Source organism: Lactuca sativa, chromosome 8 (assembly GCF_002870075.4).
Source record: "Lactuca sativa cultivar Salinas chromosome 8, Lsat_Salinas_v11, whole genome shotgun sequence".
Taxonomy (NCBI): Eukaryota; Viridiplantae; Streptophyta; class Magnoliopsida; order Asterales; family Asteraceae; genus Lactuca; species Lactuca sativa.
In genome coordinates this window covers 5,989,194-6,061,282 of record NC_056630.2, presented here as the reverse complement: position 1 = coordinate 6,061,282, position 72,089 = coordinate 5,989,194, and the positions used below count along the sequence as shown (strand labels likewise).

General features: G+C 35.4%; 4 protein-coding genes and 1 pseudogene across 5 annotated transcripts; 3 read left to right on the top strand and 2 right to left on the bottom strand.

Annotated features, from left to right (window-relative positions):
- The first annotated feature begins 34,583 nt into the window (after positions 1-34,583).
- On the top strand, positions 34,584-37,265 carry LOC111903419 (cyclin-T1-4-like; annotated as a pseudogene).
- A 3,064-nt stretch (positions 37,266-40,329) lies between these two features.
- Positions 40,330-41,549, top strand: LOC111903407 (cytochrome b5). 2 transcript variants are annotated; one of them, XM_023899183.3, is made up of 4 exons: positions 40,330-40,484; positions 40,585-40,682; positions 40,969-41,035; positions 41,120-41,549. In XM_023899183.3, the coding sequence occupies exons 2-4, from the start codon at positions 40,596-40,598 to the stop codon at positions 41,374-41,376; spliced, it is 411 nt and encodes a 136-aa protein (XP_023754951.1). In that variant the 5' UTR covers positions 40,330-40,484; positions 40,585-40,595; the 3' UTR covers positions 41,377-41,549. The 2 variants fall into 2 exon arrangements, with proteins under 2 accessions (XP_023754951.1, XP_023754952.1); XM_023899184.3 differs by having other exon boundaries at positions 40,333-40,484; positions 40,591-40,682.
- A 250-nt stretch (positions 41,550-41,799) lies between these two features.
- LOC111903406 (probable 6-phosphogluconolactonase 4, chloroplastic) lies at positions 41,800-43,146 on the bottom strand. The gene is made up of 3 exons (XM_023899182.3): positions 42,715-43,146; positions 42,497-42,632; positions 41,800-42,398 (listed from the first exon to the last, which is right to left on the bottom strand). The coding sequence occupies exons 1-3, from the start codon at positions 43,089-43,091 to the stop codon at positions 41,934-41,936; spliced, it is 978 nt and encodes a 325-aa protein (XP_023754950.1). The 5' UTR covers positions 43,092-43,146; the 3' UTR covers positions 41,800-41,933.
- A 10,363-nt stretch (positions 43,147-53,509) lies between these two features.
- LOC111903418 (uncharacterized) lies at positions 53,510-54,421 on the top strand. Its single transcript, XM_023899195.1, has one exon. It carries the CDS (start codon positions 53,510-53,512, stop codon positions 54,419-54,421), a length of 912 nt encoding a protein of 303 aa, XP_023754963.1.
- A 9,550-nt stretch (positions 54,422-63,971) lies between these two features.
- Positions 63,972-67,348, bottom strand: LOC111903405 (CDPK-related kinase 4). The gene is made up of 11 exons (XM_023899181.3): positions 66,552-67,348; positions 66,301-66,431; positions 66,189-66,230; positions 66,004-66,112; positions 65,841-65,919; positions 65,434-65,730; positions 65,228-65,337; positions 65,020-65,124; positions 64,738-64,800; positions 64,489-64,656; positions 63,972-64,396 (listed from the first exon to the last, which is right to left on the bottom strand). The coding sequence occupies exons 1-11, from the start codon at positions 67,107-67,109 to the stop codon at positions 64,259-64,261; spliced, it is 1,800 nt and encodes a 599-aa protein (XP_023754949.1). The 5' UTR covers positions 67,110-67,348; the 3' UTR covers positions 63,972-64,258.
- Positions 67,349-72,089: the final 4,741 nt, after the last annotated feature.

The window sequence follows — 72,089 nt, the reverse complement described above, 5'->3', positions numbered from 1 at the left end:
TTATAAGTATAATGAAGTACAAAGTAACTAAATGCTTATACAAATTCCCAAATCATAGTTACTTTAGGCAAAATGTGAAATTGTATGCTAACCCATGGAATTACACTTCATACCCTTGTCAAACGTTAGTGGAGCGTGTGTGGTTAACCGGCACACTAATTTGGGGATGACATTGGTGGCGAAGGGTGGCTCGATGTTTATCATAAATTAATGGAGCGTGTGTGGCTAACCAGCACATTGATTAGGTGATAGTAGCATTGGGTGCACCACGCGATTCGTATGGTTATTCACACCTTATTTGTGATCCTCAGCATCTCAGTCACAAATAGTAGGGCATAATCGAGATTAAACATGCCATTGAAAAGTTCAATGAATCTCAAAAGATATAGGAGTTTCAATTCATTTAAAACTTAAAATTCCTTTCGTTTTTCATGGTGGAAATTGGTAAATCGTCATTTACCTACCTTCAAATATTTTGCGACTAGATTACGACATCCCTCTTCTAGGTTGTAGAATATTGTGTTGGATCCTAGCCTTAATAACTAATTTGGGTGTTTTATTAAGGACTCAATCAACTTAACTTGAATTTTCTCCCGTTTTGTAGATGTTTGAATCTTACAATGGTCTTCCCAAATCCTTTGGAACAAGCTTTCCAAAAGAAAATGACGTTCCGAGATACGATCAAGGAAATGAGAGTCATGCTTCACTTCCTCCACCTCCTCCAACTATTCTCCCTGACCCACTAGTTCGAAGGCTTGAAAACTTCAAGCTCACTCAAGCCCTTTTGGCAAGTAAACACAAAGCTGGGAAACCTGTGTGTGCACACGTCTTAGAGATGAAGTCACACATTGATAGGTTAAGCATGATGGGTGTCGAGATTTCAAGTGATTTGGCTGTTGACTAGGCTCTTCAGTCACTTACTGAATCATATAGTGAGTTCGTTAGAGAGTACTATATGATGGATCACGACGTGACCCTCATTGATCTCACCTATTTGCTTATAGCTGCTGAATCAACAATGATTTGGTGTGCTGGTCAAGCAAATTTGTCTGGTGAATCAAACTCCCAAACTTCAATGGACACTGGCAACATTGGAAGTCCAGAAAGAACTAAGTATGTGATTGTTCGGTGTGCTATGCCAAAGGAGTCCATTTGCTTTTATTTCCAAGAGAAGGGGCGTTAGAGACAAAGCTGCCCTAACTACCTAAGAGATCTAAGAGATGGGAGAGTCAAGACGTATGGCTCTGCTTCAGGTAAAATCCATTAACTAACTCTTTTAAGTTCCTATTCTAGATTCTTAATACATGATGTGATAATATGCCATTTTGATGTTTTGTAGGATCGAAGAAAAGAGAGGAAGCTTAAGGGAAGAAGTGAGCTGAATCTAATCGTGAAGAAAGTGGATTTCGATCGCATTGTTTGAAGATTGGATTTTTGAGCTACTACTTGGAGTTAGAATAGATTGTTAAGAAATATGTAATAACATAGTTTTTCAATTGAATTGCATTGTAAGGTCAAATTTTTTCTGCAATAAAATGAATTTTGATTTTATCTTATTTATTTATCCTTGCAATGGCATGTATGAAAAATTGATGTTTGAAGGTTTCTATTATTAGCAATAATGGATTTGATTCTTGATTATGTTATTTGTGGAGATGTCAAGAATTCACCAAATAGGGAGAGTTTCTCATCGCCCAAGTTTCAATTGGACGGAAACTTGGAATCATACAACTTGCTTGCGTGATGAATGAAAACTTTCATATTTGGAAATTAGACTAATTCTTTGACAAAGTGTAAAGTGAAGGACTAGTAGATCGAGTACACTAGGTTGTGCGTTGATCAAGTCCACCACAAAGAGAGATAAGATATTCGTCATGTTTTTCTAAAAGTTTAGTAAATATGATTATACTTATAAGATTAAGTGTAATTCTGAGTTGATTGAAAGAGTTTCAATGAATAGCAGAACGAATAAAGAAGAATCAAGTATGCAGAAAGATAAAAGTTTCTCTATTCTAAGAAGAAGGGAGAGTACCTTTTATTGTGTTTTATGATAAGTCTTAATGATTAAGAACCATATCTCAATTGATTCTCTAAGTGACTCTTAGTGCATTTGTATGTCTAAGAAGAGGAATCAAGAATTATGGAAATGGTTAAATCAAGAAGTCAATCATACTTCGTTCCAATATAGAATCTTAGAGTCATACTCCAAGATTGCGAATTGAGTGAAAAGTCTTAATTAGGTTTATAACATTCATCAAATGTGGAATTTGGAAAAGGTTTTCTTACTCTTGCACATTTGAAATTGGTAAGTTGTGATGTCTTGGATAATACAAAGACCAACTAGGACCAATTTGTGAAGTGTTTTGTCTTGAATATTTGTTTGTCAAGAAATGTTTCTTGAGAAGAGAACTTTATATGTCAAGGATTCAGTGGGAGTTTTAATGTTTTTGAAAAGGTTTCAAGAACAAATTAAGAATAAACCTTATCGATCATCACTAGTACACGACTTGAGGTTTACAACCTATCGTGTTGACATTATTTTGTTTCTGTGCCATTCCAATTGAGTTAATTATGCATATGAATTCTATGAGTTCTCATTTTAATGCATAAAGACAAAATACCTTGATCGATGGAAAGTACATTGATATGTAAGGATAAGTTACTAAACTACTTGGAAGACATGGTTGGCACTCGTGTTACCATATGGCAAGAAATCAAGATTAAGAAAGTTCAGTCCATATGAGTTTGGATTTGTCGCCAACTTTGGTTTTGGTAAATTCACATGGATAGGAACTCATACACCATAAAATCTAAGTGTCATAAGATTCTCTCCTTCATGAAAATGACTGTGAGGAAATGCTTTCACTAAGAGAGATTTTAAGAAGATAGCAGTTGTGAAAATTGTATTCTCAAATTCGATTATGGTTACGACATCCCTTTCCATAGTTCGAATTGTGAGATTTGGCAATTGGTTTGAACATTTGGAACTTAGTAACATAAGTTCTGAATTGTTTAGACACACATATGAGCTATCTAAAGTAAAGGTGTATAAGTTTGAGAAGCTTAGATAAAGGATTATTGAAGCATCTGGGATTAGAAATATGAATTTTGTGGAATTCAATTAGTATTGTTTTCTGGAAATTTAGCTGTTTTCTGAATACATGTCAAAGCTAGTGGGAGCCTAAGTGTTATGCTTATATGATAATAATCATCATGATAGTGGGAGCATAAGTTTTATGCTTGTATGATTATTATGGCGAGTATTGCAAGTTAGTAATATTAATTATAGAAAAACAAAGATTCAATTTGCAAAGTTGCATGGGTTGAAAAGTTGTTTAATTTGCTATAATTAAGGGAGAGAATATTATATTTCGTTTCAAAATTTAAAGCTTAGATTGAGAAATTTTAATTAATTTAGTCAAAGGATACATAACGTGTTCTTAAATTTCGATTATGATTACGACATCCCTCTTCGTAGTTCGAATTGTGAGAACGTGACACATAAAATATTATGGCAGAAGATTGATAAAGTATCATATCTTTATGTAAGACATTACGCATCGTGTCCCAAACACTTCGGGTATCGGATCGATTGCAAATGCTATAATATTTGACCATTCTAAAATTTTCCAAATGTCTAGCACATTAAGTAGGAAAAAGGATTAGAATCGGTTTTGACTAAAATAATTAAACAACTATCAAAGGACGATCCAAAGTTCGCTGAAGATTGGTCGCTTGTGAGTAGTTGGAAGTATGGTATTGGATGGACCATATCGACATTATTATGAATAGATAAGATTCTATTAAGAATGAGTTGTCATATGGCAAATGTGGAAATGTTTCCATATTGGGAGTTGGATATTGAGAGTCTATTTCTAGATTAGAAAATTTTATGCAAGAAGGATGTTCAAAGGAATGTACTTTGAATGTGAAACTTCGCGTCTACGGAATTGTCTTATAAATAGGACCCCACCATGGAGATGAGGGCTTAAGGTCCTTTAAATAGGACCCCACCACGGAGAATTAGGGTTTCCTTTCACAGCGCCAACTCGCCGAGTTGGTCTCCCCTACTTGTCGGGTTGGTCATAAAACCCACGTAGTCAATCCGCCTCTACTCGACAAGTTGGGGCATCCAACTCGTCGAGTTGCTCAAACAACTCAAAAATAAATGTATAAATATTATACATGGGAGTCGGGATGTTACAAATGATGGATTTGAGCCATAAGAACTTTCCTATGTGCACATGCAAACCCTAATGCTTGGATCTAGGTTTCTCTAATTGAACATGCAATGTATCCAAGGCTTACAATTCTAGATCTAGTGTAAACAATTGAATCATAACATATGAAATCGGATCTAGAAGAATACCTTAAGTTGCTTGCTTGAAACTTCTTGTTCTTGGAGCTTAGAGTCACAATTGTCACTCCTCTAATGGCTTACAAACACCAACTAGCAAGAGGATGATCTTGAAAGAGAGGAAAGGTGAGGAAATTGGCTCTAGGGTTTCTTTCTTGCTAGAGTGGTCGATTTCCCTCACCCATGGGGTCTATTTATACTATGAGCTACTAGGGTTACACCCTTAACTTAATTGAATAACTTAGGCCCTAAGCAATCCAAAGATCCTTCTAGATATGAGGCTTGGACGAATTTAAGATATCCAATCCCTAAAAATCGTCCACCCTAATGTCTATAAGGATTCATAGCCCAAAAACATAACTATCACACATTTGACAGTTTATGCCCCTTTATTCAATTAACCTTTTTAAGTCACTAAATTAATTCTTAATTAATTTATGACTTACATTAATCAAATAATATTATTATTCCCTTAATATATTACTCTCATAATATATTAATAATAATATATCTTCTCTCTTTATAAATCACCCAGTCAAGTTGCTATGGTGAAGGCAACCCAAAAGGACCATGCACAACCGGGTCAAGTACTTACCAAATATAGTTACAGGCTTCGACACTAATCTAACAGTCTCCCACTTGGATAAGTCTAGTAACTATAAATGCAAACACAATCCGATTTGCAATCGTAGCTCTTAAAGACGTTGTCAAACTCTGATCTTATCAATATCCTGTCCTTTAGATAAGGGATCATATAATCCTCTGTTTAGATATCGTGCGGACAATCTCATGGAACATAGTCATACTTATTGTCCAGCAGTTGGTTTCTCGATCTTATATTCATTTGACGTAGAACTTAATTGAACACATCAATTCAGTCCTGACCGGGCCCGACACATAAGTCAAATTAAATCATCGAGAGGCCCTGATATCGCTTTTACCCTCTTAGGATAAAAGTAACTGATAAACTTCGACTTATATGCATTTACTATTTACTAATCAGCTATACACAACAATGCGTTTTATGGCATCAATTTACTGATGCGGTTTCACATTATCAATGTAAAACCAATTAGTAAACAATAAACCATATATCTTGGTTTTAAGACCATACGATATTATCGTCTTGCGATCACTTGCGGTACATTCCATAAAGTGATTCTAGCAAGCGCGGGTTTATTCCAATGCTCAAAACTTGTTCATAAGCACTCATGAACATCGCAACAAACCTTTGCTATGTCTAATACATTTTAGACAATCTACACACCAATTCATGACAATCTTTATTCATACCTACTTCCAACATATGAACGACTGTGGACCATTCGAATAATTCGAGTATTCTTAATAACTCAATTATTTAGGAATTCAAAACATGCAAAGTGAAACAATAGTTAAACAATTAACATAAGACAGTAGCTTTACTTATAAATAACACTCCTTTATTTAATCATCAAATGTAAATTACATTTATCTATTACATGTTTCTAAACTATCTAATCTAAACTAATATCGTCTTTCATCCCAATGCTCCTAGCGTGTTGTAAGTGCTTAACCCTACTCAGTCTCTTCGTAAGCGGATCTGCTGGGTTATCCTCTGACGATACCCTCTTTACTACAAGGTGTCCTTCTTCTACCTGATGTCTAATAAAGTGATATTTTCTGTCGATATGCCGAGATCTACCATGATCCCTCGGTTCCTTTGTCAAGGCAACCGCTCCTTCATTATCACAAAAAATTTCCATAGGCTCCTTTATGGCAGGCACAACTCCAAGGTCACCAATGAAGTTCTTCAACCACATCGCCTATTTTAACGCTTCGCTCGCTGCAATGTACTCTGATTCGCACGTTGAATCAGCTACGGTTTCTTGCTTGGAACTTTTCCAAGTCACCACTCCTCAATTAAGGGTAAAGACCCAGCCCGACTGCGAACGGTAGTTGTCCCTGTCGGTCTGGAAGCTGGCATCACTATACCCTCGCACCTTTAAGTCATCACTCCATCCGAGGACTAAAAACCATTCCTTGGTCCTCCGAAGGTACTTAAGGAGATTCTTGACTGCGATCCAATGAGCTCTGCCAGGGTTCCCTTGATATCTACTGACCATGATCAAAGCAAAGGCCACATCAGGGCGAGTACAAGTCATAGCATACATGATTGAGCCAACTGAGGAAGCGTAAGGTACTCGGCTCATCTCAGCTATCTCGGCTTCTGTAATCGGACTTTGAGTCTTACTCAATTAGGCATTACTTTGTATCGGTAGTTCTCCCTTCTTCGAGTTTTCCATACTCAAACATTTTAGTACCTTATACAAGTAAGTATTCTGACTAAGTCCTATTAGTCTCTTACTTCGTTCTCTCACTATCCTAGCTTATTCCCAAAATATAGGAAGCCTCTCCGAGGTCCTTCATAGTGAAGCACTTCTCGAGCCAGGACTTAACCTCCTGCAGAGTCGGGATGTCGTTTCCTATAAGTAGTATGTCATCGACATACAAAACGAGGAAGCTAACTATACTCCCACTGGCTTTGACATATACACATGATTCATCTTCACTTCGTACAAATCCAAACTCTTTGACTTTCTCATCAAATCAAAGATTCCATCTGCGAGATGCTTGCTTAAGTCCATAAATTGACTTCTCAAGCTTGCACACTCTATTGGGATGCTTTGCATCGACAAAACCCTCTGGCTGAGCCATGTAAACATCCTCAGCCAACTTCCCATTAAGGAAAGTAGTCTTGAAATCCATCTGCCATATCTCATAATCATGAAATGCAGCAATGGCTAGCATCACCCTAATAGACTTTATTTTAGCAACTAGCGAGAAGGTCTCATCATAGTCAACTCCAGGAGTTTGAGTAAAGCCCTTCGCAACCAATCGCGTCTTATACGTGTGCACATTCCCATCCACGTCGGTCTTCTTCTTGAAGATCCATTTGCACCCAACCGTCTTATGTCCGGGCACATTGCCAACCAAATTCCAAACTTGGTTGTCATACATGGACTGAATCTCGCTGTCCATCGCCTCTTTCCATTTTGCAGACTCTGGGCCTACCATAGCTTCCTTATAGCTATTAGGTTCATCTAGATTTATTAGTGTACCATCACTAATATACATGTCCCCTTCAGTAGTAATATGAAAGCCATAAAACTGGGGTTGAACTCTAACTCTTTCGGAACGTCTATGAGGTAAGGACTCGTCAATTGGTTCAACCGGAGTTTCCTCCTCGGGTTGAGCGCCAACATTAGAGGTTCCTTCATCACTCGACTCTTGAATCTCTACAAGTTCGATTTGCCTCCCACTATCCCCTTGGCTTATGATTTCTCGCTCTCGGAAAACCCCTCTCCTCGCAACGAAGACAACATTGTCACTCGGTCTATAGAAGTGATATCCAAAGGATTTCTGCGGATTGCCGATGAAAATACATCGCTCACTATGAGGTTCGAGCTTGTCGTGAGTTTCTCGTCTTACAAAAACCTCACAGCCACAAACCTTGATATGTGCCAACGAGGGAGCTTTCCCTGTCCACATCTCATCAGGTGTTTTGGCAACCTTTTTTGTAGGGACTCGGTTAAGGATATGGCCGGCAGTCTCTAAGGCATACCCCCAGAATGAGATAGGTAGCGAAGCACGACTCATCATAGAACGAACCATGTCCAACAGGGTTCGATTACGCCTTTCTGCCACACCATCCAATTGCGGTGTCCTAGGTGGCGTCAATTGCGAAACTATTCTGCATTCCTTGAGATAGTCGTGGAATTCAAGACTTAGGTACTCTCCTCCTCGATCGGATCGAAGCATCTTGATTTTCCTGCCCAATTGATTCTCCACTTCATTTTTGAATTCTTTGAACTTTTCAAATGTTTCCGACTTGTGCTTGATTAGGTAAAAATACCCATATCTACTATAATCATCGGTGAAAGTCACGTAGAAGCGGTTCGCATCCTTTGTGGTGGATCTAAAGGGCCCATACACGTCGTTGTGTATGAGATCCAATAAACCGTCACCCATCTCACAAGTGCCAGTGAAAGGTGATTTGGTCATCTTTCCAAGTAAACAAGATTCGCACATGTCATCTTCCCTAAGGTCGAATGACTCCAACACTCCATCCTTTTGGAGTTGGGCTATGCGCTTCTTGTTGACATCTCCAAGACGACAATGCCACAAGCATGCTTTATCCATACTATTGGAAGAATCCATACACAACACATCATTTCCTAGGTTATCTACAACCATAAAAGTTTCATAAATTCCATTACAAGGCATTGCTTCAAAATATAAAACACCATTTAGGCAAGCATAAATCGAACCATTCTCATTATTAAACGAATATCTAAATCCTTGTCTAAATAAACCATGAAATGAAATGATGTTTCTTGCCATATCTGGCGAGTAACAACAATTATTTAAATCTTAACCTAATCCATTACTAAGCACTAGAGAATACACTCCAATCTTGGTCACAGGCGACGATCTTCTGTTCTCTATGATTAGATTTATTCTTCCATGCTCTACATCCCTATTTCATCTTAGTCCCTGCAAATCAGAACAAATGTGATAACCATATCCTGTATCAAGAACCCAAGAAATAACATGAGATGAATCATTAGATTTAATTGTGTAAATACCTGCGAAAGATGGCTTGATCTTCCCATCCTTGATGGCTTGCAGATATTCCGGGCAACTTCTCTTCCAATGCCCTATTTTGTGGCAATGGTGGCACTCTGCCTCCTTTGGGTTTGGGTTGGGCTTAGCAGGGCCAACCTTGGTCCCACTAGAAGAGGAACCATCTCGGGACTTTCCCTTGTGGTGGCCTTTTGAAGAAGCCTTCCTCTTCTTGCCCCTTCCCTGTCCAATAGCCAAAACAGGAGCAGCAGGTGGATTGGGAGTTAATGCAACAGACTTGTCCTTGAGGTTGCTCTCAGTAGTCCTTAGGAGCCCTTGGAGTTTGCTTAGGGCGACCTCTTCCTTGTTCATGTAGTAGGTCATCCTAAATTGGTTGTAGCACGAGGGCAAGGAGTGAAGAACGATGTCGATAGCCAAATCTTCCCCAAAGTTAACATTTAACTTGCAAAGACGATCAACATATCTTTGCATCTTTTGCAAGTGCATGGTTAGAGACTCTCCACTTCCCATCTTAGCAGTGATCATGTTCGTGATGATCTCATAGCGCTCTTGCCTCGCACTTTGGTGGTATCTCTCCATTAAGTCTTGATGCATCTCGTACGGATACATGTCCTCATAGGACTTTTGGAATTCGGGGTTCATTGTGGCTAGCATAATGCAATGGACTTTCGTTGCATCACGCTCATGGGTCTCAAAGACAGCCATTTCTTCGGGAGTAGCGATTTCTGGATTGATCTTTTCGAGCTTCTCGTCGAGGACATACTCTTTGTCCTCGTAGCGCGCAATCGTGTGAATGTATCTTATCCATTCGCTAAAGTTCGATCTGTCAAAAGTCACTTTTTGACAAAGGCTTATTAGCGTGAATGAGCTAGCAGCAGCGTTGTTCGCGTTAGACATCTAAAAATAGAAAGGAACAAAGTTTGATTAGAATTAAGTCCCTAATTAAACACCCAAAATGAAAAATTAGGGCTAGGACCCAACAACATTATTTACACATTAGAAAAGGGATGCCGTAATCCAACATGCAAATAATTTGGAGGTAAGTGAATGACGATTCACTAATTCTTCACCATGGAAAAACCTAAGCTTAAGTTTTAAATGTATTGAGAATTCCTAGATTTCTTTGAGATTCATTGAACTTTTCAATGGCATGTTTAAATATCGATATGCCCCTCTAGTTTGTAACTGGGATGCCGAGGATCATAAAGCGGGTGTGAATAACCATGCAAATATACGTGATGCCCTCATTGTTATAGTCATCTATTCGATGTGCCAGTTAACCATACACGCTCCATTGAACTATGACAAACGATGAGTCACCCTTTGCTACAATTGCTTAGAACCAATTAGTGTGCCAGTTAACCACACGCGCTCCACTAACTTCTCATCAAGGGTACAAAGTGTAATTTCATGGGATTGCATCAATTCACTTTTCCAAAAGTAACTAAGATTGGGAATTTTATGAAACACGTTTAGTTACTTTATATAGATTCATTATACTTATTAATGAGGAGAGGATTGCCCTATCCTACCCATTCGGCTAATGACCCTCCACCAGTCAAGCAAGCGGTGGGTGTGAGTGTACACCCATTAAGCGTCATTTTATAGGCTGCAACCTTATACCCACTAATTATAGACCGACTTCGTGAATGAGGCCTACTAACAGTAAGACTAGAATTTTAAATCATATATATATATATATATATATATATATATATATATATATATAAAGCTTGTAATAATATAATAGTATAGTGTTGAATTTTAAACTTGTAATATTCTAGGGGTTGAAATTTAAATTACTCAAATTAAACTTTTTATCATAAAACTTAAATTTCAAAACTTGAGGACAAGTTTTAAACTTTTCAAAACATAAATGATCAAATAGCAAATAATATAATTCAACTAATTAATTTGATGATTATTTAAATTTGACCTAGTCAATATTACTTGCAAGACAATTTACCAATTTAATTCAAATAATCAATTATTATCATATAAGGAAATTATTATTCAATCAAATGGTAATTATATTTTGTTTAGTCAAGAATATACTCAAATATATGATAAAATTAAGATATTAATGACCCAAAACAATTAAGGCAAGTATCCTCAAGCAAAACAACAAGAAATCCCGAAATCAGCTCTAACTGACGCTAGAACTCGTCGAGTTCCACTATGAACTCGCCAAGTTGGAGCTACTCGCCGAGTTCATCAGTCAGAGGCATAAAAAACGAAATTTTCAAGCAAAAGCAATTAACCAAAGCTTCAATTCAATAGAAATCAATCAAAGCTCTGATACTACTGATGGGTTTGAGCCATAAGAACTTTCCTATGTGCACATGCAAACCCTAATGCTTGGATCTAGGTTTCTCTAATTGAACATGCAATATATCCAAGGCTTATAATTCTAGATCTACTGTAAACAATTGAATCATAACATATGAAATCGGATCTAGAAGAATACCTTAAGTTGCTTGCTTGAAACTTCTTGTTCTTGGAGCTTAGAGTCACAACTGTCACTCCTCTAATGGCTTACAAACACCAACTAGAAAGAGGATGATCTTGAGAGAGAGGAAAGGTGAGGAAATCGACTCTAGGGTTTCTCTCTTGCTAGAGTGGCCGATTTCCCTCACCCATGGGGTCTATTTATACTATGAGCTACTAGGGTTACACCTTTAACCCTAATTGAATAACTTAGGCACTAAGCAATCCAAAGATCCTTCTAGATATGAGGCTTGGACGAATTTAAGATATCCAATCCCTAAAAATCGTCCACCCTAATGTCTATAAGGATTCATAGCCCAAAAACTTAACTATCACACATTTGACAGTTTATGCCCCTTTATTCATTTAACCTTTTTAAGTCACTAAATTAATTCTTAATTAATTTATGACTTACATTAATCAAATAATATTATTATTCCTTTAATATATTACTCTTATAATATACACTACTAGAAAAACAGCCTTTTACAACGCTCATTGCGCGTTGTAAAAGGCTTAGACGACGCGCAAATACGCATCAAGGAAGACCCTGTCATAAAGAAAGACAATGCGCATTTACGATGCTCATTTACGACGCGCAATTACGACACGCGTTTACGACGCGCGTTTACGACACGCAATGCGTATCAAGGAAGGCCCTGTCATAAAGGAAGACGACACGCATTCGCGTGTCGTAACCTTACGACGTGCGTGGTAATGACACGCAATGCGTATCAAGAAAGCCCCTCTCAAGAAAGGCCATGTCATAAATGAAGATGACACACATTTTTGCGTATCATAATTTTAAATGTTTAAAAAAAATATTATTTATAGATTTACTTATTTTCAAATTAAATTTGTATTTAATGTTTCATAATAGAAATTAAAATATAATATACAAAAAATAGAATCCATTGCATAAAGTTAATGTCATACAAATAATCCTTCACAAAAATTCATTTCAAAAAAATCACATGTCAAACAAGTTACCTAACATTACATGTCAAACAACACTACATGTTAACACTAATAACACTTAAAACATGATTTTTCTTACATTTGGAGCACCCACTATTCCTATATCAGCAACCAACTTTAGGTCCAATTCCAACCACCTGTAAAAGAACAATATTGTAAAGGAACAACATTAGAAAAGTTAATTAATATATACCAGTACAATATGCACTACTAGAAAACAGCCTTATACGACGCTCATTGCGTGTCATAAAAGGCTCAGACGACGCGCAAATGCGCGTCAAGGAAGGCCCTGTCATAAAGAGAGACGACGCGCATTTACGACGCTCATTTACGACGCGCATTTACGACATGCGTTTACGACACGCGTTGCGTATCAAGGAAGGCCCTGTCATAAAGTAAGATGACACACATTTGCATGTCGTAACCTTACGACGCGCGTGTTAATGACACGTAATGCGTATCAAGAAAGCCCCTATCAAGAAAGGCCATGTCATAAATGAAGATGACACATATTTTTGCGTATCATAATTTTAAATTTTTTTAAAAAAATATTATTTATGGATTTACTAATTTTCAATTAAATTTGTATTTAATGTCTCATAATAGAAAATAAAATATCATATACAAAAAATACAATCCATTGCATAAAAGTTAATGTCATACAAATAATCGTTCCACGGAAAGATAAAACAAATCAATAGTTGTAACAAAAATTTACAAACTAATTAGATACAAGAAATATCAAAAAATATACCCTCAAATGCTTTTCAAAGTCTAATCTCCATGTCAGCTCTCACTTCTCCAGTTTGTTCTTAGGTTCTCTAAGGGCTCCAGCATCTCTTGCAGTTTCAAAGGCAGAAAGAAGAACAGAACGTGATATTATTTTGCCATTGGAAAGCTATGTTAACTTTTTTTTTTTAAATTTAGAAAAAGAATCTGCTTCTCTAAGATATTATCCAACAACAATGCTAAAACGTGTTTAAAAGTTAAATGCAAAAAAGAGAACCTGTTCTATGACAATTCCATTAACAGGCCTAGAAAGAATTGCACGTGACTTTATACCCCTTTCAGATTGTGGAGCTTTTTCAGACTCAACTCCATCCTACAAAATACATCAATCAAGAAAAATATATAAGTAAACATGCAAAACCACAAAACTTACAATAAAACATAATATTATAGCTATTAACGATATATTAACCACACCTTTTGCCTCGACACTGTTGTTGCAAGCTTAGAAGATTTCACTTGCTGCAAGGTAACCTCCACAACTTTACTCCCACACACAAAATTCGGGTGTGATGTGTTTATGTAATCCATCTACCCAAAAAAGCAATATTTTCAGCCATGTCACGATAAAAATAAAAAATAGAGATAATGATATGTACCTCCATTTCAACTATTTGCCCAGTCATGGTTTCAGAAGGTTGAAGACCATCACTTAAAAAATTCCCTATGACATCATCCATTCTCTTTCTGAGAACAGTAAATCTCTATAACTCATTCACCATACATCGATGGCCCATCTAAAACATGAACAAATCAGTCAGCTCAGTGTCCAATTATATGAATCTTGCACATTGAAGGCTTGGATCTAGTAAACAAGCAATCTGTGAGTGAGGGGTTATAAAAATAAGACCTACTTCAGGTATAAACAATGCAGATCTAGGGCCTGTTGCATTTTGTATGACAGTTCTGATGTCATCATCAGTCAAGTCCTCACAAGGGTCAACTTCCTATATCAGTAACTCGATTGATTAAATATATTTATTGCAAACTAAGGGATTTGGGCGTTAAATATTAATAGGTGAAAATGTGTATTCTTGCTCCTCCAGACATCTCCTCATGTGTGTATGGAAACAACATGTGATTAACAGCAAAACATGTACAACTCCTCACAACAACAGGCGCTTCTTTTTATGACTTTTCCAACTATCATTAGGTTAACAATCACTTGTGCAGATGTCTTTTCTGTTCTAACTATCTCTAGTAGTTGCATCACATGAGCTGGATTGTAATCATTTCATTTAATAAAATAAAAAAAAAGAAATTATTAGTTGAAAATGTTAAATAATCTTAAGATAAAGATGTGGATTATTTTGTTTAACCTGAAGAAATTTGCCTTGATAACTCGATCTTGAGATTTGATTTTTATCCAATTAAATTGAGGTCAATGGTGGATGTGTTGGTTGCTAAAATGCAATGAGGAGGAAAAATGTTTTCAATTTCACTGAAGATTTTTTTTCTTCAATGGAATGTTCTCAATTACAGCCTGCATTCACAAATAGATGATAAGAAACAGGGATAACAATGAAACAGTAGATCCAACTATTAACACAGCAGAATGGAATAAAAAAACTTGCATTCAAAGATAATGGTTCATTCTTTCGAGAGGAATGAAACTCTCCAGAAATCAAAAAGATAAGTACAATATTCTCTGTCCTTGACAACCAGGGAACAAAAGGGTTAAATACTCACAGACACGTAGTGATCCCCAAAAGGCCTGTCTGGACACAGATAGTGCTAACACCACAAAAGGACAACTAAAGTGTGCACAACAATAAAAAAGTAAAAAAGACTAAATTGCCCCTCTGTGATTCTCATGGGTTATGTTCCTGTGAATTGGGCTGCCCCTTGGCGTGCTTTGTTTCTCTTCCTTTGGTAAACCAACATTTGTTTGGGCTCATCAATAGAGTTGTCAAATTATGTGTTCATATTTTACGTTTTTATTAATTTAGCCACTTGACTATTTTCTCTAGTGATTAAACTATTACGACATAAAACAAATAGTATTGATTTTTTTTAGAAGATCATACCTCTATAACCATATCTACATCTTTGAATTGTGAGTAATCCAATACCCCACTAACCAATGAGCTTGTGCTAACTTCTTCCTTGCTACCAATCCATTAATATTTCCTGAAAAAGTCATAAAATATATAACTAATATGTCACATAATAAATTGGCTACAAAATTGTCCTCTAACCTAACAGCACAAAAAGAAAAGAAGCCATGTTAAAGAGATGAACTTTCATTCTATTTCTAGTTTTCTACCAAAATCACTCAATGAAACCAGTGCCTACCATCAGGATTTGCATTTCCAACGATTTGAAGTGCATCTGAGTTGGCAAGGTCAACATTTGCGGGTGTGACAGCTGGGAAGCCTAATGTATGACATTATCATTGTCCTAATACGAGCTTCAATGTTTGATGGCTAATCTCCAACATGAACTTTTGTTGTACCAGGTAAATCCACAAGGGTAATGTCAAGTACATTAGGTGAAAAAATCTTTAAACGAGTTTGTTTATCAGAGACACCCTTGTTTCCTCCTGCTTCCCTATCTGTCTCAGCCTACAGTATTCAGACACCCAACTAAGGTGTTAGTGATCAGACTTTGTGTTGGTTGACATAAAATAAAGTTTAGCTTTTTCATAGAGGCTTAAAGAATCAACACTTATCAAAGCTCTAACATTTTTTCCTCTTAATGAATCCTTATACACAAACATATAATTGATTCAGATGAGCTATACCAAAGACACTCTCTCTAGCCCTGAATAATCTAATCACCTAGCTGATGTGCAGCTTATGAGTATATACAAAAATTACTTGAACATGAGAGGATATATATGCATTGCTGGGCTGAAAGACAAAGACTCGTTTTGCTAGGTTTAACAGGCAGTTAGACAAATTCTGAATCATTATCCATATCAATTAAAATGTCACGTTCTTTAAGCTCCAGTAAAATACACTCAGGGTTCTATCAGACATGTAGTTTTGAGTGTTCTGAAGTTGACGAATTTAGGCAGTGTGTTATTAATCTTGGTAGGTAGAAAAAACTGCTTTTGGTCTAAGTATATAAAGCCCTTTATTTTAAATACAAAAGATCTCAAATATACATGATAAGGTTTCTCACAAAGTGTGATCTTATGCTTGTTTTCTATATATAATCCAAAGAAACACAACCATTAATTTAACCAAAAGAAACTCAACACAATTTAGATATCATGATTTGTTACTTAACCTTTTTCTGTCGGAAGGACGAGGTGCTAATTCCTTCTTGGTGACAACATGCCCTTTGTTTAGACCCACAAAGAGTCCTGTGTTTGGCTGTTTTGGAGCCATTGGAACCTAAAAACATAAACATATATTAGCGTAAAGCAACATACACTTCACAACAGATCATCAACTTAGCCTATGCAGTTTTGATTCAATATGACCTGAAAACTTTACAAGCCTCAGACTACAATCAAAATGCGCAATATATATTCTTATTAAACATGAAGCTGATTACAAGATATAAATGAGTTTATGCGTGCCAATAAGTTTGTAAACACCAGCAAGCTTATAAGCACATGGAAAGCATCTCGGAACTATAAGAAGATGCGGGAAAACTAAAAGTACAACGAGGGCAGAAAAACAACCTGGGCAAGAAGAATTTGAGACCAAGTAAACTTTAGTTGTTGTACATTGTACTTGCTTCTTGAAAGAAACCCCCAAATATCTTGCCTTAATTGTTGTACAGTCGGAGACTAGGATACAGTCAGGAACACATCTCCTCGTTCATGTTATTCTTCGCCTCCTCCAACCATCATCCTTCACCACCTCCTCCGATTTTCATGGACTCGATCCGCTACTCCAGCCTCCGAGCGGAACCCTCAAGTCGATCAAACCTCGGTGGTCTGGAATATCACGTGATGTACGTCAACGAGGATGTGAGCCTGGAGTGGGCCCTCAATTCTTAACTCCACACCGGAGTACTTGATCTGAGATACGAGCTTGGTTGCGTTATTCCTTTAGGATAAACAAAAGGGATTCGGTAGTAATGGAGGCGGATTAGGTTTTATAGAGAAAAGGAGAAGGAGAGAGTGAAGGTCCTCGGCTGGTGGAGAGGATGAATTCGTTATTCCTTCCCAAACAGCAACAAATCATTCAAAACTAGAAAAAGATATGTGAAGAAATGAAAAATAAATTGATTACCTGGGTCTCTAATGCAGAAGTTCCAAAGGTGATGACGAGATGCAATCGGGAAGCTAATGGAGCAAAGTTACGGTTCTTCGTCTATGTGTTTTTCGATTTATTTGTGGGGAATCTGAAACAAACGAGAATCAAGATTCACATTCCTAATATTGAGACTTGAGAATATAATTAGGGCTTTTTCTAACAATTTCAACATCGAGTGGGAGATATGGTGGTTCTAGTGGGTAAAAGTAAGTGGGGGAAGAAGTAGGCAGCAGTAAGGAAGGAGCGTTCATAATTTGGGCAAGAGGGAAAGGAGAAAAAAAGGAGGGCGGGGTTTTTAATTTTTTCAGAATTTCATTTCCCCCGTTCCCCAACTATGGAACGCGCGTTCCATTAAAAAATATAAAATGACATCCTTAGACGACACGCATTTTATTATAGGTGCCCTCCGTGTTTTTTTTAAACACTAATTTAAGGGCACACAATAATGCGTGTCTTCTATCCTTAAATTTTTTGAAGAGATAACGTTTTTTTAATGTCACTCTCCTTTGCGTAACATAAATCAACGAGTGTCGTGGTTTGCGCGTCGTAAAAGGGTCTTTTTCTTGTAGAGATGTATGAATAAGTTCCTTAGTTTATCTACTTTATATGTAATTTCTCATCAATAACAGGTCTTGTTGCTGAGTTATTCCCATGCTGCCCTTGGTTGAAGTTTTACATTTGATCCATGTAAGTCTAATCAATGGCAGGTCTTAGGAATGAACCACAAACAAACCTAAGAACAGAAACAATTGATTAAGGACTAGATTCCCTTACTAAACCTGTTTGTTGTAATAGAATAATTCCAAAATCCAGCATAAGAAAACATCCAAAGTAAAAAAGATCCGTTGTTGAAAGCGACTCAACTTCCTATCAAAACAATAAAAGGTTGGTTGTTTTCTAGATTATCAAACTATTTAGTGTTTATTTTAGCATGCATGCAATGAATAACATTGAAAACCAAACCAAACCAAAAAGAGCCCAAGTCAAAAAATGCATGACATCAACATGTAAGGACTGCTTACTATTTTCGTTCAGATACCTTCAACAAATTCAACCAATATTATCAAATTGTTCATTATTATCTACTTTTATTGAACCAATGTTATCAAGACTCAAATCTATAGAGCACCCATGTCTTAGACACGCGAAGCGATCTAGCAAGCATGTACAGGTGGTTGCTGACATGTGCAAGTCATAAAAACATAAATAACATTCTTTTTCATTAGTTTTTTCAAAATCATCTTCCATTTTTTGAAACTGAAAACTGGTTTGAGGGTGCTGGATCCTTTTTAGCTCCATTTCAACTCTCATTTGAAATTATTATATTAAAAGAACATTAGAAAACAACAAATAAATAAATAAATATATAAAGTTTTTTTTACCTTGACAACATTGGTGAGTATCCCATTCTTCCAACAAACATGTTTCCAATATAAATTCTCGCAAGTTTCTTTATTCAAAAATCAAGCTTCCCATAAAGCCCTAATCCTTTCTCTAGCTAATAACAACTTATGAGATATTGATGTTTTTCGTCTTTGTTGACTGCACACCTCGACTACACCTTGTCCATGTTCCAGCCAATCAACAGGCGCCATGTAACATCCCGAAATAGCGAGAGTAGAGTTGAAGGGCCAAAAGCGTTAATTGGGAAAGAGTGACTCGGCGAGTCCATGGATGGACTCGGCGAGTAGAGTCGCGGCTTGACCGCGTGTTAAGTAGCCGACTCGGCGAGTCGATGAGATGGACTCAGCGAGTAGGCGCTGGGTGGAGAAAACCCTAATTCTCGGGGTTGAGCCCTATATAAGGAACATTATGTTCCTTCCCCAGCCTCTTTACTTCCCTCTTGAGTTCTAGAAACCCTAAATCGCAGAGGAGCTCCATTGTTGAGTGGATTGAAGCTTGGAGAAGTAATATTTGAAGGAATTTGTGGGAATTGAGGGCTTGGGGCAAGGGGCTTTGCTTGGAATCAACTTCATTGCAGTTGGGGGCGTCCATTGGAGGTAATATCTCGTTCTTGGTCTGATTGTATGTTGTTTCTTCATTTTGGGGTTGTGGGATCTTGCCTATGGATGTAATTGGAAGTCTAGAGGGTAGATCTGAGGTTGCTACCTCAGATTTGGAGAAGAGGAGAATCAGAGAGCATGAAAGTCACTGTGTTGGAGTGTTTAGTGAAGCTTGCAAGTCCCAAACCCTAGTTATGTGTGAATATGGCCTAGATCTCTATGGATTCACGTAAAGATTGCCACTTTACGTGATGGATGAATTGTAGGAGGCTAGATCTATGTTTTGGATCATTTGCATGGCCTGGAATGCTTCTGAATGGATTCAGATCGGTGGTACTCGGCGAGTCACATGGGTGAACTCGACGAGTTGCTTGAAGATGAGCTGGGACTCGACGAGTTGGAAGAACAACTCGGCGAGTCGGATGAAGATAGCCTTGAACTCGGCGAGTTGTATGAACAACTCGGCGAGTAGGTTGATGATAGCTTTAGACTCGGCGAGTCTTGTCGAAGAGTTTCGATATTCTCTGGTCGAGTCGAGAATCGGTGAGTCAAGGGATGATTCGGTGAGTCGTGTGCGAGTGGACTCTGAGTTGTTGGACTCGACGAGTCTCGGGGTGACTCGGCGAGTTAGGTCGCAGATGGAGTGAAGTCTGAGTATGGGAACTCGGCGAGTCATAGGGTTGACTCGGCGAGTAGGGTCAGTCAGGAGTTGAGTTTGACCTTGTCTTTGTCCAAGGGTTGACCAATGGTGTCCAGGGGCATTTTGGTAATTATTGTTTGTTGTTTTGAGCTCAGCGCATTGGTGGTTGACCAGTGGTGGAGATCGTATCAGTGATCGGAGTAGCTTGGATTATCTGTTCAGTCGGCAGCTTCGAGGTGAGTTATCCTCACTATATCAACGGGGTCTAAGGCACCAAGGCCGGCCCTTATCGGATTGAGATCCGGGTAGTTGTTTTTATGTTGCTGCTTTATCATGTTGCATCCTGTGAGTTAGGATGGTATATGTTAGTGACCTGTTAGGTCGGTATCCTGGTTAGGATAGTGGCATGTTATGTGATCTGTTGATCTGCTTGTTATCTGTGAATTGTTAGATGATTGTATGTATATGTGCACATGGATGTTTGGACTGGAGTTGGGTTGAGGCGGGTCCTGCTGTGTGCAGTAGGCCAAGATACCCAGGGCGGACTGGTTGTCCCGTAGGCCCAGCGAGCGGTCCGGATAGGCTGTAGGTCCCGGTAGGGGCGGACCAGACGTGCCGAAGGCTCGGAGAGTGGACCAGACAGACTGAAGGCCCGGTGCGGGCGGACCAGTCATACTGTAGACTCAGAGAGTGGACCAGGTGGATTGAAGGCCCGGGAACGGGCGGACCAATCACACTGCAGACTCGATGTATGCGGATTGACTTAGAGGGTGGACCAGGTGGACTGTTGGCCGGTGCGGCGGACCAGTCACACAGTAGACCCGGAGAGCATGGCTGTTCTGTGATCGGATATGTTATGGCATGTTATGCGTGTATGGTATTTGTGGTTGGTATTTTGGGGGTATCTCACTAAGCTTTCGGGCTTACAGTTGTGGTTTCATGTTTTTCATGTTCTTCAGGAGATCGTGGCGAGGCGAAGGCGTGATCGTACCGCTCCTCATAATTTTGTGGTGTTAAGATTCTGGGAATACGATAAATATTTTGCATTGAAAACCTTTTTGTAAAGAATTATTGGAATTGAGATGCTTTTGAAAAATTTAAAATTGGTTGTGTTTTTCGGTCGTTACAAGTTGGTATCAGAGCCTTGGTTTGAGTGAATTGGAGGAACATTCGTGTGACTCCAGTCTCAAATCGAGGAGGGTTTTAAAAAGAGAAATTAAAATGGTTTTCAAATTAATTAAAAAGAGGACGCGGAGGTACGATCAGCTGGAGCCAGTAAGTAATCCCAAAATACCATGCATGTTATTTGCTTTTGAGCTTTGATAGAACAGCATGCTAGTGTTAGGCTAGGGATCTTCAGGATTTCATGATATGTTGCCTGATTTGTGATGCCTGTAGCCTAGGGTCCCTTATGGGAGATTCTCAGTGTTTCTCTAGTGGTGAGGGTTGATTATTGTTATGCTTGTTCTCTAGGGTATTGTGGTAGTACTTCATAAACATGTGGGTAGGTGTGGAAGGTAGTATGGGCCCGTACTACTGAAAGCACAGGACCCATACGCGTATCAGGGAAACCATGATCTCTAGGGTGGGTTGAGAGAGAGTTGGATCCCAGGGTGTGGGAAGAGTCTGAGATTTTGTGTGGTGTTTCTTTTCAGTATGGGGATTCCGAGGCATGATGAGAGTGGATCTGGGTCAGGATCGGGAGCTGGAGAGAGGGTTCCGGGCGAATCGGTGCCGCCCGAGGTTGTCGGTCAGATGAGCACGAGCGAGTTGGACGCGAGGATTCATGAGATCCTGCGTGAGGAGATTGCGGAGTTGTTCCGGGCTGAGTTGCCAGAGCTGTTTGGGTCGATTAAGACCGCCATGGTTGAGTATTTTGATGAGCGTTATGCGGCTCTCACCGAGACAGCTGCCGCGGCGGCTACAGCAGCTGTAGCAGCGGCAGGGGGAGGAGCTAGTCGGGGTTTTCAATATCGGGACTTCGATAGGACGAAGCCTCCCACATTCGACGGAGTTCAGGACCCGATTGTTGCCATGAGGTGGTTGTATGACGTGGAGGGATGTTTCTTCACGTGTTCATGCCTTGCTGATCATAGGGTGAGGTGTGCTCTGAACCTGTTGAGGCTCGGGGCGAAGGATTGGTGGAGATTGACCACGGAGTCATTTTCAGAGGCGCAGAGGGCTGCGGTTTCATGGGATCAGTTCAGAGAAATGTTCAGTACTCGTTATGTTCCGCAGGTTGAGAGGGAGAGGTTGGCTCAGGAGTTCCTTGAGCTGAAGCAGGACTCGGAGTCGGTGACTGAGATCACCAGGATGTTCACTGAGAGGGCGATGTTTTGCCCAGAGTTTGCTTCGGAGCAGGCTCAGATGTCTTGATATCTGAGCATGCTCAAGAGGGACATCAGGCAGTTTGTGTCTGCGCAGAGATGCGAGACCTTGTTGGAATTGCAGGAGGCCGCTAGGCGGCGTGAGTTGGAGATTGAGTTGCAGATGCGTGAGTTGAGGCAGGCTCCGGTGCAGTCGCAGCCGGCGCCGAAACGGTCCAAGACCGTTGATGTTAGAGTGGGGGATTTGAGCAGCCACACTTGTGGGAAGTGTGGGAAGGGTCACACCGGGATTTGTAGGACCGGTGGTGCATGCCGCAAGTGCGGAAGGGATGGGCACTATGCGAGGGATTGTCGGCAGTCAGCGCCAGTTCGAGATTTGAGGATCTGCTATCATTGTCATCAGATTGGACATTTGAGGGCCAATTGTCCACAGTTTGTTGCTGGATCGGTGCAGGCTCCAGCACCGGCCACTTTGAGGATCACAGGTGGAGGTCAGGGTGGAGCGGAGCCCCCAAGGGCTCAGGGTCGTGTTTTTCAGCTTGTTGCAGAGGAGGTCAGGACAGTGCCAGAGACAGTTGCAGGTATGTTTCTTTCTTGATGTCTTGTTATCTTGTGATTATTGTGGTGTAATGTTCATGAGCCGGTAATTGTTTGGTTTTCGTTGTGATATTCTTCGTTTTGCGGGTTGTGGTTTGGGTTATGGATTTGTGTTTCGGGTTTTCGTCTTGGTATCCGTTGCTCCCTGAGGGTTTGATATGATTATGGTTAGTGTTTTGGTGCTTTCGTTGGTTATCGATCGTAAGGGTTGCTAGTGGAGATGCGGCATTGGGTTATACGTCAGGTAGCATCTTCGTTCGTGGAAGGGATAATTGAAGATCGGATTCTTCTTGAGCGGATTGACCAGTGAGGAGATGTGTTTTGCTAAGGGTTGTTTATGCCGGTGGAAGCGGCCCGTGTGTAAGTGGTCTCTTGGTGCAGGGTTGTTTTGGAAGGTCGTTGATGGCGGCTAGCGGTTGTTAGTCAGTGTTATAGCGGGGGAGAATTGGAAAATTCTCCGGGAGATCAATGAGTATTGGAGGGTGCTTAGCTGTTGGGATTCAACAGTGTTCTGTCAGCCTAGAGTGTAGGCTGATAGGAGCGAGTGTCGGACATGCGGGGCGGGATACAGACCTAGGGCATTGGTTGTGGAGGCCTGGAAGCAGGCCGGGATCGAGTATGTCGACAGAGTTAGAGTTCGGAACCCTAGAGGGCTAGAACGGTATGCATGGGAGGAATTCCGAGGGGGATAGCATGGATTGTTGTTTGATAGTGAGCGGTCCAGATAGACTGAAGGCCGGAAGGCGTACCAGTCAGACCGAAGGCTCGGAGAATGGTCCAGCCAAACTGAAGGCTCTGAGAGCGGTCCAGATTGGCTGAAGGTTCTGAGGGAGTGGTCCAGATGGACTGAAGGCCTGATGAGGCGGTCCAGTCATGCTGAAGACTCTGCAGGTATTGTTGGATCAGTTTGAGATTGCTAATTGTGTATGTTGCAGTGTGATTGCGTTGGAAGGTCTGGCCCCGGGTAGTGATTTTGATGAGTTGAGAGAGTGCATGGGCTTGAGAGCCCCTGCAATTAGAACCTGAGTATGTGAATAGCGGTTACGCAAAAAGGGTGGTGTCGCGTTGGGCGAGCATCGTGGCACTTGTTGGGGTGGCAATGTAGCCAAGTGGATTCCTTGGAAGAGGAAGAGAGGAAGGTGTGTAACTCCGAAAGGGAGTGCAAGTTCACGAAAGTGAAAGCTGCAGAGCAGAGTTATGATTAGAGTATTTCGGGTATGGTTTTGAGCATCGTGTTCGCGGCAGTGAAGTAGGAGCTCATCCGGTTTGGGATGTCTGCTGAGGTTGCGGAAGGAATTCCGCAGGTGTAGAGCCCGGAGGCTTGGAAAGGATGCGGGGGGAGAGTCCTGGACTCTTAGCATGATTCTGTTCAGGGTATTGGTTATGTATTAGTGGTTCATCCTGGGGGATGTTTGAGGGTGTCATCAGTGTGTCGGGTTTTCCAAACCTGAGGATGCTGGAGCTAGTTCAGCATGTGTATGGGTTTGTAAGAGGAGGACTCGTGGGAGTGCTCTGTGTTAGAGAATGAGTTTTCCGTCGTCACGGAATGGATAGAGTGGGATTCGGATCGGGGATCCGATGGTTCCTGGTTTTCTAGTCTTTATGAGTCGAGTGATGGTTGTGATTTGGAGCAGTGTTGCATTATGAGTAATTCTCAGGGGTTAAGCGAAGATATTAGAGGGTGAATCCGGTGCCCTATTTGAGACGGTGGTCAGGACACCGTGAGGGAAGCAAAGTGTATTCGAGTTCGTTTGGGTATGCCTTGTGGGACCTGGTCTGGTTGAGTCCAGGTGGAGCATTGTGGGAGTATCCTTGGAGTTGAGCTGCTATAGGCTTCGAGGGCGAAGCCTAATATAAGTGGGGGAGAATTGTAACATCCCGAAATAGCGAGAGTAGAGTTGAAGGGCCAAAAGCGTTAATTGGGAAAGAGTGACTCGGCGAGTCCATGGATGGACTCGGCGAGTAGAGTCGCGGCTTGACCGCGTGTTAAGTAGCCGACTCGGCGAGTCGATGAGATGGACTCGGCGAGTAGGCGCTGGGTGGAGAAAACCCTAATTCTCGGGGTTGAGCCCTATATAAGGAACATTATGTTCCTTCCCCAGCCTCTTTACTTCCCTCTTGAGTTCTAGAAACCCTAAATCGCAGAGGAGCTCCATTGTTGAGTGGATTGAAGCTTGGAGAAGTAATCTTTGAAGGAATTTGTGGGAATTGAGGGCTTGGGGCAAGGGGCTTTGCTTGGAATCAACTTCATTGCAGTTGGGGGCGTCCATTGGAGGTAATATCTCGTTCTTGGTCTGATTGTATGTTGTTTCTTCATTTTGGGGTTGTGGGATCTTGCCTATGGATGTAATTGGAAGTCTAGAGGGTAGATCTGAGGTTGCTACCTCAGATTTGGAGAAGAGGAGAATCAGAGAGCATGAAAGTCCATGTGTTGGAGTGTTTAGTGAAGCTTGCAAGTCCCAAACCCTAGTTATGTGTGAATATGGCCTAGATCTCTATGGATTCACGTAAAGATTGCCACTTTACGTGATGGATGAATTGTAGGAGGCTAGATCTATGTTTTGGATCATTTGCATGGCCTGGAATGCTTCTGAATGGATTCAGATCGGTGGTACTCGGCGAGTCACATGGGTGAACTCGACGAGTTGCTTGAAGATGAGCTGGGACTCGACGAGTTGGAAGAACAACTCGGCGAGTCGGATGAAGATAGCCTTGAACTCGGCGAGTTGTATGAACAACTCGGCGAGTAGGTTGATGATAGCTTTAGACTCGGCGAGTCTTGTCGAAGAGTTTCGATATTCTCTGGTCGAGTCGAGAATCGGTGAGTCAAGGGATGATTCGGTGAGTCGTGTGCGAGTGGACTCTGAGTTGTTGGAATCGACGAGTCTCGGGGTGACTCGGCGAGTTAGGTCGCAGATGGAGTGAAGTCTGAGTATGGGAACTCGGCGAGTCATAGGGTTGACTCGGCGAGTAGGGTCAGTCAGGAGTTGAGTTTGACCTTGTCTTTGTCCAAGGGTTGACCAATGGTGTCCAGGGGCATTTTGGTAATTATTGTTTGTTGTTTTGAGCTCAGCGCATTGGTGGTTGACCAGTGGTGGAGATCGTATTAGTGATCGGAGTAGCTTGGATTATCTGTTCAGTCGGCAGCTTCGAGGTGAGTTATCCTCACTATATCAACGGGGTCTAAGGCACCAAGGTCGGCCCTTATCGGATTGAGATCCGGGTAGTTGTTTTTATGTTGCTGCTTTATCATGTTGCATCCTGTGAGTTAGGATGGTATATGTTAGTGACCTGTTAGGTCGGTATCCTGGTTAGGATAGTGGCATGTTATGTGATTTGTTGATCTGCTTGTTATCTGTGAATTGTTAGATGATTGTATGTATATGTGCACATGGATGTTTGGACTGGAGTTGGGTTGAGGCGGGTCCTGCTGTGTGCAGTAGGCCAAGATACCCAGGGCGGACCGGTTGTCCCGTAGGCCCAGCGAGCGGTCCGGATAGGCTGTAGGTCCCGGTAGGGGCGGACCAAACGTGCCGAAGGCTCGGAGAGTGGACCAGACAGACTGAAGGCCCGGTGCGGGCGGACCAGTCATACTGTAGACTCAGAGAGTGGACCAGGTGGATTGAAGGCCCGGGAACGGGCGGACCAATCACACTGCAGACTCGATGTATGCGGATTGACTTAGAGGGTGGACCAGGTGGACTGTTGGCCGGTGCGGCGGACCAGTCACACAGTAGACCCGGAGAGCATGGCTGTTCTGTGATCGGATATGTTATGGCATGTTATGCGTGTATGGTATTTGTGGTTGGTATTTTGGGGGTATCTCACTAAGCTTTCGGGCTTACAGTTGTGGTTTCATGTTTTTCAGGTTCTTCAGGAGATCGTGGCGAGGCGAAGGCGTGATCGTACCGCTCCTCATAATTTTGTGGTGTTAAGATTCTGGGAATACGATAAATATTTTGTATTGAAAACCTTTTTGTAAAGAATTATTGGAATTGAGATGTTTTTGAAAAATTTAAAATTGGTTGTGTTTTTCGGTCGTTACACGCCACATTGACAGCCTCCACACAGTTAAAACCACAACTGAATCTCGCATGATATGACCTTGGAAAAGTAACAATAAACTCTCCACAACACTGAGAAGCTCGATAAACTGGGACCCCTTCAGACTTCAAAATTTTAGGGCTCAATTGACTAACCTGTTAAGATCAAATCATTTATTCATTATCCAACACTATATCGAGACACTACTTATTGCGAAAAAAAAATCTTATGAGTTGATGGAGTAGATCTGTTTGTTCCTTAAAAAACAGATAGATGCTTCCTCATTGCATCTTCCAAGGCATTCACATGGCTTCTGGGGTACTCCATGCCACATATTCAGGTCGCGCCAATGCATATAGTTTACCGAATAAAGGTGGTGATCTTCAACATGCATTTCCAAAAACAAATAAAAATATAAATACACATAAACAAAAAAGAAAAAAGAAAAAAGAAAAAAAAAAGTATAGCTGAAGTTATTGGTGGCCTACAACTTTAACATATAAGGGACTCAAAATTCTTACTTTCTATCTATGTAGGAGTAAAATTAAATTTTTTGTCCCTGTATATAGCTGAGTTTTGTAATTTTTGTCCCAAAAAGGTTTTTCTTGACTTTTGGTCCTTATTTAAGGTTCATGTAACGACTTTGGTCCCTGTTCCAAGTAAAATGACTATTTTTGGTCCTTAAGATAGCTGATTGTTTTAGTTTTGGTCCAAAAATAGTCATTCTACTTGAACAGGGACGAAAAACATTATAAAAACCTAAATAAGGAGTAGAATTACAAGAGAAAACTTTTTGGGACCAAAATTGATAAAATCAACAATAATCAGGGACCAATAATGTAATTTACTCAAAATGTAAATTAAAACTTTAGAGAGCTTGTGATAATAACATATTCAAAGTTCAAATACACATCAATATTCATTCTATGATTGGCAGAGAGTACAATTTCTTGTAAACTAATACATTTGATTGTGCCATATACCTTCTGTAAATTGCAAAGATGCTCACAGACCGTTGTTGGTCCTCCATTACATAACAGTTGGATAGAGATTGATGAAACACTGATAGCTGGAATATGTCATGTAGTTTTCTCCTCAACCCACTGGTATCCAAATACAGTTAAAAATGTAAAATAGTGTACTTAAGACTTTAATAGTATTTAACGTCTAATGAGGATAATGGAAAAGGATAAGCATGTGTAATACAAGACATTTACAGTGTCAGGTTGAAAGATTTACACATTGATTTATATTTTGTGGTAAAAAAAAAAGAGGTTTTGAAGTATAGTACTGATCAGAATCGGCAAATGTACATCTTTAATAGTGAAATGACCTCCTTGTAAGAAAAAAGGGCAAATGATCCAAGCATCCATTTCACCAAGTACTGAAACAACTGCATCTGGTTCCTATAAGAAAAAGGGAAAATGACCAATATATTCTAAAAAGTTCCTTAAGAAAAAGCTACCATAAAGTGTGTATACTCACCTCTGGAAAATGACCTCTTAATGTCGAATCACCACGTAACACCAATGTGTAATCGTTGTTTCCAACTGATTTTGTAGCAGTAATCACGTTTTGACAAATATCTGTTATCAGTGCACTAGCCTATACGAAAAAGAATACTCAGTCTATTCTATATTGCATGAAAAAGAATATTAACGGTGATGGATGTGGATGTAGATGTGGTGTACCTTATTAGAGCTTAAGGCTCAATCAATGACCCAAATTCCACCTAAAATTAATTGCCATGTCAGCATATACCATACTCCTATATACTTGACTATGATTCAAATAAAAAGTAGACTAAAGATGATATACATACTATAAGTTGAAACCTGTGAATACACCCTTGTACACCAAGGTTTAATCAAAATTGCACTCGGGTAAGAAGGGAACAGAAAAAAGAGCAGAGCAAAACAGAAACAGTGAACATGGAAGAATGAAATGTGGACAGGGGAAAGGAACGGTTTTGGGAAAATCGCTTGTTCACCAAGCTTTATTAGAAACAAGAATGTAAAAACTAAAACTAAAATACTTCTACTTACCCCCTATATATACTAAAAAAGTTAGACTCCTAAAACAACTCAAAAACGTTTAAAAAACCAAATTTTCCAAAAATACCCTTGGGACTCTTTTTGTCCCAGAATCTGAATTAAGCCAACACATACCAGGCAGAATAAGTGCTGCAGCCTAAATCCTAGTTTATGGGAAGTGTTGGTCAGTGTAATAAATATTTCTTGCACAATCAGCACAAAATAAGACCGGTAGAATTGACTACAAAACTCCGAGTTCTGCAATCAAAATCAAATAAAAAATATGAAATAAAACAAATTAAAAGAGCCTGGTTTTAATAATGAATTGTAGTAGTAGCACCTAAAAGTTTTTAAGCATCTCCAACTTGTGATAAAATATTCGCTTACTAGTACAATAGAAACCTGCAATTAGATAACAAGTGTTATAATTGAGTAAACCTATTAGAAGCTTCTATGGCTAAGGAAAGTGACAACTCAGCTAATGAACATGAACTTGCAATCTCCATTTCCCCAAGAGTAACACCTGCATATCAACCATATCTCCATTTTAAGTCAATATGTTTAAATAAAAGCACCATATATATTCAGAAAAATGTAATATCCAATCACCATTTTTAAAAGCTTTGATAAAAACTCCCTCTACAAATGAAAAAACCATCCATCTGAAGCATTAATCTGACCATGAGCTGCTTCGAGTTTTAAAGATAATTTTTCCCATGATTTTATTAGTTTTTCCCCTAAAGGTCTGTTCCTTTTTACACCAGGCTTCTGCGTTCCAATTTTGACCACTGTACGAACACCCTTTTGTAAACCACTAAATAACACGTTCCAATTCTTGTCACTGACTGATTTTCTTAATATGGCAAGAAAAATCTCATTGTCCTGCATTTGTTCACCAAAAGACATCAGGGTTTAGTGTTTAAGTTTAGGATTTAGGGTTTAGATAGACTGTAACTTTAAGGAGAAGGTACTTCTAAAGAGACTTTCAAACTCCTGATAAAGGGGAAGGCATAGAAACTGTGCATTCATAGGTTTAAAACCTCCCAACAGATCCGCAACATCACTTTGCTGGCTCAAATTCTGCAGCATAAATTTGAGCAAAAATATATTATATGCTATTTATGTCATTAAAGAAAATTTAATCAGATAGACCATTTTACCGACATGTCCAATTAAACTATAGGCTACGAATGTTACAGAATTAGTTTAGTTACTAGACTAGATTATTAATTTCAGTTAATTCTCAGTTGGTGTTTTTATTTCACTCAATATCATATTATCTCACTATGAGTATCTTGGTTTTTCAGTTTAACAAAATTCATTAAACAATTCAAATAACGATTCAAGGTTATCTGAATGAGAAAAGAAATACTATCCTAGTTGAGTTAATCAAGCATTGTGCCAAGAAACAGAAACACTAGATATAAAAATGAAGAAACCCTAGTCAATGTAACTCTTAAGATTAACAGACACTAATTGATTTAGGCCCTAAAATTAACAAAGAAGTTGTGCTAGCATCCATGCTTGTACAAGGAGATTAGAGAACTAACCAATGAGTGCATACTTAGGAGCTAATAAACTGATGGTGCCTGCTATGCGTGTATGCAAAGAATCAAGAAAAGAAACATAAAAAAAGAACTTAATTAATCGACTAACAAGAAGACTTATTGGATCAGTGATTTTATCTATATCAAAATTGATTTATTTCAACCTTTTACAAAGTCAAAAGCATCAAAACAAAATAAAACCCATCGATATTAGAATATGAATGAATTAGGGCTCACCCGAATATGAGATCTATCCATTCATGTAAATGTGCAGAGACATGCTCACTCTCAAGAGCCATGCGATGCCTATGTACAAAATCAACAGGGTTTTCGGCCCAAGGAGGAAACTTAACACAATCGGACGTCATCGATGGAGAAGTGCAGAGTCTCTCTCTCTCTCTCTCTCTCTCTCTCTCTCTCCGCCTTCACCCGCGTATATAGTCTTCCTGAGTTCTGAGTACACACAAATCGATTGAACATCGATGGTCGGCATGAGAGACGATTGAACATCGATAAAGACTTACATAAAAAATCGTATTTAGGGCTATGATTAGGGTTTCGATCTTTCAAGAATCTGATTCCAAAGGGGAGAGAGAGAGAGAGAGAGAGAGAGAGAGAGAGAGAGAGAGACGAACTGCTTAAAGGATTATTAGGGTTTTGTGGGAGAGGATTTTAGAAGGAGAAGAAGGAGATGATCAGGCGAGGTGTTTAATTTTTTGGGATTTCATTTCCCCCCATCGCAGGCAGAGAACGCGCCTTCCTAAAAAAAATATAAAACGACATAGTTACACGACACACTCTTTATCATTGGTGCCCTCTGTGTTTTTTTTTTGGACACTAATTTTAGGGTGCGCAAAAAATGCGTGCCCTCTATCCTTCAAATTTTAGAAAACTGACATTAGTTTTTACCACACGCACAAATGCGTGTCCTCTATCAGCGCGTGTCATTGTTTGCGCGTCATTAAAGGGCTGTTTTCTAGTAGTGATATTAATAATAATATCTCTTCTCTCTTTATAAATCACCCAGTCAAGTTGCTTGGTGAAGGCAACCCAAAAGGACCATGCACAACCGGGTCAAGTACTTACCAAATATAGTTACAGGCTTAGACACTAATCCAACAACAAATTTCCCGGCCAAAGCACTCTCTCGAATGGATTGAAAGTGGGCCCTCTTGGTCAAATGGTACACAATAACCCATATCATGTCGAATCCCTTAGCCGTCTGAGGAACCTTAGTGATGAAATCCATATTGATATGTTCCCATTTCCACATGGGAACCTCCAATGGTTGCAGCTTTCCATGCAACCTCTGGTGCTCAACCTTGATCATCCGACAGGTCAAGCACCTCTCAACATACCAGACTATCTCTCTTTTCATGCATGAGCACCAATAACTAAGCCTCAAATCCCAATACCTCTTGGTGGCCTCAAGTTGTATCGAAAACCTGGACTTGTACGCCTCCACCATCACAGTTTGCATGACCCCACCAAAATCCGGCACCCAGGCACATCCATATCAGGTCAATAATCCATGACTGTTAGTGACGAATTTGTCAACCTCGCCCGTGAGTCTCTCCTGCTTCCAATTCTCCTTCTTAACTCCCTTGGACCGAGCCTTCCTAATCAAATCAAGAAGCAGAGAATCAACCGGTATTCCCATACATAGACTCTCAATAGAGGAACTATCCGTCTTGAGGATCAAAGCATCAGCGACCATATTTGCTTTCTTGGGGTGATACAAAATCTTGCAGTCATAATCCTTGACCACGTCAAGCCACCTACACTGTCTCATATTCAGATTTGGCTGATCCATGAGATATCTCAAACTCTTGTTATTCGTGTAGATAGTACACCGGACCCCATACAAATAATGCCGCCAAATTTTTAGAGCAAACACCACCGCTCCCAACTCCATATCCTGAGTCAGATAGCGAACCTCATGCGGCTTCAGCTACCGAGACTAAGTTAGCCAAGTTGGATTGAGACCGAGTGCGTTCCTCACGACGTGACCATGGGTTGGTCACGACGTGAGGGTCAGCTAATGGTGATGATGACTGTTGACTTTGACCCAAACCATTGTCTTGTTGACTTGAGTCGACTTTTCGTCAAAATTTCTAGTTCTAGAGTATAGACTAAGGTTGGAAACTATTTGATTCAATAAGTGTGTTGTAGCACTTGTTGTGTGACATTGAGTTGTGGTTTATCGGACTTCATGAGACATGTGAGTCTTCTCAATATATTGTGTAGGATGTTAGTTGTCTTTGTGACTATTGCACTGTATGCTAGGCAGGGACTGCTATGAAAGGCTGGAACTGATGTTATGTATGATATGTGGTATCTTGGCGAACCCACTAAGCTTCATGCTTACGGCTTTGTGGTTTGAATATTTTTAGGTACTTCCAGTTTCAAAGGGAATGACCCGACTTGACCGCATAACATCCATTGATGTTTTTTTTTTTCGCACTGATTATTATCGTTTTACTCTGATGTTGAAAGATACATTTTACTCTGATTGGTTTTAAAACATATGGTTGTATAGATTTGATGGTTTGAAAAATTAAAATTTTTATCAGTAGATTTGAGATCTTACATTTTAACCTTTTTACCGGTAAATCGGTCACCAACATAATATAAAGATTTTTTCGCAAATAAATACAAAATATAGTATTTTATTAAAGATATATTATATTTTTTATTTTTTAATATTATTTTAATATCTTAATATTTTTTTCGTCTAGCAAATTGTATTATTATATATTAATCTTATGATATTTTATTTTTCTGAAAAATAATATATGTTATGGAAATAGTATTTTTATTCTGAAAAATAACTGTTTTTATAATATTTATGTCTAACAAATTGTATTATCATACATTAATCTTATTATGTTTTATTTTTTTGAAAATAATATCTATTATGAAATATTTTTTCTTTCTAAAAATAACAGTTTTTTATAATACATTTGTCTAACAAATTGGTATCTTACACTAATCGTATGATATTTTCTATGTCTGATAGAAAATATATATTATGAAAATATTATTTTCGTCTACAAAAACCGTTTTTATAATAATTATGTCTAACTAATTGTATTATCTTACATCAATCTTATGATTTTTTATTTTTCTGACAGATAATATCTATTATGAAATATATTTTTCTTATAAACATAACCATTTTTATAATACGTAAAAGATTGATATCTTACATTAATCTTATGGTATTTTATTTGTCATACAGAAAAGATTTATTACGAAAATAGTTTTTTTTTTTTCTAAAAGGAACCATTTTTATTAGACTAATATAAGATAATAATATATTTGACAAAAATATTATAAAACCGGTTATTTTTAGATGAAAAATGTTATTCCATAATATATATTATATGTCAAAAAAAAAAGAATATATATAATAAGATTAATGTATGATAATAAAATTCGTTAGACATAAAGATTAGATAATATATATTATTTGTCACACAAGGAAAATATCATAAGATTAATGTAATATACAACACGAAAATATCATAAGATTAGTGTAAAACAATACAATTTATTTGACAACACTATTATAAAATCGATTATTTTTATAAGAAAAAAAATTATTTTGATAATAAATATCATCTATTAGACAAAGATAATATCATAAAATTAGTGTAAGATAATACAATTTGTTAGACAAAATAATATGCCAAGCTAATAAGATTATATATATATATATATATATATATATATATATATATATATATATGTATGTATGTATATATATATATATATATATATATATATATATATATATATATATATATTATATTTTGGATTTATTTGCAAAAAAGTGATTATATTCTGTTGGTGACCGATTTATTGACATTTTACTGATAAAATTGTAAAAATGAACACAATCGATGGTTCTTGGAACTTAATTGACTAAAAAAGTAAGGATGAACATCAGAATTGGGTACTTGCTTTCGGACAGAAACCGCCTCGGAACCGCTACCCGCTGGGTACCCGTCGGAACCGATATATATATATATATATATATATATATATATATATATATATATATATATATATATATATGTGTGTGTGTGTGTGTGTGTGTGTGTGTGTTATTTAGGCTAGTTTAGAGTACATTGGTCCAATTTTGTTAGTCTTTGATCCGAGTTGATATGTTTTTGATCGAACTAAATTGCGTTTTTATTGATAAAAGTTAAAAAAAAATTGATGTAACCGGGTTACCTGCTCTTGGATTCGGAACCGCCAGTTCCGAGACTGGTTCCAAAATTTTAAGAACTGCGTAGACTAGTTCAGGTTGCGGTTCTAACTTTCTAGGAACCATTGGTTCCGATTCTCGTCAAATAAGGTAGGTACCCGCCCATGCTCATCATTAAAAAAAGATAAAGACTAAACTGATTACGAGGCGTAAACATAAAGATTTTCCAATAGATCTCTCATTCAACAACACATAATTCAAAAACTTATACGACACACAGTTCAATGACATAATTCAATCCGCTAAACCTAAATCATATGATATGTAATATTTTTATTATAAACAGACTACCCCAAATTTCATTTTATCGTATCAAATTTTGAATATCAATCTGGGTAAGCAATGAAATAAGTTGGCAAGAGTTTTTGCCATCGTTTGATAAGTTAAATTACGAGACATGTTCAGTTGTTACTATAAATATATTTATGTTTATGTAAATCACATATTAATTAGACATGTTCATCTTGTTTTTCCATGGTAACTGTAATCTGAAATGTGTTGATGGTTATGCTTCGCATTATAGCCCATATCCTAATTAGGGATGTCAAAAAGTTTTGTCTGACCCCTAACCTGTGGGGCCCGGATCCCATATGGGGGATATTTGTTAAAAAAAGTTGAGGACGGGGGCCGGGGCGGGGGCAAGATTAACCCCCGTTTTAATTTTTAGGGGCGGTGACGGGGATAGGCAGTCTCGTTCTGAGCCCCTCATTGGGGCCTATATATATATAAAGAGAGATAGAGAGAGTGAGAGAGTAAGAGAGAGAGGGAGAACTAGGTTCAAATATTTCTAGCAGCTATTGTGTGCATGAATGCACCAATAGGAATTTAGGAAATAATAAAATAAATAAATAAATAAGAGTGATTTAGTAATTTGATATATAAATTCCATAAATATTTCCTATAATCTAGTTGTATTGACTTTTACCATAATTTCTCCAATATTTATCTACGGTCGTTCTTTTTCTCTCACCCCACTTGTGTTTGTGTGTGTACGAGAGCACATTCTTCATCATCGACAAACGCTCCTGCATCCCTCATCATCATCATCATCTCGTGCTGCGAGTGCTCCAAGATCACATTCCCTCTTCCTGATGGAAATCTTAAAGTTTCCACATCCATTAGCTATAAACGTGATCGAACAAGATTTGAAGATGACAATGTTGAATTGATGTCAAGGGATCAGATTGAGAGGTTTTCTCCTTCTAGAAAATATGGAATTGACGCCTTACAGGAAACTCATTTGCGCTATTGTTACTGTGCTTTCTTCAGTACCTTGGAATTCGTCTTGATCTGTAAGCAAAACATTTTAGTTTATACTTTACTTGTGTACATTTTTGAAACTAGGCAATAACATAAACTTTCGTCTATTCTTTTGTTTGAGATTAACATTATTTCAATTTCACTACAGTCCACAAACTACTATTGGAATTGCTATGGTTCTAGGCCACCGTTTTTTTGTCCAGGGGTCTCATGCATCGCATGACAAATTTGTAAGTTATCATTTCTCTTTGGTCAAAAAAATTTTGTATCTTAGATGTTAATACTTATTGCATATAGGCCTTATTTCCTTTATTATTCTATTCTACTTTCAAAATGTAATCTTTATCTGATAGAATTTAATAGATAATCTTTATACATTTTGCTGCAGCTGATTGCTACTGTTGCTCTTTTTCTTGCTACAAGGTCGGAGGAGACACTTTGCCCTCTGAATGATGTATTGAAAGTGTCCTTTGAAATTTTCCACTAGCAGGATTTCAATGTGCTCTGCTATTTACTCCCCATGGTGACTTGTTAAACTTTCTATTATCATTCAATCTTTTTATATTACTTTGTATGATTACTTTATCTAACGTACAACTAACTATTCAAACAGGATTGGTTTGATGAATACCGAGAATGAGTGCTTGAAGCTGAGCAAATGGTTTTGACAACTCTAAACTTTAAGCTGAATGTGTAGCATCCATACACACATCTCACATCCATTCTTGACAAAGTAGGGCTTACACAGTCACTTTTGGTAAACCTGGCATTGAGCTTGGTCATTGAAGGGTAAGCCATCCATTTATTCCCTTTTATAGAGTTAATAAAATAGATGAATTAGAAATAGAATGTTGGTTGCTTTTTCATTTTAACTATAGTGGTTATGAGCTGGAGATGGAGGCTGAAGCCAAAGATTCTAAAGATGAAGCAGGAGGCACTTTAACTATAGTGGTATGTTCTTGATAATACAAATTCTTTAAGAATATTCAAAACCATTATGCAAGAATAGTTTATTTTGTAAGAATATTATTGTTGTATTATGATAGAATTGTAATTAATTATTTGTATGTTTTATGTGCAGTTGTTATAAGTGTATCACTACAAATTATTTGGCAATGAATTTTTGATAGAAATGACTTGAAGACCTGATGATAAATGATTGAAGAGTGAATTAAAGAATGATCATACTCACTGTTTAAGAATGTTGTTATTTTTTTAAGAATTATACTTGTTATTCTTTCAGAATGTTTGTTATTATTCAATGAATTACAATCATACAATGTAATTATTTGGTATATTATTAGTTCAAGAATCGATTTTGTGTATTCTTTCGAAATGTATTTACTAGTTTATGATTGACATTCTGTCATTCTGATATAATAAAATCGAAAAATATATTTACTAGTTTATGGTTGGCATTCTATCATTCTGACAGAAAAAAATCGGATTTTTAAATTTGAATTAATTTAAAATATTCAAATTTTTAAAAATAAATGAATTAATTATTCCTAAAAATCCAAAAATTTTCTTTTTTAATATAGGTTAACTGACTAAAATGCCCTTATGCTGAAATTTGTATGTTTATATGGTACATGTTATCCTATTCTAATATCATAGACCCTCATATCAAGACCTTTGATTCTATTCCATCCGACGGTCCAAATCTGTGTATTCTGGCACATAATAGTTAGTAAAAACAAAATAACTTAAACATATATATATATATATATATATATATATATATATATATATATATATATATATATATATATACACACACACACACACACACACAAATATAATAAACAATAGCAAAGATTTTGAACTTCCAAAAATCAACAAAAATAATGTTTTAAGTTGTTAGTATAACGTTTTTAAGATGTGATAACATTTTTGTTTTTAACGTGTAAAATTATGTTATAAATGACTTATTTTGGCCCAAAAAACAACTTATTTTGGCCCAATAAAAAAATATTTCAAAATCGATTGTGGATGGGGAAACGGAAGTAGGGGTAATCCAGGAATTCGTGGCAGGGACGGGTGTTGAAATGCTGGAAATTTCGAAGGCGGGGGCGGGGACAAAAGAATGGAGAAATTTTGAAGGTGGGGTCGAGGGATGCAATCTCCTTTTCGTTTGTAAACTATTATTGTTAGTTGAATTATGCCATTTTCTAATAGATATTAATCAAATATAAATACTGATTTTAAAAAATATATACATATCAAAGGAGAAGAAAGGCTATGAATTTAATATTTGAATATATCATTATTTGATTTATTCATTTCAATTTTCATATGTAAAATAAAAAATAAAAAAGTTGAAATTATATAAAATAAATAGGCTTTGTTTGATACTAATATATAATTATATTATTTTCATAACTATGAATCTTTAATATATATTAAAAATAATATGCAAATTATATAAAAATTAGAACGGATAATAATTTGTAAAATGAAGGATCACATGTAAAATTTGTTTGTAAACGATTGAATTATTTATATTTAATAATACAAAAAATCAAAATCATTAATAATATAATTAATAATACACAAATGAAGGATCATAGATATAATAATATATAACACAATGGACCATAGATATAAAGATTGTTTATATCGTAAACAGTAATGAATTAATAATAATGGTCAAGGTGGTTTAGGAATCTTAAAAATAGTACTCTTCCTAGGTCTTGATTTTTGTTTTCTATGAAAATTGTATTGTTTGACCGTAAAAGGTCAACATACCCAATTTTAAATTAAGGTTATTCGTAGTGGTCTCGGTAAGTCATTCGGATACCTCGACATGTCGAGTTCGGCTCGACAATTCGGTGGAAATGTGCCAATGAAAGAGAGTGTATGGTTTAGGGAAAATAGAAAGAAAGAAGGGATTAGTTTTTGATTAAATGAGTTGTAGTGAACAAAAAAAAGAAAAAACTTGCATCCAAATTCAGGGAGAAGATAACAAGTTTTTCAAGATTTGATATAAAAGGTCCCTAGGGTTTGGTCTACTAACAAAACATACCCCCTAAATTTTCTTTATAAAAATAGTTTCTGAAATTACAAAATTAACCCTTAATTTATAAATCCTAATTATTATTCTAGTTAAATGAAATTTTAGTTAAAAAAATAGTATGTTTGAAATATTTATTTTTATATTAGTTATTTAATTTTTTTTTTGATATGACAAGTGTGACAACCCACGTCATATAAATGACAAAAATTAGAGAAATTGTGACAACTCCTAGGTGGTGCTGATGTGCGTCGTGGTAAGTGTGACACTACACCATCAGCCTAAGAGAGTTTACATAAGTGATCAAAATTAATTGTTTATAGTAGGATGTAGATGTTATTTGTTGTCCATTTATGTGTTTGGTTGCGGTTTCAAATCAATATGTATACTAAACATCTTTAATTTAACAAAAAATAAGTTGAAAATTGCTATTTAACTTGTTTTTGGAAGGTCAAACATATTTGGAGAGGGTGTTACTCACATAGTGAGATTCAAAAGTCTGTGTTATTTCACTTGTATGAATTTAGTTTCAATAATGTAACTTTTTTAAGTTACTATCTTTTTAAAGTTTTAAAAAATATATGTTTTTTAGTAGCATTTTAAAAAAACAATAATATTAAGACTGCAGACTCCATATTTTTTCTGAAGACATGCCAAAAAAAAAACTACAAATATTTTTTTAAACAAACAACACTTAAGTCGACTTTTGATTCTAAATTTTGAAGGAAAGTATTGTCCACCATTTAATCGAACCGATGGTCCTCGATTTGTAATCATCAATTATGGCATACCAACTTTGGTGGTTACATCCCATAGTTATTTCCACCATCTATTTTGGGTTTTAATTGGGGATGCCAAAAAAATCGATATGAATTAATTTTGGGATGAAAAGTTGAGATAGTAAAATGACAAATTGTCCTATAACTTATAACACATGTGGTCCATATGTGATTTATGTTCATGTTCGGTATCTTATCTCAAAATTCAAGGTCCTATTCGTTATACACCGACTATTGATTGTTACAGCTGAGAGATTTAGGATGAACTTTGTATTAGCTTAAAGAAGCATATTCCAAAAACGAAAATTTTAATTTACTAAAAGATTCAAAGGCAAAACTCTTTTCGAGGTCAAAGTAGTAATTTCACGCACGATAAGAATACTCTCGAGTCAAGTATTTGGAGTGTGGAGTGTGGACGCATATAAATTACTAGGACCACTCACCGTTGATTCCTATCGAAGAGAGAGAGAGAGATAGAGAAGAAAACCCTTCGTCCGGCCGGCGTATAATCTCTCTCGTAAGTAGATCGATTCCTTTTAATTACCATTTCTTTTAGATCGATTACAGGTTTCTTTTTCTTTTGTTCAACTAAAGATCGAATCTTACTTATTGATTAGTTGCAGATTCAATGGCGTCAGATCCCAAACATTTCGTATTCGATGATGTTATCAAACACAACAAAACCAAGGATTGCTGGCTCGTTATCGACGGAAAGGTCAGATCTTTTCTAATTCGCTTTTGACTTCGCTGATTTATACCTAAGCTTTTGTGCTTTGATAGCTTGATACGATCTGAGCTTTATTGATTTTTATAGTAAATTTTTGCGATTTGACTCCGAGTTGAATCTAGGTATCATATAAGGTTATCACTCATCATCTGTGCTCCTATTGTTTGATTTTGGAGTTGTTAGCAACAGTTTTTTTTTTTTAAACATGTTTATCTCCTTGCTTTCATTGGTGATTGAGTTTTATTGAACCTAAACTGAATCTAAACGTCAATAGGTTTATGATGTAACCCCATTTATGGAGGACCACCCTGGAGGCGATGAAGTTCTGCTAGCAGCAACTGGTAAGTATTGAATGAAATATTACACACAGACCCAATGAAGATGAAAATCTCATGTATTGATAAATGATGTATGCATGATTTTAGGGAAAGATGCAACCGACGATTTTGAGGATGTGGGACACAGTGATGATGCTAGAGGCATGATGCACAAATATTACATTGGCGAGGTGGACAAGGCAACTGTTCCCAAGAAGCGTGCTTATGTTAAACCTGCTGATAGCAACTACAATCATGACAAGACTTCGGAGTTTGTTATTAAGATATTACAGTTTATCGTGCCTCTTGTGATCTTGGGTTTGGCTTTTGTGGTCAGATCTTACACCAAAGAGAAGTCTGCTTGAAAGAGAAAGAGAGAGCTTGCTTGCTTCCCTTTCATTATTTGAGGTTTAGATGGTGTGTTGTGCTGTGTTGTGTTGGTTTTAATTTATGGAGAATATTTATGTCTATTAAAAACATGGTGACTTTGGTTATTTGTTAGATGAATATGTTGTGAGGACAGGTTTCTCGTTAGTTATTTATTGTCCAAGAATTGCTTATGTGACACAATTTCAACATCATCTTTTTCAGCCTCCATTATGTCATCCAAATGAATTGCAAGGTAGTGAATAAAAGAACCGATCATCTTTTAAAAAGGTGCATAATCATTGCGAGAATGATTATGCCATTTTGGAGAACTGTAGATGTTTGTTTCAAACCACATATACATCCATTTATTGAATTTTGCATACACAATTGGAAGATGCCAAAATATGGTCTTTAGTAGAGATTGAAAGATTTTGTATCTTTTATTTCAGAGCTCCGGGATATTGGTCCTAAAATGACCAATGTAGGGTACAATACAAGAAAAGTTTAAAAACATTGTTGTTAAATAAAGGTAGCAAAACATTACATTGAGTAGCTAGAGCTTAGAAGCTGCATCCTTGTCCAAAAACCATGTTAGGTCTCCTTCAGGTGAAACCATTTGAACAGGTAAAACCTCAGAATGTTGACCATTTCCAAGAGACACATGCACTGGATGTGCTTTACCAGCCCCAGCTACAACAAGTGCAATATTTGCAGACGCATTGATTACAGGGAAAGTAAATGTGATTCTTTCTGGTGGTGGCTTTGGTGATTCCTTGATAAATGTAACCCACTTGTTCTTCTCTTCAAGTAGAGGATGCCCAGGAAATAAAGATGCCACGTGTCCATCTGGGCCCATACCCAATAGCATAACATCAAACTTTGGAATCCCGGTTGTTTCAGATGTGGCGATTATCCCGTTGTGAACCAGATGCTTGATACAGGTCTCGTAGTCTTCAGCTGCACCCTCTGCTGATAAGGCATCGTTAATGGCGTACACATTTCCAGGAGGAATCGGCACCTGAGCAACACAAATTGGAAACTAATTTATACAAGAACAGGACAATGTTTTTTTTTTTTTTTTTTTCATATACAAATTGATAATCTTGATAAACATACCTTGGAGAGAAAACCATCAAATGCCAGAAGGTAATTGCTATCTGGATGATCTTTAGGAACCACTCTTTCATCCACCCAGAACATATGCCATTTCGCCCAATCTATCGAATCGATGTAAGGTGCTTCCACTAGTTTCCTTTAATTCCAATTTCAAAAACAATCATCAAATATCAGTCCCAAATTCAGTAAGAACAAATATGCTTCTTTTTTACGTTTACCTGAGCGACTTGATCAAAGATCCACCAGACACAACCACCGTGAAGGAACCCTTCTGTTTGACGAATTTTTCCGACAAATCGGCAGTGTATTTTGCAAGAGACACCGATAGAGCTTCTTCAGAATCAAATACCTGTACTTTCTTCTTCTCAGTTGCCATGTTCGCAGACGTTGACGCTTTTGTCTTCAAACAGCTGAATCTTTTCGAGCAGTGGGTGGCGCCGATTGCTTGGATACTGTGATTTGGCGGTGGGGAAGAGAGGATCGATCGATTCGTCACCGGAATCCACGACGACGGAGATCGTGCCGGCAATGGAATTGGAGAAGTGCGTTTGAGTGTGCGCAGGGGAGCAAAAAGAGTTTGCGATGAAGATGCCATAGATACGATGTGCACCCTTTTGTTGACTTCAACAGACAGGGTCGATCCACCGGCGTTAAACCTAAAACTTTTCACGTGTCCGTCTGATCACTTTTCTTGGTGGGCCAGAAAATAGTCGTTGAGCTTAGGATTCTCCACCGTTGATCATAAAAATATTTTAATCTATAACTGATGTAAATCCAATACTAGTCAATCTCGTCTTTTTAGTTCTTTTAAAAGATTTTAAATTTTTAAAAAAGCTTGAATTAAAAAGACTTCCAACGAAAATTTTAAAAGATTTTATTTAACATACTATAAATCGGTTTTAAATATTTAAAGTTTTCATGTTTTTATGTTGTTATATGACTTCATTATACAAATTGTAACTATTAGTTGTCATAATACCGAGTAGTTTATATCAAATACAAATTGGAAAAAGCATCTAGTTTTGTCAAATCGTACCTAGATCTAGAAATAGTTTTCAGGTGTATCCAAATTCCGCTCAATCATTATGCAACACATATGACACCCCAAAAGTCATAGCACGTGAGATTATAATATGAAGATAACTTCTTTTAAATGCTTTATCTCATGTACGTTCAACATTAAACCATTCAAGAGGTGATCGATCATCTACATTACTATTGCTAACAATTTGCATGTGAACAATAATTTTAATATTCGGTAAGTGTAAGTTGATTGTTTGTAGTTTTCTGAGACGTTTTTGTTTACCATCAGGGAGGTTTATATTCGATTCCTCTCTCTACCAGGGGCGGATCCAAGGGGATCGGTGTAATTTTTGTAATATATATATATATATATATATATATATATATATATATATATATATATATATATATATATATATACACGCACGCATCCCTCCACTTATAAACACAAACAAACAGTTGGTTTGTTGGTTAAGGTGTTGACTTATTCAAGTAAAAGTCTTGAGTTCTATTCTTGCTTCTTACATATTCTTTGATTATTTTTGTTTTATTTTCCCATCTATTATATCCCACATCGCTAAACACATGTAAACTCAACCATTTATTTCTATTATATAAATCTGTTATGCTCATGTTTTATTTGATATCTACTTTGAGTCTCACATCGATTTAAGTATCAAAATATACTTCAACTTCATGTTTATATAACAAGATTTGAGGTTAGCTAAGGATTCTATTAAGATTTGGGTTTAAAACCGAACCCAGGAAACCCAAGTCCCGGGAAAAAAAATTGGTTACCCTAAAAAATTTGGGATACCCCTTTACTTTGATCCTGACTCCGCCACTGCTCTCTTCCCATTTTTGTATGCAGGTCACAAAACTTGGGAACTATCATGTCATAGGTTTTTGACAAATTTGCAAAAATGGTCCCTGTGGTTTGTCAATTTCTATGGGTAAGGTTCAAAAAAAGTTTATTAGCAAAAAAAATCTCTATTTGATGTTTTTGTTGCGATTTTGGTCCCAACCTCGTTAAGTTTAACACCATGGCTTTTAACTTTTGGCAAATGATGGATTTATCCTTGGGACCATTTCTGCAGTTTTATCTTTTTATCAAACTATAAGGGACCAATTATGCAATTTTTCTTTTTCATTTTATTGAATTATTAAATAATTGAATTACTTTTTTCTTCTTAACTTTTTTCTTATTGTATTATTTTTTTATTAGATTATTATATATTAATAAATATTATTTTTAATATAATATATTTATATTTTAATAAATATTACTTTTTTTTATTATTAATTTTTTAATTTCTTCTTTATTGCATTAATTCTTTTTTATTGGATTATTATATATTAACAAATATTATTTTTAGCATATACTAATATTTATCTATTAGTAAGTGTTACTTTATTGGATTATTAATTTTATTTAATTATTTTTTTTATAATTTTTTTATTGCATTAGTTTTTTTTATTAGATTATTATTTTTATTTATAATAAATAATATTTTTTAATTGTTTTTATTTTTTTAAATTTCTTTCTTTATTGTTTCAAATAAAAATACCAAAAAATCTCACCACCCCACATTCTCTAATTTATTTTAAATATTGGAAGATAACATATTTTGGACACCACCACCACCATCACTCTGTCATAACAAACAATTATCGGGTCGTCTCCAACCCTGTTACTATACATATAAATATATAAGTTCAGTAATTATTCACGATGTGAGATCATCATGTGTATTTTAGTTTTTATGTATTCACATATATCTAAATTTGTTATATATTTCAATAAACTTATGATTTTGACATATATAATTTCCCTAAAATTATTTCTACATGAATTACCAAATTTGAGTATTCGTTGTTTGGCGGTCGACCGAACGATTACTGAATAACGAGTTCTATAATTTTTTCACCACCTGCAGTGGCTATGGTGGTCGGAAAACCCTCGATCTAACATTGTCGTCATCGATGGTTGTATTTGTAATGAATAGTCGGCTGGAGGAAGTATGCTTTCTGGGGTTTGTTTCACATTGTGTGGGTAGTCAACTAGTGTAGTTTTTGTCAAGAATGGCCGAATGTAGTCGATGATCGATGATTTCCAACGAGATGATACGACGACGAAAAGTGGTAAAATGCAACAAATGGAGGAGTTGGCCCGGAGTGTTTGGTATTTTTATTTAAAACAATAAAGAAAGAAATTAAAATAAAATAAAATAAATATTATTTATTATAAATAAAAATAATAAATTTAAATTAATAATCCAATAAAAAGAACTAATGCAATAAAAAATTAAAAAAATTAAATGAAATCAATAATCCAATAAAGTAACACTTACTAATAGATAAATATTATATGCTAAAAATAATATTTGTTAATATATAATAATCCAATAAAAAAATTCATACAATAAAGAAAAAATTTAAAAAAAATCAATTCAGAAAATAACATAAAAAAGTAAAATTTACTAATATATAAATATAATATATTAAAAATAATATTTATTAATATATACTAATCCAAACAAAAGAATTAATGAAATAAAAAAATTAAAAAAATTTAATTAAATGAATTTAATAATCCAAAAAAGTAACACTTACTAATAGATAAATATTATACGTTAAAAATAATATTTATTAATATATAACAATCCAATAAAAAAGAATTAATGCAATAAAGAAGAAATTCAAAAAAAATAATTAAAAAAATTAATAATAAAAAAGTAATATTTATTAATATATAAATATAATATATTAAAAAATAATATTTATTAATATATAATAATCCAACAAAAAATAATACAATAAGAAAAAAAGTTAAAAAGAAAAAAATAATTCAATTATTTAATAATTCAATAAAATGAAAAAGAAAAATTGCATAATTGGTCCTTGTAGTTTGGTAAAAAGATAAAACTGCAGAAATGGTCCTAGGGGTAAATCCGTCATTTGCCAAAAGTTAACAACCATGCTGTTAAACTTAACGAGGTTGAGACCAAAACCGCAACAAAACCATCAAATAGGGACTATTTTTGCTAGTAAACTTTTTTTTGAAATTTACCCATAGAAATTGACAAACCATAGGGACCATTTTTGCAATTTTGTCTAGGTTTTTTCTTAAGTCTACCCATCCAATTTTTCTTTTTATTGTTTTGGCTTATATTATATTGACAAAACTTTAAAAATGGTCCCTGTGGTTTTCGAAAATATCAAGTTTAATCTCTAAGTTCAAAAAACCTCACAGATGGTCGTTGTGGTTTCAAAACTTTTAACAATGGTCCTTCCGCCTAACGCCGTTAGCTTTCTACTGTTAAGTGAGGGGTATTTTCGTCATTTCAACACTCAACGACCATTTATAAGGTTTTCTATTTTTTTTTGAAAAAAAAAAGAAAAAAACGTTAAATTTAAAGGGGTCCCACCTCTCTCTCTCTCTCTCAATAAAGAAACGGGTTAGGCCCTTATCCACCCAAAGCTTTATCATCTCCTTCACTCTCTTGAGAGTCACTACCATCGCCATCCTTGTTCTTGATTTCAACCTACAAATCAGAAAGCAAGGTAGAGAGAAACCCCATGATAGCAGCATTTGCAGTTAAAAGATACCCCGTGAGAGCACCAGAACAAAAGGAAACAATAAAAGCCTTCCCTACTACATTTCTTGCTTCAAGAATCACACCCCAAAAGTCCTTATAATTCAACCTCCATTGTTATGATGGAGTACAAATGTTCGGTAAAAATGTAGAAATGTAGAGGCGTTGATGATACGTACTGTTCTTATCCAAATTTTCCGGTTGTGGCACCTTTTACTATGTGTTTTACAAGAAAACCCATTTGATGAAATCGAAATTGGTTTCCGACCATAAGAATCTGTTAAATTAAGCACCATTGGAACCACATCGCCATCCTCACCATCATCCTCGTTTGATAGATTAACAACACAGAGACCAGATATGAATGAAATATTCGGTGGGATAGGTCAAACAAAGTTGTATTCTTGAAACATATCCAACTGATTAACCAGCAACGGAAATCTCATAATTCCACTGCTCTATTTTCTACCCAACCTCATTCCTTGATTTTATTGTTGATTCGACTTGTCTATGAATCTCCTCAAAAATCTCATTTGAAGTTGTAATGAGAATGTGTCACACCCCCGAACCGGACGACGGAGACGTCCGTGGGCTCTTGTGACTTAAATTGAATACCATCACAATGAATATACATGAATCATAACATAATTCATCACCATGCATTGAAATATTACAACTGATATTGTTTACATTCAGTACATTGCTTTAGACATTACAAATTCATAACATAAACTGTTCGATAGATAATCTAAGCAAAACACCATGACATAACTTGGTACTTATTCTTCGGCTTACCTGTTACCTGAGAATACAAGTTATTTTAAAAAACGTCAACATATGAAATGTTGGTGAGTTCATAAGTAATGTTGTAGTAAAATGATTTGGTGTAGTTTGTAAAACCCAGAAAATCCGATATTTTCTGAAAATATCATTGTTTATAAAAAGTGTGAAGATCTGTGAATATATGCTTGTTGATTTTTAAAAACATGTATAATTGTTGAACTTTTGTATAAATCACGCAAGTGAAATTGTTGAACTTCCCGGGAAAACCCGATGTTTTCCCATCACAGAAAAAAATACGGTGACTTGTCTATTGTTATACCAATACGCCGAATGATTTTGATTACCCGGGTGGCATTGGATTAATTAGGGTTGTGAGTTGTTATAACCACGCATTAAAGAGAATGACTTGTTTATAACTACAGTTTACGAGCGATCCTTAAAGGCGTCGGCCATTACTACTCACTTAATCCACCCACCATTATTACTCTTGTTTATCGTCCTGAATCTGTTACTTTGATTTCTCATAAGCCCAACAACCGAGGAGATAGGAGAGTACGAAGTCTCTTTATTTCCATGAGTTATTCTAGGCTATCGGGAATGCGAAAGACACTTGGCCCCACTCGCATTTGACTTCTCGACCTCGCTAGCAGTACTAATGGGCCATTAGGGCCCAATAACACATTAGAGCTATTGAAAGTCCTTTTACGTGGAATTGGGTCATAGAAGGCCCAATATCACGAAAGCATATTCCCTTTGGGCCCAAAGATCATGTTGATGGGCTAGCAAGGCCCAACAAACATGATTTGAAACTTCTAAGCCCAAAGTTTTGTAAGTTAGTTCATCATAAGTATTGCGTGTTTAATGAAATGCATGGATTTATCGATTTTTGTTTTGTTATTGATTCGAGACCGAATCAATTTGTTTTGTAACGATATTTGTTGTTGAAAGTGTAATTGTTTTCCGTTTCGTCAATAGTCGTGGATCTTGTATTTGAATTATTGATTTAGTTTGTTTGAAAATGGAGTTTGGTCCTTTTCATTTCCTTCCTTTTATAAAATTAACACTTTTGGTCCTTTTACATAAAAGAATTTCATTTTTAGTCCTTAAAACACTTTTCTTGATACTTTGGTATAATTTATTTGATGAAAACACGTTTTTAACCCAAAGTTTATCTGGTTGACAGCTTCAGCCCCTCTAGAATAGGGATTTTCGGTTAAGGACCCATTTTTCACAACTTTTACAGTTTTGACACAAAATCTAAATAGTTTGCATATTTAGTCCTTTTTGGTAATGAAAAGCATTTTTGAACCTTATAAACATTTTGTTATGCTAATTACCCCCTGTTTTACAGAAAATTGCATTTCCAGCCCCTTAAACTTATAAATTTCACATTTTGAGGCTTATTGGGCCGAGAAGCCCATAATTAGCCCATTAGGTTAAAATTTTACATTTTTAGTCCCTAGAAATTTCTAACATTCAGAAAAATATTTATAGAAACTGTTTTGAATCTCTTTAACCTTCAAGAAACCGTGACGTGTTACCCCAAGTTTGTATTTTTGACATTTTAAGCCCAAAAATGGGTTTTATGTTATAGTATGTTCATCACAACCTTATCAACTTATTTTTCTTGACTTTTTTAGTATAAAATAGCTTAAGTTATGTTTATTTCCTTTCTCATGTCTTAGATCTCGGGTTTACACCCTTTTTGGTTAACATATTCATCACATAACACATGAAATCACACACATACATGCATCAAATCACACATAACATACATATACACATAGATCTACACATTTTCTTGTATTCTCCCCCATACAACTCATGAAAACCGAAAAGAAAGGGGTATGAAGCTCACCTTGAGTGTGGTTTCGATTTTTGATGGAAAAGATGAAGAAGAATTCGATCCTAGCAACCTTTCTTGGAGGATCTCGAACTTAGATGCTTCTAAGGTGCAAGATCATGAGTTTGAATGAATTAAGAGATGATTTTTGAATGAAATGAAGTAGCTAGATTATGGATTTAACATCAACTTACCTTAGATGATGTGTTTGTGTGAAAAATCTCCTTGGAAAGCTTCCTAATCTCGAAAATTTGGTGAAGAAATGAGAGAGTTTCTTGAGTGGATTTTTGAGTGAAGTGTGTGTGTGTGTGTGTGTGTTGGTGTTGTTTCGGCCGAGAGAAAGAGAGAGGAGAAGAGAGAGGTCTTGAAGTAATGTGTGCATGGAGGCATGGGATAAGTTGCATGGAATACCATTATGTAAAAATGAGGTGGCCATGAGAAGTCAACTCCCCCTTTCCTTTGGGGTTTGGGCCGAGAATGGAGAGGCGAAAAGAAAAGGATTGGGCCTTGTATGCTTAAGCCCATTTCATGGTTATGTTGAGTGATATTTGGCCCAAATAAATATAAATATGATTTTTATGACCTATTAGAGCTAAATTAGGTTAATTATGGCCCAATACGATCCATTCAAATATTTTATTTCATTCTAGGCCCAATATGGCCCAAAATATTAAAATAGATGAAAGTGGGTCCAAATTAAAGCCCATTCAAGAGTTCTAAGCCCATGATAGTCAAATCGGCAACTTATTGGTCCATTGGGCCTAATAAGGAAATCCTAGTCCAAAATGGACTCAAACAAGGATTTCTAGGGTTTCCAATTGTTTGTTGGCTACTTGCAATGCATGTATGAAGTGTTTGATTGAAATTTTGTTGTTATTGAGTAAGCATCTTACATGCTTTCACATTGTAGGTTTACATTTGTTATCATTGTTAAATGTTTACAAGACATCGAATTTCCTAGTTGTGACAGAATGATACCAATGGTACAGGAAATGATATTTGTGTTTGAATTGAAAACAAACCCAAAATTATAGTTGTTTGATATAAGGAATAAGCACTATTGTCTATGAATTGCATTTGAAATCCTTTGAACCCACGACTTACTTTGGCAATATATCGAACACTTGATAGACAAGTTTGAGGTAAGAAGAGGAAGATCCATCAGATCACGGTGAGAAAGAAGACTAACCAAGCTTTTTTTTTCTTGGTGTTTTGTCAAATTCGGAATCGATTAAAATAAAGAACAAAGGAAAACCGGGATCTACCCGTTGACTAGGTTGCACCAGGTGCAGAAATGGAAAGATAATAGAAATTGGGTGGTGTTCGACAAGGATCTATGGGGAAGCAGGAGTGACGATGACATTTAATGGTGGTGGGTTATGACAGGAGGAGGCAGAGGGACTGCCGTCATTGATTTTGGTGGTCATCATCACCAGTGAAGTGAGAAATGCGGGAGAGTGACGAGGGGAGGTGGTCTTGGGTGGTGAATGGAAGCCTTCTCCGGTCAATGACAAAAGATGGAGAACCACGATGGTTCTCGGTAGTTACAAAACACCAACACCACCCTTGATGGTAGTATTTCTCGGTAATGCAAGAAGAGGGTTGTAGATGGTGGAAGAAAGAGCTCCGGCAGCAGCAGTAGGGTAGGGATGTTGGTTTCCAGTGGGGAAGAAGGTGGTAGCAGTGGTGGTGCTATGGTGGAGTAATGGTTGTTAAAGGTGGATAAAATGGGAGGAGGGTAAGGGAGGTCTTATAGATCGTGTGTGTGTGTGTGAGAGAGAGAGAGAGTGGGGCCCTTTAATTAAATAATTATATTTTTTTAAAATAGAGAAAACCTCTTAAATGGTCCCTGTGTATTGAAATGACGAAAATGCCCCTCACTTAACGGTAGAAAGCTGACGAAGTTAGACGGAAGGACCATTTGTTAAAAGTTTTGAAACCACATGGACCATCTGTGAGGTTTTTTGAACTAAGGGACTAAACTTGATATTTTCAAAAACCACAGGGACCATTTTTGAAGTTTTATCTATTATATTTTTCTAACAAGCTGATATAAAAATAAACAAATTTTCTCCAAATTTTTTTTTTACAATTTGTTTTTATAAGTTTTTTAAAAATTGATTTTTTTTTTAAATTTTTTTTTACTTTGTTCTTTTTCATATTCATTTTCTAAATTTTTTAAATATTTGTTTTCATAGATATAGAATTGTAAAAACTCGTTTGCTACATATTGCCCCTGTTTTGATAAAAAAAAACATTTTACAAGCTAAATTCTTATTGATATTTTTTAACTAGTTAGTATATTTTATTAATATATAAATAAAATGATTACAATTTATAGAAAATTAATAATTTGAGAAATATAACATGTGTATAAGAATGACAAATTCGAATAAATGACAAATTCGAATACAAAACTTTATAAAACATTGTAGGTAGATAATGATAAAAATTTTAATTGTGAAAATTTGAAATAGCTGATTCAAATGAATAGTGATTATATTGTTTGTTATTATTTTTTTTCCTTCATGTTAACCACTTCTGATGCCATTAGAGGTCATCCACTTTTCAAATCTATTTTATACATATTAAATATAGCCAAAATATTTGTTAACATAAACTGATCGGTGGTATCTCTAGGTCTTGTTGGTAATTTAATGAAATCAGGCGTTTAGCATTATCAAAACTAGGTGTGAGACCCATGTATTATATGGGTGTATTTAAAACAATTATATATATATATATATATATATATATATATATATATATATATATATATATATATATATATATAAACATTTGAAAATTTTGAATTTATAAGAAATATAAAATTATAAGGAAAGTCTATTAATAGAATTGATATGTATTTATTATTAAATTTAAATACCATATGGAATTAATAAAATAGGAAAACCATAAAATTACATGTGGAATAAAAATTAATTCAAAATAACTACAAAATGACATGTGGCAAAATGAATGTGAGTGTGACAAGTGGCAAAAAAAACCTTTATTTATTAAAAAGGATTAACTTTGAAACAACTAGATGCTATATTGTAAGTTAGGGAGTACGGGATGCATAAGTTGGATTGATCTCAACAAAAGTACGAGGGTTCGGGTCTGGTTAGTATTTTCTTACCAAATCAACCACAACTTGTTTGTTTGTTTTCTTGTTTTTCATATATGTAGTGTTGTAAAACCATATTCGTTTCATCCATGTAGTATTGTTATTACAGCATTAAAAACATGTAAAAGTTTGTGTTTGTACATATATATTTGTTTTTTCACAAGCCAAAGTGGAAATAATTAAAGATAATCCTACTTCTATTATACATAAACAAAATTTCCACAATATCACACCTAGACCTAGTGTTACCTAAATTTTACATAAAATTTGCAAACATATATTTAGCGGGGGCGAGTCAATTTGAGAATATCCATAAGCATGATGATGAGTCCAACATGTATTAGTGAAATAGTGAGGCCGATTGAAAGGGTTGGTATCTCCGAATATACTTACTGGTGAAGCTTACAAGTTGAACCCACTTAAATATAATTAAAACAACACAAGACACAACCACTCCAATCCACCATCACTCCTATTCCTTCTCTTTCTCTTGTTCCTACTGTCATAAACTGCCTGCTTTCCTCCAGCAGTCTGCCGGGGTCTTCCTCTTGTGGGTAGATATGTAACCACGTACGTCACTGCTGCAATTACTTCTGTCTTCCATTCTATGAGAACATCATCAGCCTTTGCCATTGAGTACTATGGCCCAGAAAACATGTATGCCTCTCCATCGCCGTCGCCACATGATGTATACGACAGAAGATACTTCTTCATATTACCTCCGTTCAATCCCAGTCACCGATTTTGCAATCCTTTCGGTTGTCGCCTTCCTTCTCCTCCTCTCTCTCCTCTCCCTATTCTGCATCTTTCACCTCCGTCTCAAATCCCGTTCTTCCCTCCACCTCCGGAGTTTTAACAACCTATGGACCATCCGCCTGCTTCTCGTCGTTTTGGTCGCCTGTTGGGCCGTTACGCAGATCCTCCACCTCCCCTTCATCCGAGAACCCTTAACGTTCTCACAACAAGCCTACCTATGCAAATTCCACATCGTGCTTTCTCTTGGTTTTCTCCAACCTGGTTTTCTCGTCACCCTGCTTTATCTAATCAACCTCTTCATCAAGCAACGAAACCCGTCTGAAAAATGGTCTGTACTCGTTTTGGTTAAGTTAATAACCCTACCAACGTTGATTCTACAAATAATCTTGTTGTTCTTTACGCCATTGAAGGAGCAACTGCCATGGGTGTTATCTGTTGATAGTTTCGGGAACAAAAGGATGATTTACACATACCCATTGCTAAGCAGTGTTGTTTTTTGTGCGTTTGCTATCGTATACTCAATGGGGTTGTTGCTAGCTTGTTGGCGGGTGGTGTTATTGGTGATCAATAAAGCCATCAGGTTACGAATTAACATGCTTGGGATGACAATGATGATGGCACTCTTGGTTCAGATTTTGTTCCTTGGGGCGGAGTCGTTATGGATGCCGGAAAACATAGGTGTTAGCGTGGTGTCTTTGGGGATATTTTTAAGTGTGGCGGTTTGTGGTGTGGTTGGGGAGATTGTGTTGGTGATTAAGCCCATAATGGAAGCTCTGGAAACAGGAAAAACTACTTGAATCCTGGTGTGTAGGGATGGTGCAATTTGCAAAGAGACCAATACCAAATGCTGGTTAGTTTGAACTGGTGTCGGATAACCGGGATCCAATATATATATATATATATATATATATATATATATATATATATATATATATATATATATATATATATATATATATATATATATATATATATATATATATATATATATATATATATATATAGGGTTAGGTTCATGTGAGACTGCCTAATTTTGTGAGACGGTGAGACGCATTTTTTTATTTTCTTTATTTTTTTTATTTTTTTTTAATTTATTTTAGTTAATTCAAGTTCCGAAAATAATATTTAAAAAAAGAATTTTTGGATTTTTCTATTTATTTTGCATTTTAAAATTATTTTTTAGAATATGTACAGTCTAATATTCTATTAGAATATTTCACGTATTTTCAAAAAAAAATGGAAATTTTTTTTAATTAATTCAAGTTCCGAAAATAATATTTAAAAAAAGAAATTTTTAGATTTTTCCATTTATTTCGCATTTTAAAATTATTTTTTAGAATATGACAGTGTAATATTCTATTACAATATTTCACGTATTTTAAAAAAAAAACGGATTTTTTTTTATTTTTTTTAGTTAATTCAAGTTCCGAAAATAATATTTAAAAAAAGAATTTTTGGATTTTTCCGTTTATTTTGCATTTTAAAATTATTTTTAGATTTGGTCTCACGTTCTCACAAAATTAGAATGATCTCAAATAAACCTGAACCTATATATATATATATATATATATATATATATATATATATATATATATATATATATATATATATATATATAGGTAAAGGTTCAAATGAGAAAAAAAAAAAAACTAAACCTTAAACCCTTTATAAACATCTAAAGTTAGAGGTTTTTACGATTTTAATCTTTTTTGGTCTCATTTGAACCACTCCCTCTCTCTCTCTCTCTCTCTCTCTCTCTATATATATATATATATATATATATATATATATATATATATATATATATATATATATATATATATATATATATTTTCCGGTCAGAGCGGTTTTTGGCTCTGGCTGCTTTTTCTTGATGATGCTGGCCGGCTGCTAGGAAAAGTTAAAAAGAGGGAAATTTGTTCTTTTTGGTGCATAAAAGAGAAATATACCAGAGAGTCCATTTTTGTTTTGAAAAAAAGGTTATTTTTGTAAATTTTCTTTAAGACTTAATTTATTTTTTCTTCAAAAATTCCAACTTTTAATAATTATAATTTGAGACCAGATAACATCACCGACATATAAATATAAATAGAGTTTTTTTGTTTTTTGTCTCATAAAATAAAATTTATTTTACTAGATTCGTGTTATATATTTTAAATCTAGAATTTTTGTAGCTTTAATCTCGACTTTTATTATTTATAGAAAAATTATTTTATGGCAACTAAAAATCAATGGCGTAGCCAAAGTTTTGTTTTAAAATAAGTCAAATAATTTTCAAAATCTGAACGAATGGCAAATTTTTTCAAAAGATAACAAATATAACTATATATGCATTGTAAACTAAATTTTCTATTTAATTTTAACACAATGTTGTCTTAATAGAAATATATATTGTACATATAGTATATATGTAACTCAAATTTGTATAGGTGGGCCAATACCCATTCTTACACCTATATGGCTACGGCTTTGTTAAAAATACAATTACAAACAAAAATCAATTTACTTGTAACATTTAATAAACATTTAATAGATAAAACTTGATCTTAAGTCCCAAAATATAAATTGTTACATTTTACCATCTTTTTCTCAAAGTCAATGCCACAATTTTTGCTTCCAATTGAACAAATTTTAATTTACACACATAACGGATAAAAATCAAATTGACTAATTATTAAATTCAAAGAATAAAAATATATTCCTAATAAAATACTTAAAAATTTATCACTTATCATTCTTTTACACTTTATTTGTGCTGTGATGTTCACTTTTTATTCATCATAATTTTGCTTTCTCGCTCATTACCTTTACCTTTTTAGACGAAAAATGTCATACCAAATTGTAGCAATCCAAATTTAAAAACGTTGCTATTATCCCAATAAATCAGTTAATTAATAGTATTTGAGTAAATTACTGAAATCGTCCCTATGGTTTGGTCAAAATTGCATGTTTGGTCCCTAATTTTTTTTGCACTCGGATCGTCCCCGTGGCTTGATTTTGTTGCGTTTATCGTCCCCCGCTTACATAAAGTTAAGGACCAAACGTGTAATTTTGACCAAACCATAGGGACGATTTCAGTAATTTACTCTTAATATTTAAATCTCACCCAAAATAAATTGTCGCCCCTTTTTCCTCTATATGTCCATTTCTACTTGTCGAAACCCTAATAATATCAACGGAATCTACACATCATTATGTGGTCTATAAAGCATTATGATTCGGCTCCGTTTGTATGATTGTGAATTTAGGGTTTGTGGCATTGATGAGCAAAGAAGGTTCAGTAAATCAACTTTTATATTTTCTTTTCTTTCTGTTTGCTAATTTTGATTAAACTTTTTTGAACTGCAATCTATGATGCACGAAAACTCCTCTTAGGTGAATGGTTCACGTTCCTGTTTCGGAAACTACATGGAAACGGATATGCCCCAAAAAAACGATGGAAACATTTCCTTTAAGTATTTGGTAGCAAGGAAACATATCGGCAAAGTTTCCTTGAAGTTTCCTTTTAGGGTTTACATGGGTTTTTTTGAGTTTAAATCCACAAAAAGCTAATAGGCTACTGTTTTTAAGGCTATACAATACGTCAATACGAATTTGGGATTCCCTAACCGATTGTTGTCTACTGTCTTATCTAGACGACTACTGGTATCGATTAGAGACGATCACACTTCACAAGGATCATCACCATTCTCCTAATTCCTAAACCCATCATCGATTATGGTTTCTCAAGAAACACAGGGACCATCAACTACATCAATAGACAAACCTACATTGCGGGACTATGTGACTAAACTGGAATTTTTTTTTTGGAGTAGGAGGATGTTGGAAATTTAGATGTAACATTTGCGGTGAAACCCGACAAGAATCGTATTCTAGAGTTAGAGCAAATTTTTTTGGCATAAAAGGTAATCTACTAACTTATTAGTTATTAGAAAAATATATGATGTATTGATGTTGAATGATTTGGTGTTAGAATTGTTTATTGTATCTTTGTTCGTCAATGTAAAGTATAAGACAATTGGTGGGATTGTATTTGGTGTTAGAATTGTTGATTGTATTAAATATTCTTTGTTCATCAAATACCCTTTTAGATAATGTAAAAGTCAAATGATTGTATTAAATATATTTTCTTAGAATATTGAGTCAAATGAGTTAAAATTCCAAATTACACGTTAGCTTATGAGTCACCAAGGGTTGAGAGATCTAAGAAAAAAAGCTTAATCACTATTGTGGTTTCCTATAACAATTTAATTTTCTGTAATATGGCATAATTATATTAAAGAGTATGAAAGGGAAAGTTGATGATGTGTCATCGTCAACAGTAAAGCACAATATGAGAAATTGGTTGTGAAAATCAAGCAACCAGCTAATAATTAATAGAACAAATAATCAATAATTAATAGAACAAATAATCATAGAAGTTTGGGTTTCATTTGAAATATATTTTTGTTTCGATGTTTCTGTCATATTTATATTTATGATTATTAGATTTTGCATATGTTGTTTATCTCATAATAATTATATAAGTGTTTAATTCTGTTTATATATCTGTAGTGTTAACGTATTCCTTAGGGAGAACGTCAAAAAAAGAGAAGTCTAACTAATATATATATATATATATATATATATATATATATATATATATATATATATATATATATATATATATATATATATATATATATATATATATATATATATATATATATACCACTGCCACATTCAAAAAATAAATATAATGAGAAAAACTTATTGCTTGACATTTAATCATTTATGGTATAAATCTTACATTTGAAAAAGAAAGTATTAAGTTACCATTAAGTGAATATTGATTATTGATTTTGTATACGTCTATTCTACATTGATTACTAAAATTTCCGTCCATCATAATTTTAAAGTTCAAAATAAAAACACATCTCAAAGCTACAATACTAAAATATGGCGAGTCCTTTATTAAAATTTGGTTTTTTTTTTTTTCTCATGGTGATGTTAAATACTCGAGGTTATTCTCTATTTTCTATCATGATTCACGTTATTCTCAATATCATGTTTCTTCGTATGTTTCCATAGCTTATGAATAACGCATAATTTTATGTCGTGACTTTGTATTGCAGCTGTAGTGGTGGAAGTTGATAAATTTGATGTTGGAAAACAAGTTGAAGGCACGAATTCCAAAGCGAGGCTCGAAAATGTGATTCGAATAAAGATTGTGTGCATTTATGTCCGTCTGGTACAAATTTTGAAACGTGTGACATATTAGGATACTGTTTATGTATGCATGTAACATCATGAACATGGCCCTATAAGTTTTTGTCTTTTTAATGAAAAATAAGCTTTTCGGATAAGTAATTATAAAAATAAATAATTAAAAGTTAATAAATAAAATATATGATACATATAATAACATAAATAAATTATAAGTTTAATGGAGTTAGATTGAGAAAGTTGAGATTAAGGGATCAAAGTAGTCGATTTGTAAAAGTTAAGGTTTGATTTTTGTTGACCAGATAGAACTTGAAATTTAGAAATTATATGTGAAATGAATATTTAGAAAAATATTAAGTTATTAGATGTGAAACCAGTATACAACTCGGATTGATTAATAAAATATTAAATATGAAGATGTAAAATATTAAATATCAAGATATAAAATTTTGAAATAAATACAAACGAAATGATGAAAGCTACGTCTTTTTTATTAATAAATTTTAAAAAAGATATGTCTTATTTATAAAAAAATTGGCAATGCACGGAACAACAACGCAACATATTACCCATTTATACTAAAAAGAAAATCAAATAATTTTTGTGTCTAATAAAGTTGTTATATTTTCTGATTTTTGTTAACAGTTATGTTCCGATAACTCAAGAAAAAGTTGGTTGTATGACATACGCAATGTTAAAAAGAAAATCACATGACATTATTAATTTAGGTTATCCGATAATGAAATATTATTTAACCAAATTTCGAAAATATAATGATTTTAATGTGCTGAAAAACAATATAATTTTTTGTTACCATAGATGATATAATATGTTAGCTGTTTTTTACGAAATTGTCATAAGCTTTTCAAATAAAAAACTTTTTGTTAAAACTTATGTTCCATAACCGATAGCTCAAGAAAATATTGGTTGTGTAAAAAAAAAAAACCCTACATGACATTATTAATTTAGGTTATCCGATACTGAAATATTAATTTAACCAAATATAGAAAACATAATAATTTTAACGTATAAAAATACAATATAATGTTTTTTTAGCATAGATGATAATATGTTGGTTGTTTTTGAAGAAATTACTATAAAATTTTCAAATAAATAATTATTTTTTGTTATATCATGAGTTCATATCTATATTTTTTAAGAAATTACCATAAAATTTTTAAATAAAAAAAGGTTTGATAAAAAAAACGTCTAAAAACTAATTTATTTTTTTTGTTACATCTCTAAAAACAATAAATAAATAAAATTTCCTTCTTGTTATTTATTCCTATAAGCGTAAAAAAAATAATAAAGAAACATGTAATTTATGTTTTTGTTTTATCTTTAAGGACAATTTAACCCCAAATTACATTTCATATTTATGCAAGGAACCTTACTTTTTAATTTTAAAAATCTTAATTAAGACAAAGGTAGTAATTCTTGAATGAGAATTACACAAGTGAAATTATACAAACTCTTTAATTCTATTCGTTCCCATCTTGACACTAATCAGATAAATCTTAACTGATTTTAGTTTTAAAAATATGGATTCTAATGGTCTAAACTACATTCAAATATTATCCATTCTAACCAAATTAAAATTCTGATGGATTGTTTTTTATAATTTGGCTTCAACAGACAAAATATTTTAAAAAATATATATACATTTGAAAATTAATGAACCTTATAAATAAAAGCACATTGCTATTTACAAAAACTATCTCACGCATATACACTTGGATACACTCATGTAATGCTACATAGTTTCTTTTTTTGACAACATCACAATAACATTTTATATGAATCTTATAGATAAGATAAAATAACTATGAACATAGATTTTAAAAAAAAAATGATTATTAGGGTTTAAGAGATAGTTTTATACTCTTTCCTATTATATTGGATGAAATTCATATGAAACATAAATAATCTCCAATACAAGTTCATTTTGATTCATTCACATTCTGTTTTGGAAAAGAGATATGTTTAGCGTATGATAGAATTACTTCACTAAATCTTCATTATAATACTAACATTTCAACAATATAGATTATGTCCCTTATAAGAACTATTGACCATTTTGGTCACTAATCACTTTTGCACCTGTCTTTGTAAAAAGAAACATTTAGACTAATAGGAAACAAAATATTATTATTTTACTTTTAATCCTTATTTTAATATTTAATGTTTTAATACTATGGCTTGAAGCCATTTAATATTTCAAATCACTTTTCCTTAACCTCTAATATAGAAAAAGTAAGCAGTATGAGATGTGAAATTGAAATAATGTGCATGATTAATTATATGTGGGGTGATAGCTATCGATCAAACCTGTAACCCAAAACTGACCCAACCCACAAAATTGACGGGTTTTGGTTGAGATTTTTGACTCACCAACTTGTCAAATCGTCAACCCATTTATTTCATGGGTTGGGTTGGGTTGCATGTTTGGGTTCGCGGGTCAACCCGTCAACCCATATATATATATATATATATATATATATATATATATATATATATATATATATATATATATATATATATATATATATATATATATATATATATATATATATATATAACACATTTGAAAAAATAGATATATTTAATTATTAATGAAATTTGGTTTCCTTCCATATTCATATGTGGCTAATCTGTGTTTGCGGTTCCCTAATCAGAAAAAGAATAAACACATGTTGTTATTTTTAGATACTCACGAGTCACGAACGAAGAACGCATCCACTTTGTATGAATGTTTTCATTTTTCAATTTTATTTGGATGTTAATGACTTTATGAATCTATGTTGAAAACCTCTTTGTTTTATGTTAATTACTTTAATCACTTTATGACTTTATGTTGAAACAACCTCATTTTTTAAAATGCGTTGCTTATTTAGTAAACGGGTTATATGGGTCGGGTTCGACCCACTATTTTGTGAACCCGCACACTTATATACTTAAACGGGTTATATGGGTTGAGTTGGGTTAAGGTTTCCAACACACCAACCCGTGACCCACCAACCCGTATATTATATGAGTTGGGTTGAGTTTATGTTTTCTGACCCGTCAAACCGTCAACTCGTGACCCGTCAACCCGAACTCAACCCAATTGACAAACCTAATTATATGGTAAATTGAAATATCATATAAGAAATAGTGTATTATTTTGGAAATGATATAGGATTAGTTGTGAATTTGAGCTGACAACAAATTTTGATGACATATTAGGAAAGTAATTGAAATATAGCATATATATATTCTTCATTTTATGGAACTATATTGTTATTAATAGAATGAATACGTTAATTCCATTAATTAATCATTTAATACAAAAACACCACAAACTGACATATGGAATTAATTTTATTCAAAAAAACCATAAAATTACATGTGACAAATGAATAAACAACATGATATGCGGCAAAAATTATTTTCATTTATTAGGTTAAAGTAGTTAAAGTAGTTAATTTACAAGTCAAGTTGGTAATCTAGATGCAAGCTTTTGAAATTCAAGGACCCTTAGACCAGAGGGAGTGGTGCGGCCTGGACCGCACTCCCTCTGCCACATAAGCCTTGAACACCTCCCCTTGGGTGCTCCCTCGGGTGCACTGTGGCTTTCAGAGGGTGAGATCTATGAACAATTTTGATTGGCTGCTCACATTTGACCATTGCAAATGGTCCAAAATTTGATTTTTTAATTTTTTTTCACTTTTAAACTTTAACACCTATTTAAACCATTCAACCCTTCTCATTTTTTATACTTATCTACTACATTATCTTTCAAAAAAATCAAAACATGTCTTCCTTCGATTCTTTTGAAGAGTTTGATGTTATGTACGATATGTTTGTCGCTGCTGCTACATCTGCGGAACAAATGTAAGAAGCGGCATGCAGTTTATTTTAAATCGTTTAATGTATGTTTTTTTGAGTTTGTAGGTTTAAAATTTCTAGTGTTTTTTTTTTTGAAGTTTGTAGGATTTCTATTTTAACAATGGAAGGTAATGTTATTTTTATTTTGAAGTAATGAAATGAATGGTTCTTATTAAAATTATAGTTTTTATTTAATTAACAAAAAAAAAAACCCAAAGTGTGGCACCACCACACTTTTGTGGTAATGGGTGAGGTGACGCTTATGTGTCATTGCGGTTTTATGAGGGAGCGCGACCCCATTCCCTCCAGCCTTACTAGCCAAATGCTCGTATTTTCTTCCACAGACCAATGTGGGATGATGAAATCTGCCAACTTACAAATTTACCCTCTAAATTTCCAACAAACCCCATGGAGAAATCCATCCATCTTGTAGCATTTGTCTTGAGTAAGTTCATTCTTCTTGCAATGTGTGAAAAAGGAAACTAGTCCTTTCCGAAGTTCTTATACGTTTTGATTTTCGTTCATTATGGGTTGAGTTTTTTTAGTGTCATTGCTCCAGATGTGGAAAACCGTAGATGTATTTTAGGATAAAGGATTGTCTGTTGCTACTTGCTAGAGAAAATACTGTTCACAATAGAACTGTGTTCATTAGCATAACTATCATATGTGAATCTTGACCTTCACTGACGTTTATTTAGTCTCTTTTGATTTGAAAAATATGTGGTCCGTTGCTTTCTTGAAAGCGCTCTTTAAGTGCATTCCATATTCGGAAGCAATATCAAGATATATGACAAAATCAGAGATTTCTTTGGAAATGGAATTAAGGATCCAAGAAATTACAACATTATTATTTCTAAACTAGGACTTAAAACGAACATGATCAGTAGTTGAAGGTTTTTAAACTGAATTAAGGATCCAGAAAACTACTTACATAAACAACTACCACAATAATGTGTAGTTGTAAACCTTCAATTACATGGATAAATAAGTTAGATGAAGATTCACATTAAAGCTTGAATTTAGTTGGTTGTTGTATGTGTGTTGAATATATTAAATTTGAAAATTTAGGTGGCCTTTGTTGTTGCTGTTCGTTCAATAGGTAGGTGGCCTAAGACTGCAAACCTTAACTACATTCATTTAAACATACTATCATTGTTCAGCAATAATGAAATGAATTCAAATCTGCTTTTACTTACTTTTTTTTTTTCAATGAACATTACAAACAATAATCTGAGCAATGACTTGATGATAAAATAAGTACTTACTCTGTAACAAAAAAATAAAATAAAATAACAAGCTGACCTTTACAATTTCTTTAAACACCACTTCACAATAAATCAAATTTGAAAAAAACACAAAAATTACCAACATGCCATCAGTCATCTCATGGGCATATATATCTATCTGCCCTATCTTTTTATCGTTCTTTCCCCCATCATGTAAGGGTGTGATACATGTAACCATTGCAGCCCTTTTTGTTGTTTATGCATATCAATCAGAAGAAACAAATTAAGAATAAACAAACAAGAATCACCTATTTAATAAATCCATCTTTCTTATTATTAATGATGCCTTGTGTTTGAACTACGAATAGTCAAACCATGCAAAAGCTTGGTATATCCAAGAAAGTTAAGTTTCCCATCCGTATTTCTTATCCAATCTTTCAGTATCGCGTGTGCTGATGGGCCCACATTCATTTCCTACATATCGCCATGTCATCACATTTGTTAAAAAAAAATGAAAATCATAAAATTAGGTCGAGATAAAAAATAAAAAATAAAAAAAAAATCACCTGTGCTAATGCATCTACTGAAATGACACGGTTTCCTTCTAGTTCAAAATAGTCGAAAGCTGTACTTGCAATCATCTCCCAATTCTCAAGAGCTTCAAGTTGATGTGGACTAATAGCAGCAGCACAAAACTCTTCAAATCCCATTCGGGTATAAGAAAGTGGCTTCATCTTCAATCAAATAAATAAACCATTTTTATTAATCATTAAATGACATTATAAAACGAATAAAAATCAAGAAATCTTTATTACCGCATCCAAGATATCAAGTACCCGCGATTCTTTCATGGCAGCAGTCGAATGTTTCACCAGAGCCTTCACATTTCAATTATGTTAGTTATGAAAGTTTCACAATGAAAAAAGAGTAAATTACATTTTCGGTCAAGTATAACTGATTTTTTTTCAGTTTTGGTCCTTATTTGAGGTTTTTGTGCTCAAATAAGGACCAAAATTGCAAAAATAAGCTATACTCAGATACCAAACATGTAATTTAGTCTTAAAAAAATAAAAGGCCTCCATCAAGAACAAACTAACCATTCTAAAATTGTCGAGAGAAACACACCCATCTTTCGGATCCAATAACTCAAACTGAGCCCTTAAGTAAACAATCTCATCTTCAGTCAAAGCTTTCGAGAGAGCCTTGCAATAATCAATATAATAACCACAAATTTAACAACCCTTTAACTTCTAAAAATTGCTATAAAAAAACAAAAATTAGAAATATTCTATAATTAATAGATACCTTAAGTGCTGCGCGCTTTAAAGGCGAGGCCCGAAGATATGTTTTCACTAATTTATAAATCAAAATGTCTAGAGGAATTGCACGATTTTCATCTCTTAGCCACGGGTGAGCTGTAAAAAGTAAAAACAATCAATCAATTACCACCAAATTATAAAAAGTTAGTATAAAAACTGAGGAAATAATAATTAAAATAATGAAGATCTTACTTAAGGCTTGTGAGGCTGTCATTCTTTTTCTATGATCTTTATTGAGAAGTCTTTTGACAAAATCTTTGGCTTCTAGGGTTACAGAAGGCCAAGGTGAGTCATTAAGATTAGGATCGGCTCTTAAAACGGATCGGAAGATTCCAGATTCAGTTCTAGCAAAAAAAGGTCGGCTTCCACATAATAAAATATATGTTATCACACCAATACTCCAAATATCAGCTTCTACATTGTATGATCTATGGAGCACTTCTGGTGCTACATAATACGCGCTTCCAACAATATCATTCAGCCGTAGCTCTGTACATTCATTCACAACATTTAATCTTTTTTCTTTTTTAATAATTTATGAAAAGAAAAAAAAAAAAAAAAAAACATTGTTTTCCATGCATGTGAAATAAGAAACTTGCCTGGTCTTGCATAATCAGACAAACCAAAGTCTATAACCTTTAATGCCGAATCTTCCTCTCTTGTGCTAAATAGAAAGTTCTGCCCAAAAAATCATTAATTAGAAGAAATGGGTTTCTCAATTTCTAATATCAATCGATTTAACAAAATATATATTATATATACCTCTGGCTTTAAGTCACGATGCACTACACCTTGAAGATGACAAAAGGATGCTACACTTAGGATTTGTACAACTATGGATTTAGCATCATTTTCTGTATATCTTCCACCTCTGTGACATGAAAATGTTAATAAATATGTTACAGAATAAGAAATAAATACAAAAACTATGGTGTTTTGATTATCACCTGGATAAAATCCGGTCAAGGAGTTCTCCCCCTTCACACAGCCTGTTGTAAAATATATATTAGGTATGGAAGAATGATATGGTTAGAACAAAGGAAGATGATATATACGTACTCCATAACTATGTATACGTTCTGATCATCTTCAAATGCATCATGGAACTGGACCATGTGTTGATGTCCAGATAAGCCCTTTAATAACTTTACCTCCCTACGTACATCTTCAATTGATATGGCTGTTGTCATCTGGTAATAGAAAAGAAATATAAGTTCTAACCCTAAGTTCGATTTTGAATCAAATTGATCACCATCATAGTGCAAGACACAAAATTGAACGAAGAACTAAAGAATGTGAATCAAGGGCACCTTAGCTTTTGAAATGATTTTTACAGCAACGGGTTGATTCTTGAGAGCTCCCTTTTTGCCCTTTGCCCAACAAGTATGCCCGAAATGCCCTCTTCCGATCTCCTTCCCCAACTCATACTTTGACCCGAAATTCCTCTGGTACCCGAAACTCTTATCCAACGCTCGTTCTCCCTCTCCGCCTTCATCTTCCGGTATCGTCCCCGTCGCCGCCGTGTTCCCTTTTCCCTTTCCGTTACCCTGCCGTTTCATAATCGCTGACATGATCGGCTTTGCCGGAGACGGAGGTGGGAAAGGCCACTTGAACATCCGCCTCGGCGTCCTCGCCGGTGATGGCGTCGGGGGTACCCCCGCGGGGTACGTACTGTGCCATGGACTTCCGGTGAAAGAATGACTCGGAGTGTTGGTGCTAGACCTCCCGTTGGTTCCGTTGCCTACGGCAGGTGACGGTGTACGCGGTTTTGGGGTACGCGGTCTGTTGGGGACGGTGGATCCGGCGTTATTGTCGTCGTCTTTGACAGCCGAGTCTGCGACGGCGTCTTTGCTACAGCAATGTCCCATCAAGGGCTAGCTAGGATTTAGTCTTTTTCCGGTGGAAGATCGTTTCAAAACTCAAAAGTCCACTGATAGGTTGTTACGACAATTTCATAGTCATCACCAAACGTAGATTGGTGAACATTAAATATATATTTTGAGTGTTTTATATGTAGACGTAGATGATTACGAGAGAGAAAGAGAGAGATACAGAAAATTCAAATGGTTTAAAATCTACAAGGGTTTGATTTTCGATTTGAGAATTAACAGTAAGCAGACTACTTAAACCAGTCAAGATTTATAAAGCCGTAAACTTTGAACAAGCAAACCTTACCACCATCTTACAAACCCCCAATCCTCACCGTCCGATCTTTATTTAATCTTTCATTTCTTTATTTTAGATCGTCTATTTTTACATTCTCAAAAATAAATTTACCCTCTTCCTCTTTTTTTTTTAATAAAAAGATTATTTAATTAAATATACTTATTAATATTAAAATTCTAAAAGTCAAATTAAAAGTTTTTATATAATGATTCATCTATAAGTAAATAAGTAGTTTTGAATATATTACATTTTAGCTTATCTTTTTCTTATAAACATAATATACATTGTTCACATTATATTATACAGATTAATTTTAAAAAATTAATAAAGTATGATTTGACTTTAAACAAAGTACCAATAGTGTATGAATCATACACAGTTAGGTTGTATACACATTTAGGTCGCTTACACATTTAGGTTGTATACGATTTGGCTTTGAGTTCTATATTTATAAATTATGAATTTGTGCTGCATTCTTAGAAAGATCATATCTCTTATCATATATCCTTAATAAACGTCACCTCGGCTAAGGTTAAGCGGTGTCCTACAAGTTTTGTCATCGGTAATCCGATGTGGCAAATGTAACCGGCTGTAAATATCGTGCATTGATTTATTTGCCGGCGATCGAAGTTCGCTGATGTGTCTCTCCTTTTCTACTGTTTAAACTCTCAGTTTTTCCCTACCTTTTTTTCCCAAGAACACTACACCTTAATCCTCAAAAACTCATAGGCAAAACATTAAAAATCTAGGTGACGTCGGTTTGCCACTAGTAAAAAAAAGCACGAAACCGTGCAACCTAAGTAGGTAAGTAAGGACGGTATTATGCCTTCATTAGAATGGTATTTTTTTATTTGTACTTAATCCACAATAAAATAATTGTAAGGATATTACAAAGCTCAAACAACATAACCACCCTTGAAAATTTATGCATCAAAACACATTATTTGTAAATTTGTCGGGAAGTATAAAAAATCATGTCCTTTTGGTTGTTATCGAATAAATTACCAACAATACATACAATGACTCTCGTTATGGTTTCTCATCAACCATAATAAATTCCTAGCAACAACCTCCATCAATTTGTATAACAACAAATTCATGCTCTCTTTTATCTCAAACCATATATATTCACACAAAATGAATTCAATCTATCATTAATTGGGTTTTAATTTAAGGTTTTGATTACAAATCATGTACTAGGGACATCAAAAACATTTTGGGACGGATAGATTTATCAAATGATGGCATTAATATAGAGAATGAAAACACGATATACATGCAAGATATTAATAAGTTTGGTCATCAAAGGGTTTCTTATTTCATTCACACAAAAAAGATTACAGAGGAATGAAATATATAGAGGAATAAGCAAAGTAATCCTGGAAACAAGGAGTAGATTAAGCCTATGATTAGGGGGTAAAATAGGAAAAGATACTCTCCGAGAAACAGGGGAGAAAAAGGTTGTCAATACTCCCCCTCAAGTTGGTGCATGGATGTTAATGATGCCCAACTTGTCAAGAAGTGCATGAAAACTTTGCGTTCCTAAAGGTTTGGTAAAAATGTCGGCTATCTGTAACTTGGAATCAATCGCCATGGGAACAATCTCTTTTGACTCGACCCGTTCTCTAACAAAGTAGCAATCCATCTCAACATGCTTGGTTCGTTCATGAAAAATAGGATTATTGGCTATGTGTCGAGCAGCTTGGTTGTCGCAAAACAGTTGTGTAGGCCCGTCACATGGCATCTCGAGCTCCTTTAGTAACCATCTTAGCCAAAGGATTTCGCTAACGGTAGAGGCCATAGCTCGATACTCCGCTTCGGCAGATGATCGAGAAACCACTGATTGTTTTTTTTTTTGATTTCCATGATACAGGAGCTCCCCCGAGAAGTAATAAGTAACCTGTTCTCGACCTCCTTGTGATAGGGCATCCAAGCCAATCAGAGTCACAGTAGGCTGTTAGACTTGTACCCCCATCTTTGGTAAGCAGTATGCCTTGCCCAGGTGTTGCCTTAAGGTAACGCAACACACGATTAGCAGCTTCAAGATGACTCACTCTAGGATCACCAACAAATTGACTTAAGATGTTCACGGCGTAGGTAATGTCGGGTCTTGTGGCTTGCAGATACAGGAGTCTCCCAACAAGTCTTCTATATTTGTTTTCATCTACTTGTGCCTCATTGCTTCGTTTATCCAATTTTAAATTTTGTTCCATTGGGAACGAACTTGGACGACAACCCATCATCCCTGTGTTTTCTAATATGTCTAGAGTATACTTGCGTTGGCTCAAGACCATTCCTTTCTTTGTGTGTGCAACTTCGATGCCAAGAAAGAACTTTATCGGGCCAAGATCTTTAATGCTGAACTCCTTATCAAGCCTCCCTTTGATTTCTTGTATTTTGATTTCGTCGTTACCCGCAATGATGACATCATCAACGTAAATGAGCGCAACAATAAAAACTTCTTCCTTTTTAAACACGAAGAGTGAGTGGTCTGCTACTGATTGTTTGAAACCCAAACTCTTTAAGAAACTGGTGAACTTTTTATACCAGTTTCTTGATGCTTGCTTGAGCCCATAAAGAGATTTTCTTAGTTTGCAAACGCGTTTGTCATCTTGTTTTCCAAATCCTTGTGGAACCTTCATATACACATCTTCATCCAGATCGCCATGCAGAAAGGCATTATTAACATCTAGTTGATGGATATGCCAGTCTCTTTTCACAGCAACAGCAAGAAGGCTTCGAACGGTGACAAGTTTTGCTACGGGGGTGAAGGTATCATGGAAGTCGATCCCTTCCATTTGTGTGAAGCCCTTGGCGACGAGGCGCGCTTTGTATCGTTCAATTTCACCATTCGGTTTATACTTTATCTTGTACACCCATTTCGAGTCGATGGCTCGTTTCCCTTTTGGGAGTTCTTGAAGAGTCCAAGTTCCATTTTCTTCTAAAGCTTTCACTTCCGCCTTCATAGCCTCCACCCACTTTGGATCTTGAGCAGCTTGGGCAAAAAATCTTGGCTCATTATGTTGAGTAATGGCCGCCAAAAAAGCTTTATGTGAGTCTGAAAAAATTATCATATGAAATAAAATGTGCTATGGGGGCGCATGGTCTATAGATGGGGGCAATTTCACATGATAATCTTGAAGACGTGTAGGTTTGAACCTATTTCTCGTTGGTCTCTTTTGCACTCCAGATCCATTTCTAGCATCCATGTCTTCAATAATTGATTCTTGGTGTTCAGGCCCACTAGGAACCTCTCCAGATTGTTCCTCATTTTGTTGGTCCTGATTTTGAGTTTCTTGATCCAATTCATTATCTTGAATAAGCCCATTAACATCATATGTGGGATCCTCATTGTTTTCGACATCAACAACATCCATTTCCTTTGTGATATTTTGATCATTTTGCTTCTCATTGTTATGCATGAGTTCGTCTTCCCAGTATTTTGGTGAAACAAAAATTTCTTCTTCCTCTCCTGTTATTTTCAATTTTCTGAAAGGAAAGACACTCTCAACAAATTTCACATCTCTTGTAGTTACGATCTTCTTATGTTCTAGATCATATATCTTGTATCCCTTGGTGCCTCAGGGGTAACCTATAAAGACCCCAGGTCTCCCCCTTGGCTCGAATTTATCCCCCTTAGTTTCAATGCTCCTATGGTACGTAAGGCACCCAAAAACTTTTAGGTGTTCATACTCGGGCTTGCGGTTGCTTATTAATTCATAAGGCGTCTTTCCATCTATTACATCTGAAGGAAGGCGATTTATGATGTAAGTGGCTGTTAGTATGCACTCTCCCCAAAACCTTGTAGGTAAATTCGCTTCGAATTTTAGTGCCCGCGCTGTTTCCAAAAGGTGACAGTGCTTTCTTTCCACCACACCGTTTTGTTGAGGGGTGTGCGGGCAAGCTGTTTCAAACACAATCCCTTCTTTAGCATAAAAATCAAGCATGTCATTTGAGGTAAATTCACCTCCATTGTCGCACCGTATTCTTTTTATGTTTTTATCGAATTGGACTTGAACCATCCTATGAAAATTCACCAGTTGAATGCTAGCTTCATGTTTATGCTTGAGTAGGAAAACCCAGACAGCGTGACTAAAATCATCAACTATCGTAAGAAAATAGTTTGCTTGTGTAAAGGATGGCGTTCGATATTTACCCCAAACATCACAATGAATAAGATCAAAACAAGCATATGTTTTTGTTTTACTAACCGGAAATGGAAGTCTAGCAAATTTTTCTTTATTACAAGAATCACAAAAACCTTTCAAAGAAACATCTTTAATAAGACCAACATTATTAAGTTTGGAGATAGACGTGTGGCCCAGTCTCTTATGCCATGTACTAGGAGTGGTCATCATCACTTGTCTTTTATTTCCAATCATCCCCATCTTATATAGACCTTTTACGCAGTCACCCGCTCCAATCAATTCCTTCGAGTACAGGTTCTGCATGACACAAAATTTTGGAAAAAATGTTACAGCACATTCTAAATCATTTGATAATTTACTCACGGATAACAAGTTGCATGTGAAATCTGGTATATAAAGGACATCTTTGATTGTCATTCCATTGGGTAGGGTGCAATCCCCACGTCCCTTAACAGGTATGGTGGCACCATTTGGTATAACAACTGGTGCCTCACGAGTTCCCATGGTTTTATTTTTGAGAAAATCATCATCATA

What these genes read in the sequence shown, in the direction of transcription:
- LOC111903407 (XM_023899183.3), top strand. Translation starts at nt 40,596, where the DNA reads ATGGCGTCAGATCCCAAACATTTCGTATTCGATGATGTTATCAAACAC. An exon ending in GGCTCGTTATCGACGGAAAG is followed by an intron (nt 40,683 to 40,968) that starts GTCAGATCTTTT and finishes AAACGTCAATAG; the next exon opens with GTTTATGATGTAACCCCATT. An exon ending in AGTTCTGCTAGCAGCAACTG is followed by an intron (nt 41,036 to 41,119) that starts GTAAGTATTGAA and finishes GCATGATTTTAG; the next exon opens with GGAAAGATGCAACCGACGAT.
- LOC111903406 (XM_023899182.3), bottom strand. Translation starts at nt 43,091, where the DNA reads ATGGCATCTTCATCGCAAACTCTTTTTGCTCCCCTGCGCACACTCAAA. An exon ending in TCTTTGATCAAGTCGCTCAG is followed by an intron (nt 42,633 to 42,714) that starts GTAAACGTAAAA and finishes TTGGAATTAAAG; the next exon opens with GAAACTAGTGGAAGCACCTT. An exon ending in TTGATGGTTTTCTCTCCAAG is followed by an intron (nt 42,399 to 42,496) that starts GTATGTTTATCA and finishes TGTGTTGCTCAG; the next exon opens with GTGCCGATTCCTCCTGGAAA.
- LOC111903418 (XM_023899195.1), top strand. Translation starts at nt 53,510, where the DNA reads ATGGCCCAGAAAACATGTATGCCTCTCCATCGCCGTCGCCACATGATG.
- LOC111903405 (XM_023899181.3), bottom strand. Translation starts at nt 67,109, where the DNA reads ATGGGACATTGCTGTAGCAAAGACGCCGTCGCAGACTCGGCTGTCAAA. An exon ending in AAATCATTTCAAAAGCTAAG is followed by an intron (nt 66,432 to 66,551) that starts GTGCCCTTGATT and finishes TTCTATTACCAG; the next exon opens with ATGACAACAGCCATATCAAT. An exon ending in AACGTATACATAGTTATGGA is followed by an intron (nt 66,231 to 66,300) that starts GTACGTATATAT and finishes ATTTTACAACAG; the next exon opens with GCTGTGTGAAGGGGGAGAAC.